Source organism: Dipteris shenzhenensis, chromosome 20, assembly GCF_047967505.1.
Source record: "Dipteris shenzhenensis isolate YYH24624 ecotype China chromosome 20, Dip_SZ_1.0, whole genome shotgun sequence".
Lineage (NCBI taxonomy): Eukaryota > Viridiplantae > Streptophyta > Polypodiopsida > Gleicheniales > Dipteridaceae > Dipteris > Dipteris shenzhenensis.
Window position 1 is genome coordinate 4,680,287 of NC_141615.1, and position 72,089 is coordinate 4,752,375.

The 72,089-nt window shown below is 41.6% G+C and overlaps 1 protein-coding gene across 2 annotated transcripts; it reads left to right on the forward strand.

The window, feature by feature from the left end:
• Window positions 1-18,390: 18,390 nt before the first annotated feature.
• LOC147889156 (RHOMBOID-like protein 2) lies at window positions 18,391-45,954 on the forward strand. 2 transcript variants are annotated; one of them, XM_087391198.1, is made up of 6 exons: window positions 18,391-19,005; window positions 19,166-19,329; window positions 19,527-19,690; window positions 19,807-20,057; window positions 44,976-45,108; window positions 45,553-45,954. In XM_087391198.1, exons 1-6 carry the CDS (start codon window positions 18,701-18,703, stop codon window positions 45,667-45,669), a joined length of 1,134 nt encoding a protein of 377 aa, XP_087247324.1. In that variant the 5' UTR covers window positions 18,391-18,700; the 3' UTR covers window positions 45,670-45,954. The 2 variants fall into 2 exon arrangements, with proteins under 2 accessions (XP_087247324.1, XP_087247323.1); XM_087391197.1 differs by having other exon boundaries at window positions 18,396-19,005; window positions 45,544-45,950.
• Window positions 45,955-72,089: the final 26,135 nt, after the last annotated feature.

Here is a 72,089-nt window from a genome sequence, read left to right on the forward strand (position 1 = left end):
TGCGAATACATTTGGAAGTATCTCTTGGGTCTTGTTGATTCACAACTTTTTGTTAAGCATTAATGTTTGTGCAACTTTTTCTATAGCCTTTGAAACATTATTTCTTTCCATGTAGTGTTATGTGGTTATCGACTTTCCAACCACACACAAATATTAATGTTCTATAAATGCATCAAACAAGTGGCTTGAAAAATAGGAGTTCTTGTGGATTGGTCTATTGATTTCTAGTTAAGTGTTTGACTTGATTCTTCTTGCATTCATGTTGCAAAGTTAGCTACACTAACCTTATTTATTGTACATATAGGCTCCTACTTTAAGTTGACCTAGGGCGGAGGAGGATCCTATGAATGAGAACCATAGGAGCAATGGTGATGACAATGATTCTTGTTAGGACGCATATGTAGCTATAGGTATGATGTTTTTGTATTCTACTATTTTTGGGGTTTTTTGTAATAGGTCTAACACATGCCATTTTTTATGTTGTTGGGATGCTTTTATGAAGGGCCTATCACATGCTCTTTTTTTATATCCATATAGTGCATTGTTCACCATTCCTAGATGTTTTCTTAAAAAAATTGAGCTTATTTAGCTTCCATTATCAAATTTCACTTAGCATTATATGACCTTTGACTTCCAAACCCTTAATTTGAATCATATACCATCGAAAAATTTTTGGACACTGAATAGCCCTTATAAGACATGGATTAAGGAATGGGATAATTAGCTAATCTTGGCTATACTAGTCCCTTAGTGCCACAAATCTTTCAAAATTCCTGAAAATCAAATGTTTTTTCATTACAATCTAGCATACTTGCCACCTAGAACATCACGTATGTAAACCACTTTATTTTACCTTTTTGCTTGTGAAATTACAACCTATATTTGGAGTCTACATGTGTGTCATATTTTTAAAAGGAAAATGGACATGCACTAGTGATGATAATGAAGTGGACTATGTATCGATTATTTAGTGCCTTTGGTGAGGAGATGAGAATAATTAGTTCATGGTGAAGATATAATTTTGAAGTGAAGATTGTTTGCATTCAAGTTGGATTTATGACAAAAGCACATGGCCTACACAAGCCTCTTTTCCTTAAAGATTCTGCAATGAGTCAACAATAATGATCCAAGGGTGTGCTCTTTGTAGGAAAATGGAGAGGCCATTTCTAAAGTCTAAAACTTATAAATATATTGTGCAATATAATCTCTACTAATAGGTAAAAAGGACATCAATGACAACAAAAAGAGATCGATCATGTTTGGATCTAATACAGTGATGTAATGCTCTAGATATAGCACATGTTTATATTACAACTAGGGTGAGGTAGTATTGAATCGATGTGCCAATATGAAATCCCTGTAGGTCTAAAAATCAACACGTAATAGGAATCTAAACGTGGGGAAGAGGACAAGATTCTTGCGGATGTATTAGAAAAAGTCTAGGATTTTGGCCTATTCATGTTGCTGAGTGTAGTGTGGAAGTATAATTCAAATGACACACTATGGGACACTTGGTCCTCACCTAGTACTACTCAAGTAGGTGACAACTACAAAGAAATTAAGGTATGGGGTATAGTTGTACATGGGCCGACTGCCTACCCTAGATGATCCTCCCTAGGCATGCCGTAAAAGGGGCTTACCCCCTTTGCTAATAGGCCCCCCTAGCAAGGAAAAACTCGCTATTAATTGATTTGTTTGTGTGGCGGGGGGGCTGCCATGGTCAGTTAAGGTATGCTCTATGAATTATTATTTGAGGGGGAAGGGGCAATTGATTTAGGCATAGATGCTAGAACCTTCATTTCAGAAGATTCCAGGCTATATCGAGGAGCCTATATAGAGGGGTGAGGGGATAAACGTCGACAAGGAAAAGGCAAAACACAAACAAACCTCGATTTAGAGAATGCTTGTCATAGGATCAGCTGGGATTTTCTCTTGAGAACAATGGAAGCCCTCGGATTTAGTGTAGGTTTTTTTAGGCTTACTAAGATGCTATTTTTTAATGCTTAGTTGGTTATTTCTTTGAATGGATATCATTTTCAGTCCTTTTCTTTGCAAAGATCAATCAGGCAAGGGTGTCCTTTGGCACCCCTCCTTTTTGCAAAAGTTATTGAGCCTCTTTTATGTTAGATTGACTACCAACTCACCACAGGGTGCACCAGGGGTGTTAAAATGCCAGATGGCCCTACATATTGCTCTCACTTCTTTGCAAATGACAACACTGATTTCTTGTATGCCTCTTATGACAATGTTCAAAAATTATTGTAGGTGATTGATGAGTTTGCTGCACTTTCGGACTCTAAAGTCAACAGTGAAAAATTGTCTGTAGTTTGGCTTTCATGGGAAGAGAAACTTGTCTAGACTAAGAATTTCCCTTTTATTTGGATCCCACAAGGCCAAATTTTTAGATACCTCAGTTGCCCCTTGGGAGTTGGAGTATCACTCAAGGACAGATTTGAGTGGGCCTTTCAGAAAATAAAAGGTAAGTTTGAGAAGTGGAAAGGGAAGACTATTTTGCTGGCTGGTAGATTTACAGTTTCTAAACACGTAATGGAGTCGCTTTTGGTGTACGTTTTGTCTTTAATGCCTTTCTCTAATGCATGCTTGCATGCTTAAAGAAAGAGTACAATTGCATTGCCAAGTTTGTGTGGGAAGGTAGATGGCACTCCTTTAGTTGGGATCCGACTACTACTTCTAAGGTTACGGGGGGTCTTGGTCTTGTTCACATGAAGTCCAAAAGTGAGATGCTTTGTTCAAAGTGGTTATTGTCAACTGCAAGCAACAAGCCATGGGCGATTTTAGCAAGGTACTTAATAAGCTGCAATGCTCCTAAGGGGATAAGTTTGCCATGGTAGGACGTTATGTCTAAGCTGCCAATTAAGATCCCACAGTCAGAATTATTGGGCAGAATGGTGCAGACTTGGAAGGACAAAGTCCAAGGCTCTTCTTGGTCAGGGTTGAGATTGCTTTATAGAGACGCTTCCTTAGATAGGTTTATTCGGCTAAGTGAATGCCCCTTTGTTGAGGGACATGCCTTGATTTATCAATCATTTGAGGATTGATGTGCATCTTTTGAGGAAAGGGATCAGAACCTTCAGACAACTTTGGGATCCAAGTGGACTGAAGTGACTAGATGCCAGGTCTATTAAAGAAAAATTTGCATTGTCAAACTTTGACACTGCAATAATCGGGGATTTGATTGGACAAATCAGTGACAAGTGGCCCACTAGCCCATTCTTCAAGGATAGTAACTCCTTCAAGGGATTTGTATGGAAAAATGGAAATCCTTTTTCTAAGCTTGGACTCAGGGACTTCTGGACTCAGGGACTTCTGTGAGGAAGCTTCGTTAAATGGTGCCATGTTGGGAAGGGACCAGTGGAAACATGCAACCCCTTTGGACACTATAGAGATTTGGGCAATGAGACTCAGAAAAGTCGGGAAGTCTACACCCTCCCACAAACTAAATGTCCTACTATGGAGAATCTTGATAGGCAAATTACCAGTCCAAAAAGGATCTCCAGTTGGAATCCGTTTTGCCCCTTTGCCCACTATGTGGAATGCAGATAAAACTCAATTCCACTTACTTTGGGATTGCTTAGTGATTCGTGTCTTATTGAGGGATGTACTGAGAAAGTTCTCTGCAATTCAAATACATTTTGTTTTCAAATGGAAGGCTCCTTTTCTTGGTGACAAAAATGGCATGAATGGACCTCTACGAGATCTGGCAATTGGTGAGGGGGTTAGTTATATCTAAGATATGGGCTACCATGAATCAGATAGTTTTAAAGAAGATCCCGGTATGCAGGTTGTCTATGGATGATTTTATGGTGGATTTCAATAGAACTCCTTATTTCTTTGGATGAAAAATGCTTGCCTTTTAAGGTAGTAGACCGATTTTTGATGTAATGTTAGGTCTCACACTACAACTCCTCCATTAGAGGCTGATCTTTCCCCTTGTATTATTTCCTTTTACATTGTTAATAAACTTTAGCTTTTTACTACAAACAAACCAAGGTGAAGTATCTTCAATGGGCCTGCCTTGTTTTGGGTATGTAGGCCATTAAGGCAAGGATGGTAGCAAATCGTACCAGTGTTCTGACATAGTGTAGGATGAAGGGAAAGGCCGGGGGGGCTCGCATTTGTGATCGCCATGCTTAAAAGGAACGATTGATATCAAAATTTTTATGAATTCAATAGTTGTTATTGTTGTTGAAGAGGTGGCTGGCATGAAGAACCAATTTAATGTTTTTATTATCGTATAAAGAAGTGAGTAGTCTAACCAGTAAATGTAGTTTGTCCCATGTTTTGCATTTTCTTCTTTTGAGTTGGTCCATATGTGATCAATTGTCTCGATACTTCGTGTTCATGCCTTTGTTTTTGTTTTGGGTAATTTGTCTATGTTTAGAACTGCTACTTTTCTTTTTGATTTCATTAGGAACACTAAAAGCAGGCACTCGTAACCTTCCTTGAATGAGTTGGTTTGTTGAAGTACAACTAGTTCCTTTCAGGAAAGTGTTGCTAGTCCTAGTCTTTCGGATGTTGTGGCCTTGTTAAAAAATGGTAGATCAATTACGGATTTTTCACGTGTGTATGTTTCTTGGAAACACAAGATGGTTGCACAAAGGATGCTTTTCGAGTTTTTTATATCGTCTTGGTGATGTTGATATGATCGCTTGTTCAGATTTTGAAATGTTTTGTCAATGTTGTTGTTCTACCCGAAGTCCACATTTTTGAACTTCCAACTGCATTCTGTTGGTAACCTCACAAGTTCTCGCAAGACCTATGGGTCTACTCTAATTTCGAAAGGAAGTAAAGGTTGGTTGGGTCACATACTCTTGATAATGCTCTATAGATGAGGCCGTTCATGTTAATTCCCATAGGGTCGAGTGCAAGTGAATCCATGGTTAGGCCTTGCGAGAGCGATGAATTGTTCTACCAGCTGCTACAGGTTGGATCATGAATTGTTTTTGTATGATTGTATTTAGGTGGTTGTTTCCAACCTGAAATTCACGGGTTATTCGTAGTAATGGTGTCCATGAAGTTGGTTTATTGTTATCTTATAAGCGCTTGTTTTTGTAATGAGTTTTTGCACTTGTTTGTTTGTCATTGAATTCTACCCACATGAGGAATGACTTTTTTGTAGTGTTAGAGTCCCTAAAAACCCCATCTGCACCATTGACAATGACATTGTTGCTGGCTAGGTTTCCCGAGTAGATTTTAATAATCATCCCAGGCTTCAGGTGTAGTTCGTTGTGAAGTCCGTTAGTCTTTTCGGGGTTGTCCAAGATTGATATTGTTTTGCTCCATGTCTTGTGTCTGAAGAGTCCTTGAAAATTCCATCTGCACCATTGACAATGCCATTGTGGCTAGGTTTCCCGAGTAGATTTCAATGATTATCCCAGGCTTTAGGTGTAGTTCATTGTGAAGTCCATTAGTCTTTATGGGGTTGTCCAAGATTGATATTGTTTTGCTACATGTCTTGTGTCTGACATCAGTTTTGTTGATAGGATGTGAGAACATTGGGGTAGGCTTGCAAGTACGGATTCATTGTGTTTGTTCTTCACGTAGTTTGTGTAGAACAAGTATGGGACGTTGTTTTTATTGTCAAAGTCTTTAAGTGTTCTGCATTTAGCCTTGCAATGTCACAATTAGTTTGTGTTCCTATTCGGATCTTGTTTAGTACTTCCAAGAATGCGGTGTTTCTTGCCGCATTAGTTGTTATAGCTCATAGTACTTCACATGTGACCTCCAAGAAAAACCTAACATAGACGTTGTTGATGTTTGTTCAACAAAGATCCAAGAGTCTTTGACCAGGCTTGCCTGTCAAAGATCACCACATAGTAAAATGTCCACACCACTAAAAGGCTATTCATGATTACGTTTAATCTCTCTCATTCACATGTCCACTATGATGAACTGATTGATTCCAACCAAAGATACCTCATCCATCAAAATCACTTCGCCTTCTTTGTATTGTGTAGCCAATATTTGCAGTTTGTCGACTGACATCCCTACATACAAACTTGTTAGCAAAGGTAAATGAAGAGGCGCATGTATCGTGCTTCCATAAATTGCTCTTGCTGCTTTCTCAGTGTACATTAGTAGTAAGGTTTTTGGCTGGTTAACATCCACTTGACTTTGTGGGAGTAGTGCTGACTCAATGCTTCTGTTATCGCTATCGTAGCAAAGGTTTATCACCCCTATGTTGCCTAAAATGAACAAGGATATTTGTTGCTATGGTTCTGTGCTTTTTTAAAGCATGATATCATAAAAAATGAGGTGTTGTTCATGGTTCATTTTTCTCAGCATGTCAAAGTACAAGTCATCTATTTGAGGTTGCTTGCATTGTTGCAATACATTTATGGTCTTTGGCTGCCTGCAAGAGTCCATGTCGTTTCCCAGGTCGTATTTTTCTCTGGAAATTATAGATTGGTCATTGCTTTCGCTGACCAATGAACTGTTGTTAGTGGTGCTTGATGCCATTGGACACAAAATGATTTTATGAAACTGAGCTCGTTGGAAGTCTATAGCTTGTTGATGATGTTTGTACATGTATTTCCAAGTTTGGAATTTTCGTCCAATGAGTGCTTGTGCTAATGAAATGGCAAGTATAGAAGATATAGCTCTCTGTGATGGTATTCTAGTTCTTTCACCTTGTTGTAGTTGTTGAATCGTATTATTTTTTCCCTCTTTCTTTTTTTGGTGATGCCCATTTTGATTATGTATTGGCTTGCAAATGAAGCTAGGCATAGACCATGTAATTCTTATTGCCTGTTGGCATACTTTGTGATTATGTCATCAAAGAAGACTTCAGTGCTATCTTGTGGCAACAATTCGAGTTGCACTCGACGTTTTAGCAGAGTGTCCTATCTTCAAATGAACTCGTGTTTATGTATATAAATTCTCTTATTACGCTCATGAGGGGGAGGAAAGGCATAGGTACACAGCTTCTTGTGCACTGATGTGTTGTGTGTTTAAAATTGCATTTTTGACTTTGCGAACCCGCTCATCTGTGCTTGCATTTTCTTTAAAACTTTGGGAGATTGCTTGCTTCACGGCGTTGTTTGTTTCCTTGTCAATCTTTGTTATGTATGATGTGTAATAAGATGCTACTCCATGAGGATTTAGAATGAATTGGAGATCAGTGTTCACTCGCTAGAGTCTTGTCAAAGTTGGATTGAAATTGTTTGTAAAAAGATATCTCGAATCTCTTTTCATTAAAATTTTTGGTTCTGAAATGTTGCTTCTTATGGCAAGTTTGTAATCCTCGTCTAATATCGCAATTGTTTGAAGGAATGCATCAAATGCCTGCATAGTAATTGTTTTGTCTTGCAGTGCTTTTGCAATCTTTGCAAAGTTTCTTTTGTGCATGGTTATGTTCATTTCATCGGGTAACGGCCTCAAAACATTTGTCTGTTGCATAGGTCGTTTTGGAAATCCAAACCGACAATCCCCTTTTGTTTTCTTGCATGTCTGTCTATGTTTATGGGTCTGCAAATCGTTCTCTTTGTTGTTAAGTTTGTTGGTATCGGTCGTGATGTATTTGTTAATGAAAGTTTCTATCTTGCTATCGTCATAGTTGTTGCAAATGGGTATTGCATCTATCCAGAGGAGGCCATGCACTTGCTTCCTCCCCGCACATACGTAAATGCGAATGCCATAAAAATGATATGCTCTTTAGGAAGCTCACATCTTGTTTAAGGACCCACCTGCTTCAATAGTACTAAAAAAGATGTCCTTAAGAGCTTAGGTTTAGAGTGAGGAAAATGTTGAGACATTGAATTTGAGATTCAAACGTCCGAATTGATGAGGGGAAATTTAGAAATAAGATGCGAATAATATATGAGAAAATAGTGTACACTTAACTTGTATTGATTAGAGGGAATTGGTTGAAGAAGCATCGACCTTTCGTTTATCTAGAGCTTGGGTACATTAATTGATAATGTGATGCGACGACCATCATTTGCTTCAGCTCTTGAGTGAAGACGGCGAGTAAAAGCTTAATGTAAAATGGTCACATTGATTTTGAGAACAGCTGAAAAGCCTTTTGTAGAATGCGTCTTTCTACCTAGAGCTTCTAGTGAGGCAATTGATGATGTAAAAGCCTTGTAGGAAGTACACTTAGAGCGAGTAAATGGGATTGATAGTGAAGGAACCGAGCCATCAAGTGACGAAATGAAGAGTAGAGAGTGGTTCACCATTTGAGCAAGGGGTTGGAATATCATCGACACACCACGATGACAGCAACTCAAAACTGCAATCACAACACTTTAGTTGGATTGCACAACCGCATTTCGTAGGACTTTAGAAAACACTCAACCGGTAACTCACCTCATTCGCCATTTTCTAGAGACTTCAAAGGAATTCGACGAGATGCATTTGTCTTGCAGATAGCTCTCCACGCCCTACAAAATCTGTTCGCTTTCACCACAACCTGATTACGGCTTTTGCTGATGACAGATTGCATAGCACGATGCTGAGAATGAACAATTCAATCACTAAGCTCTAGCATATGTGACGTCATCCTTGGAGTGAGTTCAATGTGTACATGCCTTGCGCCCTTCCCACCGTCCTCGAAGTTGGAATCGGCCCTCGAGTGAGTAGGTTGTCGATCGTAAACACAGTTCCGAAATCCGAGCTTGGAGAAATTAGCAGAGGCAGCGGCTACGGTTAAAGCAATTGCTCTTGCTCCAGGCTAGACACGACATCTTGCGTGTAGAAATGCATATCAGTTCGTTTGGGTCTCGAAAAGGTCCGCGCATAAGAAGCAATTCTTCGCGCCCTTGCGAGGAAGGTTTGAGATGGAGGTAAGAAATTGGAGGGATTGAGAGGAAAACATGTGCGAGGCGGCCTAATCGAGAGATGAAAAAGGGAGTGAGGGAAGAGGCGAAAGAGGCAGCAGCGGTTGCGTAAGTGTTTTGGTTAGCAATCAAGCAATGAGGAAACTGCAAAACTGACAGACTACGGCATAAAGGCTACCCACTACTTCAAGCATTCTAGCTCTAATTTCCGAGCACTACGAAGATGAACAAATTTGCCTGAATCAGGACATGACAATCCAAATCAGGGTCGCCCAACTACCGATTGATATTTGGAAGGATATTGGACCAGAAAAAGGGGAGGAAGAACGCAACAATATTTGAACTTGCAAAAGGCAAAGCACAATATTTGAACTTGCAAAAGGCAAAGCACATACAATCAATGCCAGAGAATGTTTGCAATAGATGGAGGACCCCCAAAGCAACCTATGGCCTCCGAACAAGGTGGGGTTCCGAGAGGGGCCTACGTGGGTTATGCTCTCTTGAGAATGATTGTTTCTGCTGAGGAAGTAGGATATGGGTAGGGCTCGTCTCCCCCTCTTGTTGCGGCCAAGAGAGTGGGTGATCGCCTACTTGATGTACGCAAAAACTATGCAGTGGTCTGTCCAATACGCGTGTGTATTTTTGCTGACTGCAAGTCACTCCAAATTTGGTCCAAGTGATGTTGTAAAGGGGAAAAGTTTGTTGCATGCGCTCTTTAATATTGGTGCTTTAGACTTCTCTTTGTTCAAGCACCATGCTATGTAGGCATTCTTCCATGCATGGAGACCATCGCTTGCATTTTTTTGTGTGCCGAAGAACCTTTTTTTGGATAAATGGTCATGGTTGATTCTTAAATCGACATCTGCATGGTTAAGGTTTTGTGATTCCAATTGTCACACTCATAGACTTTGTGGATTCGATCGGTGCTCCCAAGAAACAGCTCTAATTTGAATGCATATTTTTTGGCTAATGTTGATAATGCAAATGAGTCGAATGGGTTGAGTGTGAACCCTTCATGTTGCACGCAAGGACACCCTTCAAAGTCTACAACTCCTGGATACAAAATCCCGAACAATGCATCATTGAAATCGTTCTTCCATTCGATGAAGATTTGGTTTTTCCCTTCCATTAAACCCTTCACTTTGTGATATATGCAAGCTTTCAAAGAGTGGGTGGATATGTGAAAGCGAAGCAGATATGAAACACACAACAAAACACACTTATTGTTTGGATATCTCACCGTGAATTTGACATCAAGAAGGCTGTTAATATTAATATATGTTTTCCATACCTTCAGTTGGGCACCAATGCAAGGAGACTATTTTAATCGATCCATACACACTAACAGTTAAAGTAAACTTTTATCAAAGATACTAGATTTCATTGCAATCGTTGAACTGCGAAAAATACAAACTCCACAAAAGTCTTTATTACTGAGCAAACCATTTATACAAAGTGCTTCTTCACGAGCACATCTCTTACTACATTCAGAGAAGTAGACTTCTGGTTAAGGCAACAACGTGCCTCACTTCACATCCTCGACAGTGGGGGCAATAAAACTAATAACACAACCAAGTTGTTTGTAAGGAAACGGCCTTCCACTTTCTTGCTGAACAAGTAGGACTTCAACAATGATGTGTTTCCATGAAGCAACTATGCAAAAGGTCAAGGAAGCCTCAAAACCTTATCGACAATTGCGTTCCTCAAAGTGACATCGATCAATGCTCCTTCAGTTGTTATGAGGGCCCTTATTTTGGGTATTTTAATAAGAGAGGATGTTTTGCCACGAGACAAGCAAAAGACATCGTCTCCATCTCTTAATATTTTATTTCCCTTGCATATGGCGCATGCACTCTCATACAGGGCTGAGTTAACACCCGTTACTGTTAAGGTCCCAATCACCTGCAAAGTCCCTCAATGGTCTTAGTGAGACTTTTAAAATCACTCGCACAAAATCTAAGATGTTGACAGGGACAATAAGCAACTAGACCTAGTTGCCGTATCCAATGTGCTGGATGTGTGCAGTGAAGACGTGCGAGAGATAGGCTGCAAGCAATGGATCTTTAATGGGCATGATTATGGTGATGTCAAACATATTTAACACAATAGGTTGGGTGTTCTTCTTGCATCCAACATTGTGCAATATGAACTTTGCCTCTCCAAAAACTTTGAATTTGTCAGCAATTTTGATAAAGTCAAAGCGTGAATTGCTCCAAAAAGTGAGCTGTTCACATGTGCAGAGTAAAAGTTTTAGATTTGAGCTGTAGGAGTGGGGACATAAAAATTAGAGATGCAGAGATCCTTTGAAATTAAGTGGATGTCTTACCATTACTAGATCCTCGAGTAGGTCACCGTCTCTCACAATCAGCTCAGCTCATCACACTGCTTGTATGAAGCCCTCAACTTTATAACAGTGACAGCAAGAGTTGCAAAAGGAAGCAAGTTTCCCTCACCCTTATTTACTAGATTCCTACACCTCTCCCTATGTTGGCAAATGGTTCCTCGGGGATAGATTTCTAGCATCACAATAAATGGTTCTATCCTTTCGACTCTAGTGAAGGGGTTAAAGGCAATGCTATAGTCGGTAGTCCCTCCATTGTTTCTAGGGTTTCTAAAACAAACGGAGAAGTTGGTTATCCTAATACAGTCACCTATGTTCAACAACTTCTTTGATAGTTTATATTAGACAACATGTAGGTTCCATACTTATTCAAGACCTTCCCATCGAAAACACAATTCTTGATTGTAAGATCAATTTCAGAAACCTGGACAACTTTGACAACTGGCTCCATTTCAGGACCACACCAGTTGTGCGCTTCATGCAAAGCAGGCACATTCACATTGTCTACACAAGGCGGGTACTCTTCTTTTACCTCTACTAGTTTTTCCTTTATTTCATCAGGAGAATCTATTTCATCTACGTTTCTTTTTGGACAAGGCTTTGTAGCAATGGTTGTTTTCACAGTAGGCAGTGGCGAGGAACTTAAGAGAGAAGCAACACCACATACAAGGGAACGACTTACAACCTGTACACTCAAAGGAGAGATATTGGTTGGAAGAATACTGTCTCTCTTTGATTGAGGGTGCACAACATCTGTTTCAACAAACTCAAATGTGTCAGAGTTGACACTGATATGTCTTTGTCTTATTTGTTTGTTAAAGTGAAATCACAGTATGAACAGAGAATTGCAAGATTGGAGGTTTTGATTTAACTCAAATCGAAAGGACCTAACATATATACAGATATATTAATACATGGAAAATTCGCTACAATGTTTTCATATATACTTTTTCTTTTATGACGTAGTTATCTTCTCTTTAGATCCATTTGGTAACAATGCAGCAATTGAGGCTAAAGAGGTGGAAGCACTTCCCTTGAAATTAAAAGTGAGGAAGGTGCCCTTGATCTTGGGTGAAGGACATGCAAGTGGATCAAGTAAGGAAGCCTTACCCAAAGAAAGTATGGACCGGCAAAGCACGACTAGGAGGAGTTACCAGGAGGCATAGATGGTTCTTTTCCAGCAAACCACAACACCTTATTTTTTATCTTTTAGTTTGATTAGGAAAAAAGAAATGTGGGGGGAAATTCATTTACAAATATTGCAGGAAATGATAGCAGTCTATTACTGATTCATAACAATTTTGTTTGTCTTTTAATTTGATTAGCAAAATCAAGATGTGGGGGACTATATAACCTCTATGCCATTCAAACATTCACAAACTTGGAGACAATCACACATAATGCCATAAAACAAGGAGAGAATATACAACAAAACATGCTATAGGGCCAGTACATCTGATGCGCGACTAACTGTCAAGCCATAGCGCCATTAACTGTCAAACCACACTTACTTCCTTCTAAGGACCAATGCTGTTAACAAACCAGCAGCATGAAAACCCAACCATGCAGCTTAAATCCCCACGATCAAACCCATGCAACAAAGCTAATGCTGCAACTAAGGACCTGACAAACTACACTACTGTAAGAAACCTGTCACCCGAATATGCTAAGCACTCCCCTCTCATCATGGAGCAGCATAATGCCATGGTCAAATTCTTCCTAAATGCCATGGAGAAACCTAACATACACAGTGAACACCACTCGCCACTCTATTATCCTCTATGCAGCAAACCACCGAACCCTTAGGACACGCGCATGCTCAGATACTCCATTCTTCTCTACACAGCAGACCATCGAGCCCCCAAGACACCCCCACAAGCACTCGCCACTCCATTCTCCTCAAATGTAGCAAACCACCGAACCCCTAGGACACATGTGCATGCTTCATTCTCCTCTACACAGCAGACCACCGAATCCCCAGGACACAAGCGCAAGCATGCACTTCATGAAAAACACCACCCGAATGTCCCAGCCTACGTTTACAGGTCTGCAGTAGACGCAACCCCAAAAAATGAATCCCAAACACTGAACTGTAGAGCTTCTATAGCAATAGTGTCCCCTCCCATGCACAACACTTGCATGTACTGCAAACCAAGCATCCGAACCAATGCAAACATTCACAAATCAGCTACGACCTTTGGAGTCAACCATCTCTGTATCAAAATCTACGCAGCATGAGTCACACAGTGCGTATACAACCATCGCAATCTCACAGCCAAACCAACGAGCACAAACCTATTTATATGCATAAACATGCATGCTTCACTCAATGGTTCTTCTAAATCGTGTTAGAGTAGATTGAAATCTGCCTGACACGATCACCCCCATGCATCTATTTCTGATTATTTGGAGAGGTGCAAGCCAAGAATGTCTTGCCCTCTCCAAGAATCATCCCTATCTTACTAGAAAACAACACAAGGGATGGGGACGTCCATCCCGTCTGAGGTATTCTCCACCATCACTACGCTGCGCAATGATAGAATCCGCCATAGAAGAAAGCACGCCATGGATCGTCATAGAGTCCTCGCCCATGACGAGTAGTAGAACCCTCCAGAGGAGCCCATCACCCACCCCAAAGATCCTATCTGCCACAGAGACCGTCGCCCAAATGAAGCGGAGGCACGCATTCACTACCCACACAAAACAATAAGGTGAGTACCCTAATCTAATGTTATAACCCTAAACTAATCACTAACCTACCGACAAGGTCTAATCAACTTGACCAAACACTAACTAAAAATCCGGATGGCCCTCTTTAGGGTCCATCCAATCCACTAACCACTAAGGACCCATGCAAGGGCCGATAAAAGAGGGGATGCTTATAGAAGAGGATTACCAGAATTTGAGCGACTTATTCGAGCAAGGTGGCAGTTTGAGTGAGGACTTTCATAAAATTGACATTCTAGTGTGATGATTTATGTTCAAAAAGTAGCATGCATTGCTTACTTTTACAGTTGTTGTCCTACCCATGATATTGTGAGGAATCAAGTGTCTTACATACAAGGCAATGTTTTTGCAAGGGTCAAGGAAGAAGGAGGGGAGGCTCCTCCTCCCATTACTTTTTGCCTTGAAAATGGAAATTTCATAAGAAAAACACATACTCTGACCCCTTTCTTCCACCCCTCCGCAGCCTCCTGGGAGGCTCCTCTTGCCAATTGTATTTGGGCCATAACTTGGTCAACCAAACTCCAAATATGGTCATGTTTGTAGTCAAAACGATTGAAATGATATGAATGAATCCATTTATCATGTTAGAGTGTCCAAATTATAGAGCTTTAGAAAGTTTGTATTTATCTTTGTTTCATCGGAGCTAAACCTTATCAAACTCTATATTTTCTTGAATTTTTCTCGTATCGATATTGCGGCCTCCTGGGAGGCTCCTCCTGCCAATTGTATTTCGGCCATAACTTGGTCAATCTGACTCCAAATATGGTAATGTTTGTAGTCAAAATGATCGAAATGATATGAACGAATCCATTTATCATCTTAGAGTACCAAAATTATAGAGCTTTAGAAAGTTTATACTTATCTTTGTTTCATCAGAGCTAAACCTTATCAAACTCTATATTTTCTTAAAATTTTCTCATATAGAGTTCAGGTCCTTGGTTCCCTCCCTCCATCCCACAGGTATATACATGGTCATGGGCATATGAAGGTGATCCATATTTTGTTAGCATCATGGTCATAAGGTGATCAATAATTTATTAGCTCCATAGTTTAAACATTTTATTCATGTGATCATTTTGTGTACAAAATGGGATCAAATCATAGGGGTAGCATAAAAATCGATGATCTACAAATAGTTGTAGTGAAGGATTTTTCTAGGAGGAGCTTCTATATTATAGGCAGCAGGACTATTGTTGTTTGTATGTAAGTCCACAAAATAAAGAAACACATTCAACTCACGTGCTACCTTACATAATATTGAGTGACTACCTTGAAGTGTAGACATTGCAACATTTCCCCTTTTGTATCTATTGAATGATTTATAACTTGCATGGATTTATTATTTATCGAATAATAGGTTTTCTCTTTGTATGTTGCCAATAATTTTTCATTTGGTATTCATTGAATTATTGTTGGCTTGCATGGACTTATGAGTTATCCCCAATAGTAGGTTTATGGTTTGTATGTTGCCAAGAATCATATGAAAAATGAGTCAGAACAATCTCTAATAGTGTCATGTAGATTCAACCATCTCTAGTAAAAATCTATTGCTACTATAGGTTTAGAAAAAGTTCACAAGCATTGCTCGAACTCTGGGCTCGCTTGAACGCAATCGCTCAATGTTTTGACTTACTCCTTACAGGGTAAGCGGGCCAGTAAAGGGGCACCCGCTAGAAGGCCCTCACTCTTTTCGTTAATGTAGCCACCCACAAAATGTACTAGGCCAGCAAAAAGACTCTATCTCGTGAACCAGTAGCCTCCAACTCGTTGCCCAATGCTATCCTGTTATTTGGGATGAGGGTCTCCACCACAGCATGAGTTATTACCTACCTACCTTCTGGTCCTGGCTCAACTCCGGAATTGTGTAGAGCCACCATTCTATTTACTTTTCTTTGTCAAGCGTTAGGCGTCACAGTATGCATATCTTCTGCGTACCAGCTCCCTTAACCATCGCCATACCCACCTCTTTATTGAATATATTCCCTCACTCTTTCCACCTTCGATCCAGCTTCAATCCCTCCACTCTCTCCACCATCGATCGACGTCTCCAAATCCTTACTTCAAAAGATCTATGGCCCAATCGATTGCTTCGTGCTAGAGCCAATCGATTGCAATCACTTGGATCTTCCCTACCTGAGTCAATCGTCCCACCTGTGCCCATTTGTGAACGAAAGAGAGAAGTATAAGAATGAGAGAAAGTGAAGCTACCTACTATATGTCTTGGTTGTGTCAAGCGTCCCACAAGGGTTGTAGGTAGGAATGTACAATTCTTTGAAGGCAGTAGGTCGCGCTGGTCCCCTTCATGTAAATTATGTTTGGCTTTGGTTGAATGCAAATGAGAGATCTGCAAGTTGCTTTGATATGTAGGTGCAACTGAGAGATCCATAACTTGATTTGATTTATAGGCTTCTTATGTACCTATTTTCTTGTGGTTTTTTTCTAAGAACCCTTGCTTGGGTGCATGGAAGGCTTACTTACCTCACTGGCTGATTTATAGGTGACTTTAGTAGTGTGGTCTCCAAGCATAATCCATCTCGTGTTTCTCAATGCAACATCACACTGGTTTGCACCATAGTGCTTTGTCAAAGCTGTATTTCTCAACACACATTGTGTCCATAGCCATGCAAACCCGAAGAAGCAAGCGACTTGTAGTCAAAGGAAGCAAGAGTTGGAGTTCTCAACTCAAAAGGACAATTGTGGATGCTCAGCCCACAACCATTACTGGCCCCCTACAACCTTTGCTTGGTACTAGCCCCGCATCCATTGCTCCCCCACCTCTACCATTGGTGGATGGTGATGCCACAACCATTGCCGCCTCCTCATAGCCCTTGGTGGATGGTGCTTACATAACCATCGCTGCTCTACAGCCATTGGGGGCTGGGCGTCCCACAACCAATGTTGCCCCCTCACAACCATTGGTTGCTAGTCGTCCTAAAAGCTTAGCTTGCACCAAGAGAAGAATAGAGCATACTTGGTTTGAAGAGGATATGCGTGATGCCATGGATGCACATGAGAATGGTTTGTCAATGCGTGCTTGCTCGAAACAATGGGGATGGATTATTGCTGATTACTCAACAAGCTGCTACATACTTAGGACTTCAACCCCTCTATATCACCTGCTTCTCTTATATTTTTGCAATAAAAAATAACCTCTTCCACCGATAACCAAGATTGTGGTCCATAAAGCACCCCCATAGTTGCACTCAGGCTCGCTCGCAATGAGTAGGCAGAGAGACAGATGATGACTCAGACTTTATTTGTCTTGTTCATTGATGAATTAGAGGAACGGATGAGGACACACAGTGGGACATGAGCTCAAATTGTAGGCTAATCCCCTCTGAAGTAGGACATGAGTATGGTGCAGATCAAAGTCGAGGAGGGCATTTTCAATAGTGGATCACACGGGCTGAGCCCAAAAAAATGGTTCGAAGGCACAACGACCTATTGGATGCACTGAGAGAAAAGAGTCATTTCGGCTCTATGAACTGTGCCACCAATCTTCTCCAAGTCGCAGAGATATAGATGCAAATTTGAGAATGAACCTGGCGAATGGGCCAAGAAAGCATCTTACCGGCATTACAAAAATGAGATGGAGGCTGCAGAGCTCTATCTAGAGGAGGGAAGGGCGAGCATCCATCTGAAAATAGTGAGCTCCCAATGAAGAGGTTTGATCCTTAGCCATGGTGTAGCTCTTGCTGGCTAGCATCGTGGAAGTTTTTGTGGCATGTACATTTTGGTTGAGCAACAACTTTGTCGAGTAGGAGGTGAGAAATTGCAGTACTTGAAAGCCTTCAGCCCCAAGGAATAGCCAGAGCTTCAACACAAGAATTCTTATCCTTTTACGCAGGGAGAACATCATAGACAATGTCAAGATGGCTTCTTCAAAACCTGCATCATAGACAATGTCAAGATGGCTTCTTCAAAACCTGCAAAAGTGCAAACGAGAATGAAGGCATGGTCAACAGTAAGCGATACGCTAAGCCGAAAGGCAGAGATAGCAGTGCAACAATATGAGGAAGCAAGCGAGGAAATGGAGAAGAAGTCCTTACATTAGAGTACTCATCCCTTGCATCTTCAAAACCGTACTGTATGCACTTTGCACACCCCTAATCCCTTCTCTGCATTCCATCTTCATAGAGCATCGCTTAGCTCCATCTTCAAAGAGCATCGTTGTACGCAGTTGCAAAAGTAATGGTCTATGGAGAGCATGTGAAGGGGTTAAGAGTGGCAGAGTACTAGCTCGACCCTTGGAGGCTTGAGGAAAGTTTCTCAGCAGGGGAGTGGCTCGTGTCTGTCTCAGTAGGGGAGTGGCTCGTGTCTACCTGGCCAAGCAAGGCTATTTTTCACAAACGAGTTTGCAAGCGGGCTGAATAGAGAGTGACGCTGTGCATCAATTGTTCCATAAACTAATTTGGGAGGTGTTCGACGTCAAAATGCACATGCAAACGCTACACAGAAAGACCAATCTTGCACTCACGGAGGCCCTGAAGGTAGGGTGCACACTACTGGCCCCTTTACCCTAGAGCTTTGTTAGGGGAACATCAATAAGAAGGATGGACTTTTGTTTGGAGGGGGCCGCGCCAAGTCTTCGCTTAACCCAATCGTAGTCGGTGCTGTAACTAGGTAGAGGGGGAAATAGCGAGGGAAGAACAAGTCAAGATAACGTGGCTTCCACCTTCCTTCAACGTCACGTGTTCTCCGCAACAACTCCGATTGAGCTTCCCGACCCTCCGGACTAAGCTCATCAGCGTTCGATACCTCTGAGTCTGTTGAGAAATTTTCCCCCGCCTAGCTTATCCAAGGTCACTGCAAAGACGGGCTTTCGACAGGGTCGATGGGTGAGGATTCGAGACCAGACGTCGAGAGCAAAGGATCTATGGGGCGGAGATGGGGCAGCGGCAAGGGCGTGTACCCTATACATGATTCAGTGCAGCTTGCCTATATTCCACAAGAACGGCGTAGAATCTCTTTGCTGATCCCATTCTTCGTCATCGTAAACATTGTCATGTTCATAATCTCTATGTCCATTAATAATTGCCCCAAAAATATAGTACTGGGGAGGTGCTTTGCCAGATTTCTTGGAAGATTCTCCTTCCAACCATTGACTGAAAATCCCCTTCTTGGGCCTTCATCTTTGACGTGAGTTTACATTTCTACTTAGTTGTGTATCAATGCTGTTTATCATACAAGCGTTACGTCTTGTAGCCTGTAGATTGGATAAGCTTAATTAGGTTTCAGAAACTTCATATTATTATACCTAGAAAAGCGTGATCACCTATCACGATTAATGCTGAGGCAGGTTGCAAAAGCTGGGTGCCCTGGATACAAATAAGGTGATACATGACCATCAAGGATGGCGTCTTATCACGTGCATCTGGCTGCATGCCGGTGTCGTTCATATTCTAGTTAATATGTTGAGCCTTCTCTTCATTGGAATTCGACTAGAACAAGAATTTGGATTTCGTAAGTTCCTTTTCCAGTTTGCCCTTAACTGAGTCAGAGAGAGAGAGAGAGAGAGAGAGTTGTATTTGCTATTAACGGAATCGAGATAGTCAAAACATCAAGAGCACTGCATGAAGCACCTCCAACTTAGTTTGGCCAGAATAGCAAGAACTAAAACTTTGTTACGCCACCCCTGTTTTGCTCGCTGTATTGTGAAGTGAAAATCGGGATCTTGTATTTGCTGTCTGGCTTTGGAGGTAGTTTGCTCTCGACATTATTCCTTCAGAATCGCATCTCTGTGGGTGCCTCTGGTGCTCTGTTTGGCTTACTGGGAGCTATGCTATCAGAACTTCTTACAAATTGGACAATATATGCAAACAAGGTTATTTCCTATTGTTCCTATCTCTTAGGTTTTAACTGGAATGCGAAATTGGTTTCCGTCTTTGACTGTTTTGATACGAAGGTCAAAGCTGAGATGCAGTTTTATTGCTGACTCAGTGTGCAGCGTTGATTACACTTGTTTTGGTGGTTGCGCTAAATTTGGCCGTGGGAATTTTGCCACACGTTGACAACTTCGCACACATAGGAGGCTTTATAACCGGGTTCCTCTTGGGTTTCGTATTGTTCATAAGGCCCCAGTTTGGGTGGGTGAATCCTGCAAGCATGCCACCAAGGTCTCCAGCAAAGCCAAAGTACAGGGTGTACCAGTATGTCCTTTGGGTCATGGCATTTCTTCTTCTTTTGGCTGGGTAAGAAAATTAGCAATCTAAGTAATCACCGTTAATAATGCTAGTAATTATATGGTCATTGCAATTTCTGCTATATTTTGTTTGGACTTATGCAGCAACATGAAACTGTTCTGTTTCTGGATCGAGGGCTAAAGGGTCTTTCCTCTGTTGTTGATGGAACGGTGTCAAAATTTGGCCAATCCTGGTTTTTATTTATTATACAGTTTTTGCAACTTGCATTTAAGCTGCGACTTAAACCCTTAACAAAGAAATGGAGCTTGCTGAGAACAGCTTACACTTGTGCATGTGTGTGTAAGCGTGATCAAATTTATGAATGTCGACTGGAGACCCTAAAAGATCTGCTGAAGAGATGATATAGTGTAATTTGTATGATGTGATGCGATGTTATTAATGTCCTTTGGAGAGCCTATATAATATATTGGACTGACATGGTGTTTTACTACCAAACAGAGAGCATGTATCTTTACATGCTCTGCCGGTTTGGCTGGGATTGATAATCCCTGCTAAAGTTTTGGCACTATGCAAATCTATCTCGGTTATACAGGCATGTCTAAGTAGTTTAGACAATTTTAGCCATTCTTCTTGTCTGATCAGTAGTTGTATGCACCATCTACATGGGTCTGATACTTGTCGTGGACAAAACAAGATTTATGGATAATCTTTGAAGATTGCACACAGTGCTGGATACACACCTTGCTGCATTGCGCCTGTGTTTGGAATGTTTTGTTTCACTACCTGCTGCAGAAGAACCCTGTGGAAGGGCATTACATTGAGCTTGAGGAGATGTGGAATTGGGTGAGCTTGGTGAGAAGTTTTTAATTAATGTCTTGCTTGTGTTTGGAGAATTGGAATGTTTTGTTTCACTACCTGCTGCTGTGGAAGGGCCTTACATTGAGCGTGAGGAGATGTGGAATTGGGTGAGCTTGGTGAGAAGTTTTTAATTAATGTCTTGCTTGTGTTTGGAGAGAGAGAGAGAGAGTCTATCAATGTCCACCAGGTCTATGGGACAGCAAAAAAACCCAGCTAATATCCATTTAACTCCTCGATGAGTGCTACACCTTCACTTGTAGTTATTCGTAAATTCCAGCCCTAATATTTATGAGTTGATTGTTTCCAAAGGCTGCTCATTTTTGTTTATTGTGAGTTCCAATCACCATGACCTTTGTTTTGGCTTTGTTGACTTGCATCCCTGAGTGTTTACAGAAGCTGTCACGGGGACGTGAATTTCTAAGCTTTAGGAATTACGGTGATTGCCCTAGCCTCCAACTGATTAAAGGACACTTCAGTGCAATTAATTCCATGGGCCAAGGCAAAGGATCTGAAGGTTAGAGAGGGGTAAAAATCCAGTGAGTTACAGGGCAAGCAAAGGCAGCTATTCTTGGTTCACATGGATTGGGGCTAAGCAAGGGCTGGTCCAGCCCCATCTCAGTATAGAATCTCGTTTTTCTTGCTCCCCAGCTGCCACACCCCTTCGAGGAGCCCATCTTGTTGATTTGCCACCAGCCAGGAGCCTTGCCAGGTTCTAGCTTGCAAAAGCGCTTCTTCCAAAAGCTGTTCTAGAAATTCGCACCTTGCCAGGAGCATTCCGAGAGCTGTTTGCTGATTCACATCTTTCTAGGGAGCCCTCCAGGACAAGTGTTTTACAGTTTCTCACTTTTCTAGGGCTATTGCTGCTGATTTCGACTGCCAGACTGCTTGGGAACTGCTCCAAAACAATTCGCCTGCTTGCCTGCTGCCCTTAATTACGGCTAGAAGGGTTGGCTTCGGTCAACCACAGAATTAGTTATTTTATGTGCACATGTTTGCTTGATGGGGACACCCACAGAGACTAGGACTACTCTAGAATTTGTTTGCATGCAAAAGCGCTAACGATTAATGGGTGCCATGGCTATGTGCGCTTTAATTAATGGTTGCAAGTTCTAAGAGGGTTTGATTGCCGAAGCGCTATGGAGTCCAGTGGGTAGCTAGGAGGTTTGCCCTTTGAGGCGTGTAACTAAAATTTAGTTAGTTGATTTGACATGGGTATGTTGCTAAGAAAGAGAGCTATGAGCTCTTGTAAAGATGATTTTCACGTATGTTTTATATCTCTCTCAGCCTGAGCGCCGAATTGAACTCTTGCATTCAAATATTCTAAAGCAATACAATCCTTCGGGGGGGTCCAGCTTGACAAGTTGTCCTTGGCCCTAGTGCTGAGAGAGTGAGAGAGATTTCTCAGCAGAGAGATAGAGAGAGAGAGAGAGATTTCTCAGCAGTAAATGGTTCAGCCAGCAAAGAGATAGAATATGGGAAGATTGCATTGGTATCAGAGCAAAGGCTCATGGCCTCCTTAGGCTGTGACGATCCAGAGAAGGCAATAATGGCTAATGGGCAGAGATAGTGCAGAGTGTCTAGTTTTGGATCGTATGCTGAAGATAGGCTATACGCAAGTGTGAACCAAGGCTAAACGTATGGTGACCAAAAGCAATATCCGAAGTGCGAGCGCTGGCGAGGTTCTGAAGGACGAATTTGACACCGTTGGATAACGTTTTCTCAGAGGTTGTCTTAATCGATACACTCGTTTGCATACGTTGACACAGTAAGCTAAAGCGAGGTCTATCGCTTAATTACGAGCGTGGGTTTACGCTGTTCTTCGGAGAGATGCCCTGAGCAGACGATTGCTGGACACCTCGGGCGGAGAGCGAGCGGGGATACAGGCTACCTACGGGTGATGATGCCATTGAGATGTCTGATGGAGGACTCTCACAGGGTATCGTGGATGGACAGGTGATGGCCCGAGAGAATCGTGAGTCAGACAATGAAATGGGCATCGGTGATCATTGCGCAGAGATGCCTTCATGTGGAGCGACACCTTCACGGGGACAGGCGTTGCAAGGCGATGCAAGTTCTCCATTGCGAGACGAGGAAGCTGACGTGGCAGTACACGTACTGCAACTGGCAGTTTGACACGCAGTTGTCAATTGACGTGGCACTTGACACGTGGGTGTTGACGTGGCACACGTCGCAGCATATGCAGGTGACACGTGGCAGACACGTGGAGGTGACATGGCAGTTAGCCATGGTTCAGTTAACTCTAGTTGGTCGACTTTAGTTAGGGGTGTGGTTACACTTAATTAGTCTGGTCAGCCTAACCAGATCATAGTTAACTAGTCTGCTCAGCCTAACCTGACCATAGCTAACCAAACCAGATTGGTTCAGCTAACTAGATCCTAGTCTGGTTCAGCTACCAGCTTTTTACTTGAAAAAAGAAGAGGGGTTTTGCCTGTCAGTTTCCACCTGTCAAAGACACCTTTTGGCCTGTCAAAAAACAGCAGACAGAAAGTAAAAATCAGAGTTTTGATAAAGGGATATGCATGCTTTTGAGCAGAGAAAATGGAAATCAGATGCCTCGAGTGATTTTTGCAGTATTAGAAAAAGGGCACAGTTTTGAGGTTATGCCTTGACCTTGATAGCCAGTCTTTGGCACGAATCTGGGCTAAGTTGTGAGTGCATTACACCTCTTGTTGAGGTATTTCCATCCTGAAAAAGGCAGGCTGAGTGCATTGGCTGCATATACTTGTGTGAGAGTTTGCAGACCTCAGGGAAAGTTGTAGAGAATGGCTTCACAGCAGGATGCCATGCCCTCCCATGAGGAGGGTGCCAGGAATGATCAAGCTATGCAAGAACAGTGTGTGCTGTCAAAGACTGAGGCAACTTACAGACACAGCTCATGGAAGCTAGAAGGGATCCATTGTTTTCCAGGCTCATAAATCCTCATGCAGAGGAAGAGCAGCAGAGAGTTTCTTTTGGGGCACCCCAGAAGGTGACATCTAAAAAGAGATCTCTGGACACAATCCCTGTTCTTCTTGTAGATGACGTTTCCAGGAAGAGCAAGAAACCTCAAAAAGAGGACAACAAAAAGAGAAAAGTAGGTAGTTAGGAAGGGAGTACGCCTTCCAAGAAGAAAAAGGCTAAGCATCATCATAGTTATTAAGTCCTTCCAGCTCTACCTCTTCATCCTCATCATTGACTTCTTCTTTTGGATCATCTAAACCTAATTATACGAAGAAAAAGAAGTCAGGTAAGAAAGCAAAGACCAAGGAGTTCAAAGAAGGTGGGAAGTTTGTCAGATTTGCTACATTTAATGGCGAGTATGGCCAATATGGCATACAAGATATCATGCACGCAGCCACTGTGGCAAGCTTAATGCACATGCAGGATCCCACCATAGTGCCTTCTCTTTTTGCCGGGACAGCAGACAAGAAAAAGCCAGTCACACCTCAGACTGAGAAAAAGGAGCTTCCCAAGGCTCAAAAGAGGGAGTTTCAGCCTCAGAAGCCAAGGGGAAACCAAGTACCAAAAGCCTTCAAGGGTAAACCCCAGTTTTACTATCTGTTGCCTCATTATAACATATGGGTGGTCTCGTGGAGTTTTTTCATGTCATTCTTGATTTCACAAATGGCAAAAGCCTCCTCCAATTTGTCAACCAGGTTTCTATGACATCAGAGCTACGGTTAGACACCCGACCAAATAACCTTTTTGGCCTATAATAAGCAATATTAGGTATTTTAGCCCTCCTAGGCTCGACCGTATGAGCATTGGTTTTAGGCTCCATTGGAGCTTTTCCTTTTTCCTCACGAGATGGTCTAGTAGACATATTGTGAACCATCTTTCTAAGCTCAGATTGTCCTACATTTGTTTCTACGAACATTGGTTTTAGGCTCCATTGGAGCTTTTCCTTTTTCCTCACAAGATGGTCTAGTAGACAACAGAATGATGGATCGTATCTTCCGACCTTATAGACTGTTCACATGTACCTTCCTCGTTGTCTTCTTTTTGTCCATAAGGAACAGCTTGCTAGGTTTTCCAAGAGCTGTGAAATCATCAGCTCTATGCAAACAGCAAGAAGAGTGAATTCTTTCTTGAAGAGATCCACGATTATATAATATCCAAAGATGGGACACGGATGGATCCGGCAAAGATCCAAGCGATTCAAGAATGGCGGGAGCTGAAGACTGTGCATGAAGTCCGTAGTTTCCTAGGCCTGTGATCTTACTACAGAAGATTTATCAGGCATTTTGCGGATATAGCTGCTCCACTTCACGATCTGACCAAGAAAAATGCAGCTTTCAGATGGGGTACTCCACAGAAGAAACACTCAAAGAGAAGCTGACCACAAAGCCAATTTTGATAATTCCTTATTTGTATTAGCCATCTGATGTGGATTGTGATGCCTGTGGGGAGTGTGTTGAGGCTGCATTGCACCAGAATGGTCATGTAGTGGCCTACGAGATGACGTTAGTGGGGATGTCATGGTAAGCTAGTCCATGCTCTTTGTGATGGAGTTCATGGTTTTCAATCTTATGAGTGACTATCGTGAGATTGAAACTGCACTATGTTGTGTTTTTAGAGGATGAGTTTAGGAATGTTTCTAGATTCATCTAGGTATACGCTTCTGCCGTATTAGCGGACATGCAAATTTCAAATTTCAACTTGTAAAGTTTTCGTCAAAGTTGCGGCTTGCTAGTATTGCGATAATTCTTTCTATCTTAAATGGTGCGTTGCTCTATCGCTAGATTTAGATGCTCATTTGCGAGAGACAAAAATGAAATCGGTTAGACTTCACAAGCAGTTGTAGCTTGAATGAAGAGAATTTGGATTGCTTTTATATCAGGCTTCTCCTTTAGTGCTAGCCTTCGTCATGGCTGAGTCTGTCCTTCACCTCTGGAGTGCCGACAGAAACTCAGTACGAAGACTTTGTATAAATGGATGCTCAAGTATGTGTGGGTGTGTGGATTTGTATGTGTGAGAGCATATTTTTATAATATGGTCTACAGTCACTGTTGGGCACCAGTGGGGATGTCATAGTAGCTAGTCCCTGGTATGCGTGATGGAGTTTATGTGACTGACTATCGTGATATTGAAATTGCACTATGTTGTGTTTTTGGAGGATGAGTTTGGGAACGTTCCTAGATTCATCTAGGTATATGCTTCTGCCGTATTAGCAGACATGCAAATTTCACCTTGTGAAGTTTTCGTCCAAGTTGCGGCGTGCTAGTATTGCGATAATTCTATCTATCTTAAATGGTGCGTTGCCCTATCAGCTATATTTAGATGCTCGTTGGAAGAGACTAAAATGAAATCGTTTAGACTTCACAAGCAGTTGTAGTTTGAATGAAGAGATTATGGACTACTTTTTGATTGCTAGCCTTCGTCATGGCTGAGTTTGTCCTTCACCTCTGGAGTGCCGACAGAAACTCAATACGAAGACCTTGTATAAATGGATGCTCAAGTATGTGTAGGTGTGTGAATTTGTATGTGTGAGAGCATATTTTTATAGTATGGTCAACAGCCACTGTTGGGCGCTGATGACGTCAGTGGGGATATCATAGTAGCTAGTCCCTGCTATGCGTGATGGAGTTTATAGTTTTCAATCTTATGAGTGACTATCGTGAGATTGAAACTGCACTATGTTGTGTTTTTAGAGGATGAGTTTGGGAATGTTCCTAGATTCATCTAGGTATATGTAGTGGTCTGAGAGCAAGACACTTCCGGATGCCGAGAGATATTTGGGAATCTATGAGAACGAGTTGCTGGCTGTGATTCATGCCCTCCATACATGGAAGCATTATTTTTTGGGTGCAGTTAAGACAGTTCACCAAAGTTTGAGATATTTCTTGGCTCAGACTAAGGTCTACGAGAAGTACATGAAATGGGCAAACATGCTGTCAATGTATCATTTTCACATTGTCCATACAGAGTGGCAAATGCCTTGTCTCGAAGACCCTAGGTGAACAATGTAACTATTGGTTATCATGAGGGATATGGAAGACATGAGGGATATGCTAATGATGCAGATTTGGGTGAGATTTTACAGCAATTGCAAGAGGAGCAGTTCACCAGTCATTATTTCCTGAAATATGGGTATCTAATGAAAGATGACTACCTATGCATCACCCGAGAGATAGGCCAAAGATTTTGGAGGAATGCCATCATAGTTACCAGCCGAAACGGAAACGGAAGAAATGGAAGAAACGGAGTTTCCGGGCCCCGCCGAAACGGAAACGGAAGAAACGGCAATATGATACAATTTATGTATAAAAATTTATTTTTTATACATAATATAATTATCAATAGAGTGCAAATCATACATAATACAAATTACAATTATCTATACTTGAAGGCTGAAGCTTCAGGCTTCAGCCTTCAAGCATCAATGCATCATTCATGATTCATGCCTCTATGATTCTAAATTCTTGAATGATGCTTCAATAATCTGAAATCAACATGTATCATGAGTCATGACTAACAAGTTTGGCATTACAAGAATCTGAAATTTAGAAGTTTGAAGTACTTAAAAGTTTAAACTTAGCACACAAGTTGAAACTTGAAACTTGAAACTTGAAAGTATTCAATGTCCAGACTCCATAGATGATCATGATTCATGGTCCACAAATTTCATGATCATGATTCATGACTCATGACTCATGAGTCATGCAAGACTCAAAATAAAAGCACTCATGGATGATATAAAAAAACAGCAGGACTATTGATCATCTGCATCATCCATGGCCTCCTCGTCATCGTCATCCTCTGCGTCCTCAGATAAGTTCAAGGCATCTGTGTCACTGTCTGAAGAAGAATCATCAACATCAGGATCAGGACCATCGGGTGCAACTGAAGTACTAGCACCATCTCCAGATGGTTGAGTGTATGATCGTGTGTGGTGTGCTGGTGCTGACAGCTCCTCATACAACATGGTGTATATGTCCAGCCCCTCCCGTGGGATATCTGGTATGACCTCCATCTTCTCCACGTCCACCTTGTCTACATTCACTTGGCGAGGTTCGGGGTAGCCGGCGGTGAACTCAAGGAGACGGAGGTTGCAATGACAAAACACCAACCGCTCCAATTGAGCCGTGCTCAATCTATTCCTCTTCTTTGTGTGAAAGAGGGCCCAAGTGCTCCAGTTCCTCTCACAAGGACCGGAACTGCAGTCCTGTGAGAGAACACGTATAGCAAGGCGTTTCTGCCATAAGCCAATTAAGCCGAGATAAGTATCAGGAACTTGATAACTTTAAACATATTTGTAGTAGATAAAACTTCAAATTACTTAAGGACTAAGCTCCAACTAGTGGCGTTGGAACTTGTCTCTTAGACTCTTACCAAAGTAGGAGTACAGTTGCCATATTTCTCCCACCAGGAGATAGGTTGCAACTGTGTCTCTCGGAGCCTAGCTGTAGGTCGACCAAAGGAGAGGCTGTGATTGCGGAACAATAGAAGTTCATCCTCTAGTCTTCGTTGCATCTCCAAGTCACCACCCGTCCAATTTTGTAGATACTGTTGCATCCCCTCCTCCAACTCGTCATTCTCATATTGCTCTTGACTGCGCCAGAGCGGATGCAATACATGTGCCACCGCATGGATTGGGCGGTGGAACCAATTCCACCGCTTATTCCATATAGCACGGATGGACTCAACCCTAAATCATGCCACAAGAAATTAGAATGCATTATGCATGCAAAATTCATAGACTATAGATAATAGTACATACATAGTATATATCTGAAAATTTCAGGCTTTTTGATAACAAATTGCCATTTAGTAACTGCAATAATTATACATATTACAAAAGTAAAAAGTCTTACTTATCAGGCGATAGGGAAGTGTTTCTCTTGAGGGCCTCTCCAATCTTGTCCATAAACTCGTACAAGAGCCCTAATGTGCTTCCCTCCATGTCTGTGATGCGAAGCACCGTGTAGATAGGATTAATCGATTTGATTAATGCCTCCGCCTGATTCCACCAAGACTCATCCATGATCATGCGAAAAAATTTGATAGACTTTGCTTGGCCTCTATCATCCCAATCTCCCCACTCCCGAGACACAACCGTGCGCAACAAGCCCTAGCGCACTTGCACAAGCCTCTCCACCACTATGAACATGTAAGCAAACCTTGTGGTTGGAGGTTTCAATAGCTCAAGGTCACTGTAAGCCCGATAGATGCTGAGGACTTTGGGTCTCTTCGTGACAAACTTCACGATACTGCGGGCTGTGAAGAAGATGGCATCAATCCAAGGTATCTTCCCTAGGTCCTCGATCAAAAGATCAAGGCAATGTGAGGCACAGGGTGTCCACACAATCTTAGGGAACTCATCTTCTAACATGGCACCCATTGACACACAATTGCTGCCATTATCTGTCACCACCTGCACCACATACTCAACACCTATCTCCATAATGGCTGCCCGTAAATGCTCCCAAATATACAGCCTTGTAATCACTGTACCTGCAGTGGAAGCGTCTATGGCTCTCAAGAACATGGTTCCCTTGCAAGAAGATACTAAAATATTGTACACATTCCTCTTGCGTGCATCTGACCATCCATCGCATAAGAGTGTGCATCCATATTTTTTCCAAGTCTCTTTCAAGGGCTTCATTTGGTCTTCCACACATTCCCTCTCTCTTCTTAGCTCTCTTGTCCGCAAGGCCTCATATGTAGGCCCTTCCCATTCATACCCAATGCGGCTTACGGCTCTCATGGCCTTCCTCCATCGTGTAGTCTTCGCCACATGAAAGGGTATTGCACATTGTATGAAGAGCTTTGTGAGCTCACTAATGGCCTCCTTCACTGCTTGCTTTTGCAAGCGTGCTTGAATGCTAGACCTTTGCAGTGATCCTCTTTTCCCCGCACTAGCATCCACACTGATTGATCCATGTGGCAAGGGTGTTCTTGTGGCACTAGGACCTGCGCTCGATGTAGTCGATGCCCCTCTACTTCTCTTTGCAGAACCCAATGTGCTGGCATCATCCAATGGCTCAGTGTCAGCAGCCTCTTCTTCATCTTGCAGCCCTTGTCCTCCACTTTTTGCAGCCAAGGCTGCCATACGCGCACGCTTCCATTCTGCTAGGCCACCTTTCACTGCAGTAGGCACGAACTCACAAGGTCCTACATCCTTGCAGGGAACACCTGCTAGATGGTCTTTCACCCGTGTGACAGACCCCGTCTTGCTTATGCCGCAATAGTTGCATCTCCACTTCTTGGAGCCACCGCCTCCTTTATAACTATCCAGGAGGGAGACATGGACCCAATAAGCATCTCTCGGCATTGAGGAGGATGGAGAGGTGAGAAGGAGGATGGAGAGGTCACAAGTGACTCGTGAGAAAGGATGGGAGGTAGACTGTAGAAGGAGGATGGAGAGATAGAGGTAAAAGAGGATGGAGAGGATGGAGAGGTAGAAGTGAAGGAGAATGGAGAGGAGGAGGATGGAGAGGTAGAAGGTAAGATTAAAGAGAGGATGGAGAGAAGAAGGATGGAGGGATGGAGTCAGGAGAGCAGGCTGCCAAGGATGGAGAAGATGGAGCAAAGGATGAAGAGGATGGAGAGAGCTCAGAGAAGGATGGAGGTGAGGGCAGGTCCAAGAGCAAAGGATGGGATGGAGAGAGCTTGAAGGATGCTGAAAGGATGCTGGAAGGAGGCTGGATTCTGGAAGGAGGCTGAAAGAAAGCGGGAGGCGGCGAAAAACGGAGCGGGCCGCGGCGAAATTCTGGCAATTGATCTGCCAAGATCAAAGTCAGGGAATGATGGAATTTGGACTATCATTGATAGATTTCGCAAGCAAGCTCATTTCATTCCAGTGTGCAAAACTATAAAGGCAGATCATATGGCTAAGCTTTTTATGGTACAGATCTTTAACCATTATGGTATGTCCAAGTCCATTGTCAGTGAGTGAGATCCTAGAATGACTAGTGCATTCTGGAGAGCCCTTTTTAATAACATGGGGACAAATCTGATTTTTTCTTCTTCTTTCCATCCCTAGACAGATGGTCGAAGTGAGGTAGCAAATTCTATAGTGTTGGATTTATTGAAATGCTATGTGGTTGATGAAAGTTCAGACTGGGAAAAGTACCTACGACTAGTGGACAATTCACAGCTCCACAGGGAAAGCCCCCTTCGAAGTCATCTATGGGAAGGTGATTTTGCTAGCTATGCTGAGGACCAAAGATGAAATATTTGCAGCTGATCAGTTTGTTAGATCTCAAGAAAGGAAATTGGGTGCTTTTAAAGTTCGAGAAAGCTAGGCTCCACAAGCCTAAGGGCAAGGAAAAAGTGTAAGCAAAGCTATCTCCCAGATATTAGGCCCTTTCAAGGTTACATATGAGATTAATGAGGTTGTGTTGGCACTGCCAGAGATTCACAATGCCTTTCACGTGAGTCTTCTGAAGAAATTTCAAGGACCGGAGCCTACAGAGCCAGTAACAGAGGATCCATCACAAGTGGACGAGCTGGAGGAGGTTCTTCAGCCAGAACAAATTGTGCATTTACTGTATGCAAAGGGTCCCCCGGGCAAGGAATTTTATGGGTATGTCAGATCATCCACAGCTTTTGGATATTTACAAGGAAGCTTTTCAATTGAGGTCCACTGAATAGAAGCCGAGGGGATGTCACCAAGTTGTAAATACTCCAAAGTCAAAGTTTCAATTGACCATTTATTTGATCATAATTAAAGAGTCTCTCGTGTATTTAATTATGTCTAAAAAGTTATCTTTATTGGTCAAAGACTTTGATCAAAGATACTTAACCTTGGTTAAGTAGACTTAACCAAGATTAAGAAAACTTGGCGTATGCCAAGAGGGTGAACTGTGGCTAACCAAAGAACCTTTGACTCCGTTCAAAAAGATTTGACTTTGTCCAACAAGACTTGGCTTCGGCCAAAGCAGGTTGACTTTGGTCAACTTAGATCATTACCGATTTTGGTCGGAGAGTTCTAGCATTAATTAAGGCGCCTTGATCCCTGATCAAAGTCCTTAATTATGGCTAGAAGGGTTGGCTTTGGTCAACCATAGAATTAGTTATTTTATGTGTACATGTTCGCTTAATGGGGACCCTTGCAAAGACTTGTTATTTGCATGCAAAAGCGCTAACAATTAATGGATGCCATGGCTATGTGCGCTTTAATTAATGGTTGCAGGTTCCAAGAGGGGTTGCAACATTGCTGAAGCGCTATGGAGCCCAGTGGGTAGCTAGGAGGTGTCCATGTGATCGAGGGATAACCCTGGAGTTTTGCCCTTTGAGGCATGTAACTAAAATTTAGTTAGTTGATTTGACACTTGGCATGTTGCCAAAAAAGAGAGCTATGAGCTCTTTGTAAATATGATTTTCACGCTTGTTTGTATCTCTCTCAGCCTGAGCGCTGAATTGAACTCTTGCATTCAAATTTTCTCAAGCAATAAAATCCTTCGGGGGGGTCCAGCTTGACAAGTTATCTTGTGCCCTAGTGCTGAGAGAGAGAGAGAGAGAGAGAGAGAGAGAGAGAGAGAGAGAGAAAGTCTATTAATGTCCACGTAAGACCAAGAAGTCTATGGGACAACATGAAAACCAATTAGTACATCAGCTTAGGGAGGGTAGCTCCCAGGGAGTGCATAAAGCAGCTCCATTTATTCAGAGTACTGGAAAGAAACATAATCAGCCATACATCAGTTTAAGACTGAGAGTCTTTTGGCTTGGATTTAAACTCTTTAATGAGCGCTACGCCCTCACGGTACACTGCTTATTTCCCATAATTCCTTGCAGCCTTGACCTTAGCTAATTCCGTTGCCTTATTTTTCAATTGTATCTCATGTAAGTTCTTCATCTATCCATATCTTAGTTCCTTTCAGCTTGTAGGATTGTCGGAGAAGCTTGACTTGTAGATCCCTTGAGTTAATCGTAATGATAGCATGACCTTTAGACTGTAAGATACGAGTTGCTTTGGGTTCATCGTCATCATCAAGAGCATCATCCTTGTCAACTGTCCAATCAATATTAGGCATGGCTGCTTTGACATGTGCTAAGGTGTTGCTGAAAGAGTCCTCCTCTTTGTACCATCCTTCGGGGAGTCCCCCTATTCTATTCTTCAAAGCATTATCACGCCTAGCTGCATGTTCTTTTGAACGCTTTTTTTGCTTTGTATTCTCATCCGTTCTTCTAGGACATCGATAAAAAGACCAAAAAGTCGGTGAGAGGGGACACCTCTGTTTGACCCCTATGTCACTGCTTATAGCCACTTTCCCTTTAGAGCATGATCTATCCACAAGTGGTCATGTTAGCTCAGCGAATACTTTCTCATATAGGCGTATGTAGCCTCTTTGAGTGTGTTGGGGAGTTTTTCCAGTCATTCCCATAATTTCTTGCTTAGAACCATGCCATGCTTTTTTCCAGTCATTCCCATAATTTCTTGCTTAGAACCATGCCATGCCTAAGGATTTCTACAAATCAGCAAAATACAGCCTCTTTTTTATGCTTTGCCTCTTCTGATGCAAACCTTATGGCAACCAAATGGGCTATTGTCGAATGCTTTGGGCGGAACCCTGCCTGGGATGGTACCCAGAATCCTTGTGTCTTTACCATTTGCTGATTTTCTGCTAAAAAATGCCATACAACTTAGTCATTAGGGTGGTCACCATGATTGTGCGGTAACTTTTTGCCATTTTTCCTCCCCTTCTTGTGGATCGGTAGAGTTGCATTCAAGGGGAGATCCTTCTTCGAGGGCCATATTCAAAAGCTTGGGTGAGCATTTGAGAGAGAGGGAGAGAGAGAGTCCTCTTGAGACCCTTGGATGGGACTGGTCACCACTATTAGCTAGTAGTGGTGTTTTACATCCAGTGAAAGAAATTCTCACAAAACTTTCTGTGTTAGTGTTTGTTAGCTAACTTGTGTGCTAGCTTGATTACTTTGTTGCGGTGTTCCAAGACTTCCTCAGCTAGCTTCCCAACTCTTTGGTTGCTTGTTCCAATAGTGTTTTCAGATTGTTCTTGCTGTCCCTATATTTTTCTTTGATGTTTGCATAGGCTTGACATTTTAGGAGCTCATGCTGCTAATTTTTTACCTTCTTTGCAGGGCAAAGTTTGTAGATTCGTGCATCTCTTGGGATCCTGAGTCTTGCGCACGTGTGAGCTGGTTCTTTTTTTGCAGATTTAATACCTTTTGAACATTGATATATGCTCCCTAGGTATTTTTGCGTTTCATAACTTAGTCCATTGTCCTATTTGTAAAACTGCATTTTTGCCCACCGTTCTTGCCATGGTTTTTGTAGCATTTTCTGCGTTACTAAATTCTTGATTTCACATGTATCTTCTGGTATATCAACAGCTGTTATGCCCTCCATTCCTTCCTTCACCATTGCATCCAATTTTCTTTGTACCCTCCATTGCTTTTTGAGGTATCTTGCTTGCATCCATCTTCTCGAGCTTATTTAGGTAGAGACCATGTATTGGCATAGTGCTTCCCCTTTGAGCGGTCCAGCCTCAGGAAATAGGATGGGATAGGGTGTCTGTACCTTGACCCCGAGTTCTTCTATGCGATCGTGTTTATGTGGTGTCTCTATTCTTCTCCAATGAGCACTAGAGAGCCGGGGTGCTTAGGCTAGGCATTTATAGAGGATCACTGTCTGCACAAGCATGGTGCATAGAAACTTTCTCATTTCCCTGTTCCATATGTGTGCCTTCCTCAAAATTATTCTTTCCACACACGCATCCCACTTGTACTTATCTTCAAATTACAGCCCTAGATATTTGTATGTGGTGACTATGTCCAGAGACTCTCTTTTGAATGTGAAGTCCGTCTGTTTATTACGAGTCTGGATGTGAAGTCCCTAGGTTACTTGTCTGTCTTGTCTTTTGTGAAGAAGACTAGGTCATCCACGTAGATGAGCAAAGTAGGGCATGCCCTGCAACTTGGGACTCCATCTCTGCTGTGTATTCCCATCCAGTCTTCCAATTCATTAATGGAAAGACCGGTGAGAGGGGAGAGCAGACATCCTTGCTTGACCTCTACTTCTGCGTATGATGACCTTTCCCTTGGAGCATTATCCATCTACTAATGGCTGCGCTAGCTTGGCCAACACTATCTTGTATAGTGGGTATGTGGCTTCTTTGAGGTTTGAGGAACTTGGAGCCTTTCTAGTATTTCCCATAGCTTTTTATGTGGAATTGTGTCGAAGGCTTTATTGAAATCTACGAAGTAGCAATATACAACCCTTTTCTTGTTCTTGGCTCCCTCTGTTCCCGCTCTTAGGCAAATAAATGATCCACAATGAGTGCTTGGGATGGACACCTTGCTGTCCCTCCCTTGTGGATGGATACAATCCTGTTAAGCTGTCATTTTGATGGGAATCCCCCCTCTAAATCCTTATTCATGAGCTTGGTGAGCATTCCCTTTGTTGTAGGCCATCTTCTCCCAGTTCTAGCGATGCCCTATGGGCCCTGGTATGTGCCTTGTAGGCATAGGTATAGGCACTTAGTTTATTTTGTGCCTTTTATGCCACATAGGACACTTAGTCCTATGTGACACCTAGGACACTTAGTCTTAGGGTCTAGGTACAAGTACTATGTACTTCTCTTTTCTAATATACTAGTTGACGTGACGGCTGTGACTCTTGGAGTCTTTGTACCTTGCACTTGCTCTTTCATTCAACGATCCTACAGTGGTATCAGAGCGAGTACTTGCTCCGTGACCTCGGACCTTCATTGCTTTCTACCACCCCTTTCTGTACAGTCCGTATGATTGTACATACGTACCTGCGTTGTACATCATGTTTGCGTTCCGTACAGCAGTCGTAGCGTTCCGTACATGAGCCATCGTACTAGCGTTTCGTACATGAGCCACCGTACTTGCGTCGCCGTACAGTTGTACAGCTCCGTACATGCACCGGCGTACAATCGTACAGAAGGCTCTGTACCCGTTTCGTACTGTGCTCCGTATTGCGTTCCATACATCGTACACCTTAGTACTTGCTTCCGTACACTCGTACACATTGCATCTGTACATTGTACTAGTTTCGTACCCGCTCCGTACGTTTGTATGTACACAGTACATTAGACTTGCTCCGTATGTCCGTACATTGTAACTGCATCTGTACAGTTGTACTTGTTTCAGGATTTTTGTGTATACAGGTTTTGCACGTGCGAAGTAATATTCAGAACATTCTCAAAATTTAGGGCTTTTGAGGGCTTTTGCTGTCCTTACCTTCCTTTCACTGTTTGAAATCTTCTCAAGCCATTTCAACAGTTTGGAATGCCTACCTCTTGAGGTCTATACTTTCGGACAGTTGCACTTTTGTAGTCAATTTGTGGACAACAAGGCCTAATTTTGCAGTTGCAAGCCTTGAGGCTGTCTTTTGGGATTTGGTCTGCAATTTCTTATTTGATTGGAGTACATTTGGGTTAGATTGCAGGACATTGAGTAACATTTGCAGGACATTGAGTCAGATTACAATACATTGGGTCACATTTGCAAAAATCTCAGCAAAATTTGGGGCTTTTTTGCATTTTTCCTCTTTTTGGCCTATTTGTTGCCAGATTTGCTGTTTTTGCAGTGAACATTGCCTGACACAGTCACATTTGGGTCAAATTTGCATTTGCTCTTTGATTTGGGTTGGAAATTTGCAGAATATTTATTTGTAGATATTTGCTGTCATTTTTGGACAGCCAGCTCTTTGCGGTGATAGCCTTGAGGCTTTTGGGTTTTCAGGTCTTTTTCAGGGTATCATATTTGCAATGGCTGGGAACAATCAAGATCTATTTGGCATTATTCGTGAAGATGATAAGTTGGATGGCACCAACTATCCGATGTGGTCTTATCTCATTTCTTGCTGCAAAGCATTTGTGGAATATTGTTTCTGGGGTTGATCTGAGGCCAGTCAATGCCACAGTGGTTGCCTTTACTGTTGGTCCCTCTATAGGGGGTACTCCTGCTGATGCCTTATCTTCTAGCACTCCTACTGCTGCTCCCCCAACTCAGGAACAATCAAGATGGGATGCAAGAGATGCAAATGCACATTCCTGTATTGCTTTATCATGCAAGAGAATCATTATTCCACACATCCGGTCTTGCAGGACAGCAAAGGATGCTTGGGACAAATTGGCTTCTCTTTATTAGATTCGCAATGAGGCACGTGTTGCATTTCTAAGAAGACAGTTGCAGGAAGTCAGTATGAATGAAGGTGATTCCATGGATGCATACCTGACAAAGGTCAAGGACCTCATGGAACAACTTGCCAATATTGATGAGGTGGTGCCAAATTCTCAGCTTGTCAGTACCACATTGAATGGATTGCCAGATACATATCAAGGGTTTGCTACAACCCTTCGGTTAGTGCCCATGGGTAATCCAGACCACTACTCTTTTGATCAGCTAGCTACTTTGCTTTTGTAGGAAGAGCACAGTCGTGCTAATAGACAAGCCATTATTCCTGATCATGCATTTGCTTCACAGCAGACAGGAAGAGGCAAGGCTTCCAAGCCTATGGGCAAGCCTAAGTGTGCACATAGTAGTGGCAATTCCTCCAAGGCATCTAAAAATACAGCTGAAAAATCAAAGAAGAAAAGATGCAACTATTGTTGCAAGCCTGGACATGACATTTTAGAATGCAGAAAGCGCATTGCTTCGGAGAAAAAGAAAGCAGGATTGACAGTTAATGCCTCACATGCAATTGAATCCCACGAGCCAGCAGATGCTTTACATGCACATGCTCTCGAGGATGATTGGGCATGGACTGTCCATTGCTCATTTGATCCCTCCAAAGTTGATGCACTCTTTACTTCAATGATGCTCAGTCTTGGTATTTTGATAGTGGTGCTTCCAAGCACGTCACATCTTGCAGACAGTTGTTTCATTCTTTAGCTAATGCACCTCGAGGGGGGACTGTCACATGTGCTAATAATGCTTCCTATGCTGTAAAAGGAATTGGAGATGTGCAGCTCACATCCGTTTCAAGCCATCCTGTCACTTTAACAAATGTTCTCTTTGTGCCTAGAATTAAAGTCAACTTGATTTCAATTTCAGCAATTGCCACTTCATGTTTCAAAGTGATTTTTGATGGCTACAGATGCCTAGTTTATGATATCTTTGTGATGACAATGCCATAGTTCTCACTGGCACTTTGCAAAAGGGACTTTATCACCTTGATCATCACTCAGCTGCACTTTCTATTGAAGCATTTGCTATTTCAGATTCACAGCTTGCTGAAACCATCTTTGGCATGAGAGAATGGGTCATCTCAATTATAGAGCTCTTGCAAAGCTACATTCACAGCAGATGGCAGATGATGTACCTCAAACTCACACAGTTTCCAAACAAGTGTGTGAGGGTTGTCTTTTGGGTAAGATGCATCGGTTTCCCTTTCAAAAGAATTGTCCAAAACTCTCACAAAGGAACTTGCAGCTAGTACACAGTGATGTCTGTGGCCCAATGAAGACAACTTCTATTGGAGGGTACAAATATTTCATGACTCTCATTGATGACTTCACAAGATATTGCTGGGTATATTCTTTAAAAGCCAAATCTGAAGTGTTCTCATGCTTTCAGAGGTGGCTGAATATGGTTGAGAATGAATCAGGATGCAAGCTTGTCACCCTCAGCACAGATAGGGGGGGAGAGTATATGTCAAAGGAGTTTGATGCATTTTTGTCTTCACGGGGCATTGTTCACTCATGCACTACTCCTTACACTCCTCAGCATAATCCTGTTCCTGAAAGGAAAAACAGGTCTACTATGGAGATGGCAAGATGCATGCTTACGGCCAAGTGTTTGCCCAATAAATTTTGGCTTGATGCAGTGATGTGTGCCAACTATGTGCTGAATAGATAACCTACAAGGGCATTGAAGACTGTTACACCTTATGAAGCATGGAAAGGCAGGAAGCCTTCACTTGCACATATGAGAGTTTTTGGGTCTCTTGCATATGTTCATGTACCATCTCAGGTGAGACATAAGTTTGATGACAAGGCAATCAAATGCATATTTATTGGTTACAGTCAGGAGAGCAGAGGGTATAGGTTATACCAACCAAATACTGGGAAGATTATTGTCAGTAGAGATGTAATCTTTGCTGAACATTCAGCTTCTCCTCTTGTGGACTGCAAAGCTAAGCCAGAAGTTGATATGTTTGATGCCTTTGACTCTTGGTTACCTCTGCCTTCCTCAGAAGGGGACTTTGACCAGCAACATGAGCCTTCTGTAGGCCCTCCAACAAGCAATGATCAGGCAGTACCCCATGCTGATTTGCAGGTTTCTCTTCCAGCACAAAATGATCCCACTATTCATGATGCAGTGATTGAAGAAAGAGCTGTCAATAGACAGCAAAGGCAAGTTCCCAGATGGCTTCTTGATACATTGAGGGACAGCAAACAAGATCAGCCTTTTGCTGCCCGGACAAGGTCAGGGAATAGACAGATGCATGGTCACTTTCTTGAGTTTGCACTCCTTGCTACAGCTTGCAATGAAGAGCCTTTGCACCATAAAGATGCTTTTGACAGCAAAGAGTGGATGGATGCAATGAGAGCTGAGTTACAATCCATTGCAAAAAATGACACATGGGAATTAGTAGATCTCCCTCCCGACAAGCATGCCATTGGTACCCGGTGGGTCTACAAATTAAAAAGGAAATCTGATGGCAGTATAGATCGACACAAAGCCCGTCTTATTGCAAAAGGGTAGGCCCAACAACAAGGCATTGACTTTGAGGAGACATTTGCTCCCACATCCAAGATTACTACCATTAGATGTGTCATTGCCATTGCAGCCCATCATCATTGGCAAGTGCACCAACTTGACATCAAGACTGACATGTGGTAGAAGGGTCCGCAGCATGATGACAATAGTCTTTTGCGAGGTCCTATCCCAGCCACCATGCAACTACCTGTTGTAAAGACGGAGTATTGACAATTTGGATTGCAATTCTTGAGCATTTGTTTGCATGTACTAGTTGCTTTCTTCTTTTTCTTCATCGCACTTATAGTTCTCTTGAGTTCCTTCACATTCCAGCTTTCATCTACATTCAGCGTGCTTTCTTTCCTTTTACTTTGCAGAGCTATGGGGATGGCTCATGCTCAGTTTCTTCCTCTACTTCCATTGGTCTATATTGATTCCCAGTCGATAGATAGATATAGGTATAGGCACTTAGTTTATTTTGTGCCTTTTATGCCACCTAGGACACTTAGTCCTAGGGTCTAGGTACAAGTACTATGTACTGATCTTTTCTAATATACTAGTTGACGTGACGGCTGTGACTCTTCGACTCTTTGTACCTTGCACTTGCTCTTTCATTCAACGATCCTACATTTGTCATCTCTCCTCCCCATGTCAACATCTCAGCCATCAGCCCTTGTGTGTTTGGGGCCTTACCACTTGTTAGCTTCTTCATACGTCTCCCCACATATTCTTCTGGTATGTTGCCATAGCTGCTTTTATAGAGAAATCATGGTTGATCCTCTCTTCAGCATCCCTATGGTAGAGATCTTTGACAAACTGTATCATGTCGTCCCATGATGCTTTCCTCTCTTGATGTTTGTTGCCATGTAGCTTCTGAAAAACTTTATGGGGTTCTGCTTGAGCTCCTTAAAACTTTCGAGTTGTCTGCTCTTGAGAAAACTTTTTTCTTTCTTTTTACCACCTGTTTGCATGCTCTAGCTTTGCATTCTTTTCTCAGATGTGTCTGCTGTTTTCGAAGCCTTTTTTGTTGTTCTGCATTGCTGGTCATACCAGTGGTTGCAAGGCATGCATATGCTCCTCCCCTTGCTTTTTGTAAAGCATTTTTGGGCTGTTTCCTGCAGAATCACTGTGTAAAACAAGCCTGACCAGATTGTTTAGGAGAGAACTTGTTTAGCTGGCTGGGTGAATTGGCTAGACATATTGGTAGCTGTCATAGTGTGTGTGGATGCTGTGTTTCTCCCTGATGTGTTAACAATGAAGAATTGTATGGGCATCATCGTCTACTTCACCTGTTTTGCATAGTTTTTAATCTATCTTTTCTTGGAATGTCCCGCATCAACCTGTTTCTACATTAAAATAATATGAACTTTCATATGAAGCATCTCTTGAAGAGAGAGATTCTCATTGAGATAGTGTTGTCTTTCAGACCAGGCACGGGGTTAATCCCTGTTCTCTAGAAAAACCATTTCCCCCCCTGGTTTTTTCATATTTGCTACAACTTTTTCTGCCCCATCAGCTTTCTACTGGCTATCTTCTTGTTGAGAAGGGCTGGATGCATCTGTTTCCCAACGTTCCGTCCATGCAACCCCTACATTGTACCATCCTGTCTATTCTTGCTTCTGAGTTCCATTGCCCTATGAGGGAGTTTGTGCGCATTCATTTGGAAACCTTGTTGATTTACCCTACGAGGGGGTAGTCCTCCCTGATATGTGCATACCGGGGGCACTGTAGAGCTACATGTGCCTCCGTCTCAACTGTCTGCATGTCACAAAGGGTATAGACTCTAGCATGTCTAGGCTGGTGTATCCAAGCTCCCTGCTCAATGGCAAATGTATGAGATCTGGTACGGAACCTGGCGATGTCTCTGCGATATAGAAGGGGGATAGGTGTGCTAATATAAGACTGAGCATGAGTCTCTATGGACATGTATGTAGACCAACATGTGGGATTTATGTTGTCTTGGTAATATTCCAGCTTTACCCTCTTTTCACTTGTCAACCAGTGATTCCGCAAAGTGCTCAGTAAAGATAGTTGAAACTCTTGCATGTTGACCTTTTCAGGCGGCATGATCAAATATGCTTCCACTTTCCATCTGCTGAACCATTTTCTTATGTCGGTTGCCCATCCTGTGCAGATGACCTTACTTTTGTAGTTCTTTTGAAGCTTTGTGCTGGCATTCCATGCTTTATGAGGCAGCCTAGGTATTGAGTATGGAGTAGTGGGTTTGACACCAAGGTGTCTCCTTAGGAAAGCTTTTTGCATTTTCTCAATATCATTCCATGTAGAGGCTGAAACGCTGCCTCCCCATACTTCCACTCCATATAATACTGTCTGCACTACATATGCATCAAACAATATATTTCGAATTTTCCAGTTCCTAGTGTCGGTGTGCCTGCAATCATTCTCAAGCTGGTAGTACTTCCCCCAACGAGTGTCCATCCTTCTATGTATACATTGCCACCATCTGTGATCTGCCGAGATATCAACCCCTAAGTATTTGAAGGTGCTGACATACTCAATGATCTGTCCATTAAAGGTGATCTCAGGGGATGTTCTGGCTGATTGGTACAGATTGCCATCATCTTTGTTTTTCCGACATTTACTTGCAGCCCGCTTTCCCTACAAAAAGTCTCAAGCACTTGTAAAAGTTTGTGCATAGATTCCGGGTATGCAAAAAGAACGACATCATCTGCGTATAACAACAATAGCACTGTCCAAAGCCCCAATTGCGGTCCTTGCAACCCTTTCTCTACTGCAAATTCATTGATGAGTTCCTTCAGTTGGTCAATGCATATTCCGAACAAGGTAGGCGATAGAGGGCAGCCTTGCTTCACTCCCATATTGCTCTTAAATACATCAGACATACCTTGTGTTTGTTTGAGTCGGCATAATACCTTTTCATAGATGCGAGAGATGCCTACCCTTAAGGCCAAAGGGACTCATATTTCTTGCATTCTCTTCCATAATCCTCCTCTTGGAACTGTGTCAAATGCTTTCTTGAAATCCACAAAACAACAAAATAGAGTGCATCCTCTCAGTGTGCATTCATCCATGAGGACCCTTAAGGTAAATAAGGTGGTCGGCTGTCCTGTGCTCCTTGCGAAAGCCTACTTGTTCGGTGGCTCTTTTCTGTGCCTCTTTTGCCCATGAGCTGATTTTCATTTCAAGCACTGTACTGAAGAGCTTGGCCAATGTAGAGCTGACCATTATAGTTCTGTAATTTGTGACTGAATTTTTGTCTCCACCTTTGTGTAAAGGCTGGACCCAATTTTCTTGCCATTCCTGAGGGAAACCATGGTGTAGAGCATGTGTTAGGATGTGTGAGAGCCATGTTCTTGCTCGGTCTCCTGTCCATTTCACAAATTCCGCCTGTATCTTCATGTGATCTGATGCTTTGCCATGAGCCATCTTCTTTAGTCCAACTTCAATGTCTTCGAAGGTGAAAGGACTAGTGCATGTGACCAATAGATCCTCCTTCCCCATTTCAGTAGCAAGTGCATGATTGTACAACTCGGTAACATAATTAAGCATGGTTGCATCTGATATATCCCCTATGACCTGTTTCCGTCTGCCTTTCACTTGTTTCCAGCCCTTTCTTGGATTTTTTATGAAGCTTTTGATAATGGGTATAGTATCCACATGTACCAAGGCATAATCTAGCACACTCTGTCCTCCGCTGGCTGAGAGACACGTCATCTTGTGGGTGTTAGGGAATAGTTGCATTCCATTCAAGACTGGCATGTCCTCCGCTGGCAGAGAGAGAGGGAGAGATGATGATGATGATATATTATCATCCTTGAGAGGCTGGATATGGCCTATGGGACAGTACAACTTGGTACATCAGTTAAAGATTGGATGCGCATCCAAAACATCAGTTAAGGACCGAAAATTTTTATGTAATGATTAAACAGTACATGTGGGATTATGCATGCAAGGGTGTGCTGTGAGGTGTGGCGTTTATCTTGGTGTAGCGAGCTGGTCTGGTCCCTGGGTGCTGAACGTGGCAAACGCTGTCGTCTGTCCGGACTGTGAGAGGAAAGCTGTCATCAAAGAGTGGTAAGAGAAGAGCTATGGGAATCTAGGAATCTAGGTCAGATGTCCTCGTGGGCAATGTATGTGAGTGGCGCATGGTGCTTGTCTCGATTGACCCGGCATCACAGCTGTGCAGGTGCAGTCAGTGGCTGAAGGAGGGCATGGTTTGCCAACGTCGTGTCTCACTGCGTAATGTGGGATCAAGTGTGGATGGCGGCGACTTGCCATTGAGTTGATTGAGGTATTGTCTCCAAGACGTAGGGTACGATTTCCCCTAGCCGGCAAGTAGCAGAAAAATTTGGTGCGGTGCTTTGCTTGCTCCCATGTGTGAAGGAGATGGCCTTAGAGAAAAGCCTCAGTGACCCGCTGATCTGTCGGGCTATCATAAGGATATCTGCCCCCCAGCGATGGAACCATCTCCTCGTATCATTAGTTTGTGCATATGCATTGAGATTTATGGATTCTGTGTATGCAGTTCTGAGTTCTAATTTTAATTCATGTTCCATCTATCAGCTTCTATGGTTAGTTTGTGCTCACATGGGGGAATAGTGTTTTGAAGCAGACATTCCTGTGAAGAATGTTTTCTTTTGTGTGTCTGTGGCGTGTATGTTTGTAGATCTGCATACAGGTATGTGTTTATGTTTGCGTGTAAGTTTGTACATCTGCATGTAGGTATGCGTTTATGTTTGTTTGGACGTCTGCATGTGGGTATGTGTTTATGTTTGTTTTTCTTTATGGGGGGGCATGTGTGTATGCCTTTGGGCACTCCATGCAACACAGGAGGTCTGTTGTGGCTCTTTAATCGTTGAAGTGCAGAAGATTGGATTAATAGTTGCTGTGGCTCTTTGAGCACTTTATCTAGCACTGTGTTTCTTTATCATGCTTGAGTATCATAAAAGTGATCAAATGTTTTCCTTGTTTTCTTTACAATGGTGCTGTGGCTTGGACTGTATCTGATTAGCTCTCTTAGTGCTAGCCCTTCTCATGGCTAAGTCTGCTTTTGCATCTGGAGAAGTGAGAACAGCAGAGCATGCTTATCTGCGGATAAAGGAAGTGGGCATAGACATGCCTTATTACATCTGACCTGAACCCAAAGTTTTCACAAGTACCTACTTTTGAGCAACGATGGATAATTAGGGATGTCGTAGTGTTTGATGAACTTTGTTTGCAGCTTTGGTGATGGACATTTGCACTCATCTCTTCTTTTTCATGCTGATCATTTTGAAATGAAGCTGAGATGCTCATTTAATATCTGTTTGTCCACCTCCTGTCCGCCTATGCTATCTGTAAGTCCCAATCATTTGAATGTTTGAGATCAGGATCAAGGGTAAGTTTGAGTTTTTCTTTAGGGAGTTGGAGAGTTCCATCTCTTGTTTGGGTCAGGAAGTTTTCAAAAGTGTGGTGGTTTTGCAAAACAAAATGATAATTTCTTTTTTCCAGATTCACAACTGTTGTGGTATTAGTCTTCCGAGGAGTGGATGGAAACAAGACATGCAAGTGGTGCCATTACTTGAGCTGTGTACCTACATCACGATGGAAATGCGACGATGCAAGTAGTGCAACTACCTGTAATGTAAGGATATCCTCTGGTTCATAAATGGGATCTTTTATGCTCATCTTTTATCTAAAACAGGGGTGATGGTTGTTGGAACGTTGAAGAAATGCAGAAACTAGAGAACCACAGCTCCCAGTTGCTGGCTTTTTTCAAATGTTTTTATTTGGGTCTTTGATGTGTAGTATTTGGAAATGAGTTTGTCTGGTGAACGAAATGTCACTATGTTTCCATTTCACTCCCTGGTTTTAGTGTAATGCTTGGGAGATTGGAGGTCAAGTTTGGTACGGAAACTTGAATGGATATAGAAAATGGGCTGTAGCTAATCAATCACTAAGTCTCTCTCTCTCTCTCTCTCTCTCTCTCTCTCTGTTCTAGAGGAAGAATCACAGGACAAGTAGAGTATTGAAATTTGTACCCATTAGTCTGATATAAATGTACACTTTTGTGGTGTAGCTTGTGCAGTCTCAACTGGTTGGCAATAATTGGCAGGTGACTTGCCTAAGCAACAACAAGACAGCTTTGGCACAAACTCAGTCTCAGAACTATCTTCAGGAGCTTTGTACGCAACTGTGCAGCTAGCTTACCCAGAGATTTTGGAGAGACCATTTGAATTTTGGAATGTACAGTTTTTGCAATGGATGATGTCCCATGGATGTTCATCTCTGCTGGTGGGAGTAATGTGCTAGTAAATAATTTTTTGTTGTTTGAGAAGTCTTAAGGTTTAACACTTGCACTGAATATCAATTTCCATTTATGTATCTTGCAGGGAGTGACATATTGATTGCAGTACTCATCTATAAATACCTATCTGATAGATAGGATTAAGGTGTGATGACAAGCAGTCCTCATATTGTTGAATCTTGTGGTAATTCAAGGGCAACATTTTTCTTGAGATCTGTAAGCCTTTTCAGGTTCTGTAGTCCTTAAAGGTACTGTAGGTAATTTACCCCAAATGCATGTAATTGCATTATGCACCTGATACCCTACTGTGATTGATATTTGTGACTTGGGCCCAGCTACTGACTGCTGCCGGCCCTTGCCCTTGCCCTCGCTTGCTCACTTGCTCTCACTCTTCCTTTCATGTTAAGGAGACATATTGGTTAGCTTATCCATGTGTGTAAGTAGATGGACGTGCCATGCAGACACGCACACACTTATGTTGGAATACTGGGGTCACCTCCCCACTTGTGAGCCCCCATATGAGGACATGGGGGAGGATGATGTACAGTATAGGATGGGAAAAAGGGGGTTGGATTAGGACTGCCATGTGGGCAGCAGATTGGCTGCCACATGGGCAGTACACAGATCTCCTTGTTGGATTAGTTTTAGGGCAGCCTGAGGCCACCCTAACCAGCGTCAACAGCTGGAAGAGGCCCTGGAGAAGGGCATGCATGGCAGCTAGTGCAGGCCCTGGCATGGGCAGGAATGGCACCAAGAGCAGGATGATGGACGTGCCATGCAGACACGCACACACTTATGTTGGAATACTGGGGTCACCTCCCCACTTGTGAGCCCCCATATGAGGACATGGGGGAGGATGATGTACAGTATAGGATGGGAAAAATTGGGTTGGATTAGGACTGCCATGTGGGCAGCAGATTGGCTGCCACATGGGCAGTACACAGATCTCCTTGTTGGATTAGTTTTAGGGCAGCCTGAGGCCACCCTAACCAGCGTCAACAGCTGGAAGAGGCCCTGGAGAAGGGCATGCATGGCAGCTAGTGCAGGCCCTGGCATGGGCAGGAATGGCACCAAGAGCAGGATGGTTGGTCTGTTCAGGTCAGCCAATGGAGAGCTGCAGGTCTGCGACTTTCGGTAGACAGGAGCAGCTGGTCGGGCAGGAGACAGGCACAAACCTTTCGGCCTGCTATGTTGCAGGTTGGCTGGGGGCTAGTGAGTGCTTGAAAGGTAGAAATGTACTAATTGTAACGGCGGTGGAGAAAAATGACTAGTATGAGGTGCCAGCTAAACATTTAACATTTTTACTGAGTCTGCATTGAGCCAGACTGATTCTGGTAGTTAGGCAGGCCACTTGGTCCTGATCAGGTCAGCTGGTTTACAGACCAGGTTGGTCAGTTTGGGGGTCTATCCCCTGTGTCGGGTCCTCTCTATTCTACTGTGCGCAGCCTGCAGATCAGAAGAGCAGGGGGAGCTGAGCAACCTAGAGCACACCTAGGTGCACAACTACAGCCTATAGGAGAGCATAAGAAGGTGCACAGGAGGGAGCTTTGTTTGCAATGAACTCGAGCAGAACTTTCCAAGATTGCTCACTTTTGAGCAGCTTAGAGGCATGTGCCAGAAGAGGAGTTACCCCTACTTCAGCAGCTGGAGCCAGATGTGCTACCCTAACTCGGTGTTTGTTTACAGAAGGTGTTGGTACATGTGTTGGCAGTTTTTGTACTTGGTATCTACCTTCACTCACACACACACACACACACACACACACACACACACATATTCCATTCTGGCTGTACATCTCAGTTCTCTTTCAGATCTGTGTTGGTTTCTTTACTGTTCAGCAAAGCACATGCAGTTGAGAGTTGTCTTTTCCTAATGTGTTGTTATCTTGGGGTAATTCGTCCATTGCAGGGAAGTTGGCCTATAGCCTGTTTTTCAACATGGTATTAGACCCCATTTCCCGTCATTCTAACACAATCTCAGAATCTAATCATAAAACCTCGAACAATTAGTGAGGCTACTCAAGCCCATTTCAATACTATTGGTGCTAGCCGGGGAATGAGGAAGCACCCCTATCTACAGTGTAGAACCAAAGTTACTGCAGGGAGTGAAAGTCAAAGCATGAGGCAACCATCAATTATAAAGGCTCAATACATTCTTGGTTGATCCATTTTTATTTTGGTTATCCATTGGGTACGGTTGATAATGCAGAAATGCAAGATTCATGGAGTTGCATCATCCAATGTAGTGCAGGTTTCAAGCCTTGATGACAATTGTACTAGAAAAATTATATGCCAAGTAAAAATATCCAATCAAGCATAGTATTTTTTAGCTCTTGCATTACACAAGATGCACAATTGTTTTGCATGGATGGACACGTATAAAAAGATTTCCATTATTGAATGTGAGGCTTGTATCAGCTAGAGGAGAGGCCGCCTTCCATAAGTCCCATTAGTTCAAAAATGAAAGAAATCTCAAGGTTTACTTATAAGTATTTAGGGAAAACTACAAGGGAGATAGGCCTTGACAAAGTTGTGTAGATTGTCTTGGACAATGCAAAGGTTGTCAAAAGGTTGGTGTAAGGATAGTTTCAACATTTGTATGCATGAGCTTGTTGCACTCACGTGTTGAAGTCGGTGTAACAAGCATGGGGCATATTGAAATTGTCTAGTTTGTATGACCAACAATTGCTTGCCAGCATAAGATTTTGCATGCATTTTTACACATTACAATCATTTATTAAAAATAAAACTATTTTGTTTGACACAAATTATTCTAATATCTTTGAAAGATGGGTGTCCGAGCTGAGAAATAGTGTGGTGGAGATGAATGTGATGATATGAAAGAAAAGATAGCATCACCAGCATTATGGAAGTCTTTTGAGGATGCAATGAGCACAAAGAGCGTTGGACTCGAAGATCATACCAACCTTGGATACACTTTTTGAGCATAGAGTAAGCACTCATTGCTAGAAATCTATCGAAGCATCTAGTTAAGCAACATGCCAAAAGGTCCTTCAATGCACAAAAAGAGAGGAATTTATAGAATGTCTTTAGAAAAAAATGGGAGAATTCTCATATTCATTTTGCCTCATCTCTCTTAAGACTCTGTCTCTTAGTCCATTGCATAGAGTCGGGTCTTGTCCTTGATCTGGAATTCCAAAGAGGTCCCTGTAGCCATGAATGACTTCCATAAGTGGTTCAAGGATATTATTGACAAGATGCCATAGTTAACAAGAGTTGTCATGAGCTAGCTAAGTGTTGATGCAAGAAAGGTTTATTTGCATCCATCGATGAACAAGCACTAGCTAAAACAACACCTAGTTGTGAACCTCTACATCCACATGCCGTGAGGATTTTGGCACAACCATGCTCCAAATCAGGTAGTAACAGGAATTGGAGCCACTACATGTACATCCATAGTACTATGAGATTGAAGTATTTGATAACAATTACGAAACGACATCTACCTAAGGAGATGTGGGATATGAGAAGCATGCTCCAAAATGGACATACGATGTCATTCTTGATTCCATCCTTGTGAAGAGGTTCCTCCCATCATTGAAAGTGGCATTGCAATCTAAACAAGTGAGTAGAAGCAAGAGGTAGAAGGTGACATTAATGAGCATGATGAGGAAGAGGATGAAGATGTGAATGGCCTTATGAGGACTATGTCGATGATTGGGAAATTTTAATTAGGAAGGATCTTATATCATCAAGGAATTGATCCATGGAGAAACAAAATAGTATTCCTTTTAACTCCTCACTAATGAGACTATAGTGTACATACTTTCACATCTTGTGGAATGCATCAAGATACCAAAGGACAGAATCCCAAAACGAAGACAAACGTTTTCAATCACACTAGAAACCTATGAGGCTAGTAGCATGCCCTTTGATATTTAGATGTAACTCGTTTCATTTATACAGAAGGATGCCAAGAGGGGTCAAAAGAGTAAGGTCCTTGAAAGGACACTTGGCATAAAAGGGGTCCACATGGCATGCAATGGGTTTAGGGGGGATTCTAGATAAAGGCTCCACAATAGGAAGCAAGGAGAAGGAACTGAGTAAGGAGTTAACGGATGAAGAGAAGAGGAGCACTCGACGAATTGCGGTTGGGAGGAATGAGCAGAAAGCCATCTTATTCAGGAGTTGTATCATTGGTATCATAGCCAAAATCGAATGGATTGAGGAGCGTTTTTAAGAGGTTTCCATGCGTAGCGACGACAACAGGAGGAAGGTGCTTGGAATCGGAGTCTCAACCTCAAGGCCCAAGGGAGATCAAAGTATTCGGACTCCAGGAGCCATCACCTTTATTGCGGGAGGCGCTCTGCAATTGTGTTAGTTTTGGCCGTCATGACTCACGGGAGTATCTGGTTCTGTTGTGCGCACTGCGACCTACTGTCACCTATAGTAGCAGTTCAGTGACGCAGCCCGAGACGATGGGCTTTGGAGGCCACTAGTACCAGATGACAATACTACTGTTACATAGTTGCGCAGTGGGACTCAGGAGCGTTGCAAGCTTGAGAAAGCTATGGGATCGAGACCAGAGCTGATGTCAGTGCTGCGGATCTCACACATCTAGACTCTAGGGGTGGCTCGGATTCCAATAGACAATGTGGGTCGACGAACAGACAGGGACTGAGAGATTCTAGAGCTATACAATCCATCATAGGCTGCTAGTTAGACTGTTTGAAAGCGTCGTAAACAGTTACCAGATTCTCGTCTATGGCAGTGAGATGATCTACGTCTGGGCTCCTGGCTCCTGGCTGTTGGATACTGGTTTCAAGTACATTTTTATGGCTTGTCCATTTCATCTGCAAGGAAGATAAAGCACCGGTTGAAATGTTGAGAGTAGGAAGCCGTGCCACATCAGCAAAGGTTATTTGACCTTTGAAAAGGCCACATCAGCAAGACTATTATACCCTTCTCCAAAGTCTGAATCCCTTTGCTTTTAAAAGGTCTTAAAGTTATTATCACTGCCCTCTTTCTCTCCAAATTTCATTACCTATAACTCTTCCAAACTCCTTAGCTTTGCAAAATTGAAAGAAGAAGAAGGTGTCGAGGAGTTCGAAGTTCTACATCGAGGGAAACTGAAGAAGCGGGATCGCAGGATTGTGAATTGAAAGAAAGTGAACACAAAATTATCCTCTCTTGAAGAAAGAGGATTATGAAAGGGCCAAGCAAGAAAATATTTGCTTCAAATGTTTGGGCAAAGACCATGCTGCTTGGAACTACCCTAAAAATAAACCAACGGGAGCTAAAACCCCATATAGACCTCCACAAAAACAAGTGCATGCGGTGCAAGTGTTGCCACTTAATGGTACTGAAAAGTACATTGAGGTAGAGGTCTATCATGAGGATAACACCCACATGTGTTGTCTATCATCAACAATGTGGCAACCCACCTTTGGTCCTCATGATTTAATGAGGATGCATGGAAAAATTAAGGGGCAAAGAGTAAGAGTGATGGTCGATGATAGTGCAACACATAATTTCTTGAACTACTCGTTAGTTAAGAAATTAAAATTGCCTGAGAGTCCAAGTGCCCATAAATATGTTGTCTCTTTGGCAAACGGCAGTGATTAAAAAGTTTGGGACACCATGATATATGGTGTAAAGGTGGATATTGAAGGCTATCAGGATGCCTTGGATTTCCAAATCATGCATCTCGACCGAACAGATGTAGTGCTTGGTCGACAATGGCTGTATAGTCTTGGGCATAGCTTATAGAGGAGTTATCTTAATAACTCCATTATGTTTGAAAAAGAGGGTAGAGTCTTCCAGATTCAAGGAGAACATGATGTGCCTAACTCTCCTCTTATTTGTTCGATGGAATTGGAACGACTCTACTACACCAAGAAGAATGTGAGGTATATCTTTGTGAACTTACTTTTATTGGTGATTTATTGTCTTCTGCATCGGAAAGAAGTAATGTTGTTTTTGATAATGTTAAAAAGTATAAATTTCCTTTCAATGATTTAATGTTTGAATTTAAAGATGTTTTTCCATCTGATTTACCTGATGGTTTACCTCCTGAGAGAGAAGTAGATCATAAAATAGATTAAATTCCTAGATCTACCCCTATTTGTAAACCCCCATTTAGGCTTAGTCAAATGGAGGAACATGAGGTCGAAAGACAGTTAATGGAATATCTTAGGAAGGGCCAAATCCAAACAAGTTGCTCATGTTGGTCTGCACCAATTTTACTCGTAAAGAAAAAGGATGGTACTATGCATTTATGCATAGATTACCGAGCATAAATAAAATCACCATAAAAAATAAGTATCCTATGCCTCACATTAAGAGGCAAAATATTTTACTAAAATTGATTTAAGATTAGGATATCACCAAGTACGAATTAGGGAAGAGGATGCCCCTAAGACATCATTTCATACTAGGTATGGGCATTATCAATTTAAAGTAATGCCATTTGGATTAACAAATGCTCCAGCAACTTTCATGACACTTATAAACTGTGTCTTAAGGCCATATCTAGGAAAATTTATTGTAGTATTTTTAGATGATATCCTTATTTATAGTAAAACGAGGAAAAAGCATTTGGAACATTTGCAAAAAGTGTTCCAGTTGCTTAGAGATAATTCACTCTTTGCTAAAGAATCCAAATGTGAATTCTTTGCAAAAGAAGTGAAATACTTGGGACACATAATATCCCAAGAAGGGGTTCGTATGGACCCTGACAAAGTAAGGGCCATATTGGAATGGCCACATCCTACAAATCTAGAAGAATTACAGATATTCTTAGGTTTGTCAGGATTCTATAGGAGATTCATCCAAGGTTATGCTAGTGTCTGTACCTATTGTTGTGAGATTATGGTTTGGTGGGCTACACACACACACACACATGCACGCATGCGTGCACACACACACACACACACACACACACACACAAAATCCTCCCCTAGGATAGCACATACCTGAGTGGGAAGCAGAGGATTGAAACCTGATGTGAGAAAAAATACATTTAGGAAAGGAACTCTCTCTACTAATAGTTATATCGATGTTGAAGGAGAACCAAGGAGCAGCCATAAGAAGGAAATGACTTATATCAACTAAATGTATCCTATAAATGCACATTCTTGCACCGTTACCCCTTGCCATATGGCTAAGGTCCCCTGTATTAGGAGATAATGGGGTATACAAGATACATTCAAAATGGAGAGGATGAAAAGGGACACAAAATGGTGGGCAAGTGAAAGGATTCATGAATTGAAGGCCATGACTATGCCCTAGGCCTAGTGACCCTCGAACAAATGTGTGCTCACTCACCCCTGAATACTATATACGAGGAAAACATAATGGTCCATAATATTGACCCAACATATATGACTAGGTTGATACTTAGAAAATACAATTACCATGACTTTTGTCCAAAGTATAGGGACCTTGAAATGGTAATAATAATAATAATAAAATCCACAAGTATTGATGTAGAAGGGATTCTATACAGATATAGAGGACCACCACAGCTAGGTGTACAACCCAATGCACCAGAGGGAAGTTAGTTTAGGATGTGGAGTGGCTATAGAGCCTATATCATGGAGCCCACTAAAGCATGGAGGCCAGTAGAGCCTTGCATTAAATGAACCGTCACGTTGATGTCTTCCTGCATCCTCCTGTCAAAGCTAGGACCATAGGGAGTCAACACAATGAAGCATCCAAAGCTTCACCATTCCCCAAGTCCCATCGAGAACACTAGTGAGCCATGTACCAGAACCCTCTGACACATCGAAGGGAGCAAGCCTTATGCACCTTTTGGAAGCAAGAGCCAAATGGTGCAAAATTATGGATGGCACGCAGGTCTCTCTCTCCCCTTGTAGAGGATTACTTTTCCCTCGTAGTGCTGCCCTTGATCATTATGCGACCTCTCCCACCCGACCCCGAATGGGGCTCATCATAAGAGTAGTCACAAGAGCATGGGGAGGGCATGAGATGGGAGCATTATACACCATATGATGTTTTTGGGTTTGATACTCAGCAACCTGTCATGTTAGATCCTTGGCAACAAGCTTCCTATTCTTTTAGCTCACAGTCAAGGTTCTCCTCTTTTCTTTACCTTTCGTTAGAAGTACATCAAGTAAAGCACTCTACTTTTCTACAAGCACCCAGGAATGGTTGCAAGCGAGGAGGTGTGCAAGGTAGAGGCGACAAGTAAGCCTTTGTCGAAAACATGAACGATTTGGATGAATGAGTTACCTAATGATATGTCAATCCTATAGTATGCCTTTAGCAACAGAATGCATGCTTGAGAAGACCCACGGTGAAAATGGCTTTGAATGAGAATGCATATGACCCTCCACATAGAGTCGCCACGAAAACATTGTGAAGTAGACTTTCGCTATGTTGTTCAACCCCTCACAATCTCTATAAGTCAGTGCATGTCTCTTGACTCTTCACGATTAGTATTTGAGACTAAACTTTGTCTACCATGGTACTTACTGCCGGCCTAGTTTGTTGCATGTTAAACATATTTTGGATCTTTCCCTATGCCTTTCATATCCAAGGTTAAAGTCTTGATTATAATGTATATCTTCCCCATAGTTTGGTTGTGTCTCTACTCATCCTCCAAGCTCCGCACATTTAATTAGCTACCAGTTGCGCTACTTACTGCTAGAATTTGTTTTTGGTTCATTTGTGCTTGCCTTTTGCTAGCAAACCCATGAGCCTCTACATCATTTTCTCATGGGAGTACCGCTTCTTCTCATAGAAGTCCCGTTATTACATCTACAACACTATAACCCTTGCGAGTGTCTTGTCTACATGCATTCGAGTCACCCAAGCTCCCTTTGTAGGTCAAGATTTGTTCTCTTCAGCTACTCTATTAGTGGCTCCCAACTCTAATTAGCCACCAAGCTTCAGGCTTCAAGTAGGCTCTCTTCAATCTCATCACCATGTATGATGTGCAAGATGCTTATCTTGAGCTTCTACACCCAGGCTAGTGCTTTGGTTGCTCAATTTTTGTTTTGCGGGTTGTAGCTGATCTTGGAGTCTATTCGGCCACCTGTCATATAAAGGAGCCCATCTAAAGCTCGTGGTGGCTACTGAGCTTATGTTGCTTCTACTAATAGTCGTCGTTTGAGGTGTTATACTAGAACTTTTCTTCTACCAAGTCAAGCTCTTCTGGAGAGCTTCATTTACTTGTTCGACTTGTTGGAGCTCTTTAGTAGCTCTATTAGTTGCTTGTCTGCTTTAGCTCCTTTTATGGGTTTATAGCTTGAGTTAGCTACAGTTCTCTTGTTTCCACTCTTGCAAACTTGAGATGAGTCAAATGCCCCACTTGAGAGACACACTCTCAGCAATAGCTCACAAATCAAAAGAACTCTACTCAACAACCTTGCTCTACCTGATTTAAGAGAATTTGGATCTTGCATAGGATCCCACCTCTTAAAGAGCTGCCTAATATCAAAACAACAGAGGTCTAAAGCTTGTAGCAAAATTGTCGACCTGATATTAGGATTGCCATTAAATACGACATTGTTTAAAAAATAGTTTATCAATGTATTTTTACTTCTAGAATGAACATAGATGCACGAAGAAAAGTGACTGTCACTCAACGGTAATAAGAATCATGACTAATCATTGTTTCCAACATGAAGAGAATTGGAAGGGTTTGCCTTGGAAAGTCCAAGTAAATTTGGGCACCTTGAAAAGAAAAAAATTGCAGGATTAATTTCTATACCATCCTACTTGCCCCCTACTTCTTATTTTTAGAGCTCTTTAGCATATTTTTATCCCTTACACCTTTTCTAACTTGGAATGAATTAGAAGGATTACCATTGCATACTTGAGGACATCACATGGAAAAAATAGCAAGAATAATTCAAACATCTTTGTCCCCGTTTTGCTTGTCATCGTTAAATTACTAAGATGGATAGGGATAACAACCATGGTTGGGCATCTAAGCTCGCGGTCGCAAGAGTAAGACAACATTTCTAACTTTTGTTTTACCTTGATTGGCACGAGTGATTCCATCCACTTTTCTTAGTATTCTGATGGGAAAATGAGGAGGACACCCTACCTTTTGAAACCAAAATCCAATGGAAGAGATCTTGATGGTTGGAGGATGTAGTACAAGGAACCCTATTAATTAGGACATAGCAGCCCATGCAAGGGCTCTTTTGGAAAGACTTTCTTTTTTAGCAAGAACTCTTTATTGTTTTCCATGCATGAGTAGAGCAAGAACCTTATATTACAAGGATCTTTTGAAAAATTTTTGGGAATTTTTAGTCGATGCAACTCTCAAGTACTTAGTCATTGGTACTAGCTGTCATGGACCAGAATATACTAGTTTATTTGAATCTACTTGCTAGTAATGAGAAAAATATGGTATTTTTTATTTTTGATTAAGGGGTGAAATATACACCATTAGTACTTGAAAATGGAAAGCCCTATGACACCTAATGAAAAGACTAGCCAACATCTAGAGGTTTTAATTTGATATACACTTGTACATTTAGTTGGTTGGATATATTGTCATATTTAAGCTATGGCTACTATGGGAATTGATTTATTGCAAAGCTAAGCATGTGTGATATTTGGAGACTTAGATTCTTTAATGAAATAAGTAAAACACACACACACACACACTTACTATTCTCCTTTTTCTTTTGCATCCATTTAATTTCTTAATTTTTCCTTTTCCTATTTTTTCTAATTTCTTTTCCTTCTATCTCACAAACACTCCCTAATTTTTCCTGATTCCTCCTAATGCTTTTCAATTTCTTTCTTAAAGCTCTCTCTCTCTCTCTCTCTCTCTCTCTCTCTCTCTCTCTCCCCTCGCATCTTTAATAATTTCCTCCTATTTTCTTCCCCATTATTTTCCCTAATTTCACTTGTTTCCCCCCCAATTATTGTTATTAATTTTTTAAAACTAACTTTTCAATTCCTTTTTCCTTTTTTTCAAATTCTCTCTAGGCCCCCTTTTTTTACACCTTTAAAGTCTACATCGAGCTGTTTAAGTCTGTGTTTAAGTCTTTTTTACACCTTTAAATTCTACATTGAGCTGTCTAGGAGGGGTGTTTATGACACCTATCTTCCCAATTAAAGTTAAGTTGCATCTTACCATGTTTTCTTGCTAGATGGTGGTAGGTATGCAGACTCTCCTCTTCAATAAAAGAGATGCTTATCAGAACTTCACCAAGCTCCAATTTTTTTTGCATTTTCTTTTTTGCAAAAGCATTAAATTGTCATTTCTTATCAAAGCTCTTATATACTTTTTATTCAATTTTGTAGATGCTTTACCTACATACTCAAACTCTTCCTTAATTCTATAATGTTCTATTTCTATCCTTTAACGTGACTCTTTTGTCTTTTCACTATGCAAAAGGGATTGTTGTCTTGTCTTCCACACACATGTCCTTTCCCCTGTAACTCTGGACAGTTGCATATAGTACACTTAAGTCATTAAGGCCTTTTTTAACTTCTTGACTCCTTTCGCTAACTTGTGTTCTGTTTTCCTTTCAGAAATTTTCATGGGATCTTTTGCTCCAATCAGAAGCTCTCAACAACCCTCTTCTGCTCCTTCTCCCTCATCTGAAGCATCTTTGGATGGTTGCACTTATTACATTTAAGTCATCATGGCATTGCCTTTTGTCTCACTTTATTTCTCTCCGAGCAATTTTCTCTTTCTATTGGTTTTTTCTTCTTTCTAAGAAGTCTTCCACCCCAAACAATTCCTAGATTAGCCCACTCCATCCCTGTTATGGCTATCATATAAACTCTTTTTTTTGCAAAACCAACAGCTCCCATTGCTCCGAAATTGCATGTCTTACTCAAGCACTTCTCTTACTCTTTTTCCATTGGTTATTTGACACTTCTAAAATATTACTAGTCCTTTTCGGGTAGACAGTAGGTCATCACACTAGGTGATGACCTACTGTCTCACCTAGTGTGTTGTATCCTATTGGGGCAAAGGTGGGCACACACACACACATAATTGTCCTTTTTCTTTCGCATCCACTTAATTTCTTAATTTTCCCTTTTCCTATTTTTTCTAATTCTTTTTCCTTCTATCTCACAAACAATTCCTAATGATTCCTCCTAATGTTTTTTCAATTTATTTCTTAAAGCTCTAAATTTCTCTCTCTCTCTCCCTCCTCGGCATCTTTAACATTTTTCTCCTATTTTCCTCCTTATTTTTTCCTCTTCCTTCCCCATAATTTTTCCTAATTTCACTTGTTTTTCCCCCAATTATTGTTATTAATTTTTTAAAAGTCACTTTTTAAATCATTTTCCCTTTTTTCCAAATTCTCTCTAGGCCCCTTCTTTTACACCTTTAAAGTCTACATCGAGATGTTTAAGTCTGTAATTAAGCTACTATTTTATTGTGACCCTGATAACAAGGGAGGGGTGTTTATCACACCCCTGATAACAAGGGAGGGGTGTTTATATACACCTATCTTTCCAATTAAAGTTAAGTTGGTTCTTACAATGTTTTCTTGTTGGATGGTGGCAGGTATGTAGACTCTCCTCTTCAATAAAAGAGATGCTTATCAGGACTTCACCAAGCTCCAATTTTTTTTACAAACATGTTTTTTGCAAAAACATTATATTGTCATTCCTTATCAAAGTTCTTATATACTTTTTATGCAATTTTATAGGTGCTTTACCTACATATTCAAACTCTTCCTTAATTCTATAATGTTCTATTTCTATCCTTTACCCTGACTCTTTTGTCTTTTCACTATGCAAAAGGGGTTGTTGTCTTGTCTTCCACACACACATACACACTTTTTTTAAAAGTGAAAACACACATACACATGCTATACTCTTGCCCCTTTTGCATTTACGCATTTAAATTCGTTTACCTTCTTGAAAAATACTTTTTCTATCCATGACCTCTCTTGCATTCCCTGGATCCCCTATCACTAAAGGCTCTTTTGCCTAGTCAAACTTATGGTTGGATTGACAACACCTTTATATAGTTTTTAAGCAACTTGACAACTCTATATATTTGTATCTCTATCCTTCTATGTATGAATTCTCTCTAAAGAAATCTACCACTATATGTCCATACATATTAAATTTGTATACAATTATGTTGTACACTTGTTTCCTTTTAATTAAGAAGAAATGTTCTTTTCCTTTCACTTTGTTAGAGATGTTTATAGTTATGTATGTTGATTTCATCTCTTGATAGTAGTTTCAATCAATAACATGATACTTTTAAGAATATTTTTATCATCATAGGTACTCTTAGAGTTTTTTAGTTGGTTCCATTTTAACTTGCAATATGTAGTTTTTTTAAATTTCATGCTCACTTCTTTACTTTCGTCTCAAATTCATTTGAGCTTTTATTTACATCTAGACATTATCTCGTCTACTAGTTTTTAGTGGGCTTATTACATAGCATCACTTTGCCCTTTATACACTTCTACCTTATATATATATATATATATATATTATAAACACATATACAAACACAGCTTGCATGTGTATTCTATTGTACACTCTTTAAAGTTTTCTTATTATTATTTGGATATATAATACGTATTCCATTGTAATATTCTAAAATCATAACATTTTTTACCTAATTTTTTAATGTTCCAGAATATTCAAAATTTCCATACTGTTTTATTTTTCCCATTTACATACTTCTGTTTATTCTTGGTTCTTTGTTTATATTATGGACATATGAACTTGGAAAATTTTGGCTGCATTAAGAAAAAAAACACTAGTGGTTGTAATGATGTAATATCTCTTTATATCATTAATATGCTGCCATTTTCTCTCCTTTCCTTCCTAGTTAAATATGCGAAACTCATTTACCGGGCCCTCGCCTCCAACCTAATCAAATGCTTGTAACTTTATTCAATTTGATTCATTTAATCATTTGCTTTTACTCTTAGTTTCTTTTTCTTGTCATTAGAGTGTGGTAGAGTCATTTAAAAATTTCCTTCTTTTTTTAGATCATGTATCAAATAAATAGATCACTGGGGAAGTTTCCTCTACCTTGCATCAATCTATTACCCCTTCCACATCCCATACCATCTCCATACCATTGCCCAGTCAAATGGAGCAAGAACAATTCCATAAGGCAGAATCCTCAGTGCAACGACCCACTATGTGCACCTCTACAAATGCAGGATACAAGACACAGCAAAAGTTAATATCTTCTCTGAGCATGTAGTACAGGTCACAAAGTTCTCCCCTCTTGGCCAAGAGTGACTCGAACAACTATAAGGTGTGGTGCTACACTCATAGTTTAGGTGCAAAATCACTATCATAATGCAGTAGCATACCAGACATTTCACAACCTCGAGGTGGTGCCCTATGTTAGATCAATTGAATTGCAGATAGGAGCGAAAAAGTTCCCCTACCATCTCAACCTCTAAAAAGCTATCAATTTTGTTGCCAATTACAATAAAGCAACGAGCAAAACAAGCTTGATGCATGAGGATGGAGAGTACCACTTCTACCATTTTATGGTAGAGACAATCCAACAGGCATTCAACATCCCAGAGATCACCCAACCATTTGTGATTCTACGAGAAATGGAGAAAAGGTTGGTGGCAGTGGTCCCATGTAATTCAAAAATCCATAAAGGAGGGGTGCCCATCAACCTTTTGGAGAGTAAGCCAAAGAATCAAGCACTGACCAAGGCAGCATGGGCGATTACGGTGTTAGCCCAAGTACAGCTAGTAGAACACCACAGTGTGGTCCTCCCCAACATTTTAGCATGTCTCATCAAGCTAGAGTCTACAAACTCGGTGAACATTTTCTATCAAGAGATAATCAGTATTTGTACCCATGGCGAGAATATTGGTAATCCCATGTTCTTGATGCTAGTAGGTTATGATGATGCGGAAAAGGATACCAGTTTTCTCTCAGCCCGATCCACCAGGTCAATGCACCCACAATGAAGAGAAAAGAGGAACACAACCAAAATGCCTAGAAGAAGAAGCAACCAAAAGACTCCAAGAAGAGGAGGTAGCTCACAAGCTACAAGAAGAGGAGGAAGCTCGACGTCAAAGAGAGAACGGTGAAATGGCAGCAAGAACTCTTGAAGCAACAAAAAAAACTTGAGAGGCTCCAGGTAGAAGAGAAAGGAAAAAGTGACTTAGGCACTTAACGAAGGCGACAGAAGTGAGGATGAAAAGACCTATCAGCCCGAGAGAAAACATTATAAACTCGACTCAAGATTCCCAAGAGCCAAACCCCTCCACAAACTCAAAAGCCAACAATCTGAGATAGCTCCCCCTCCAACCTCCATTCCTTCCTAACATGTATCAACAAGCAATGGAATATTGTACATCAAGCACATACACCTCTATGGAAGGGTATTGGCACCTCATGCTACAAGATCAAGACTTGGATACCAAAGAGATGGCATTCATGTAGTCCATCACCACCCTCACAAGTGCAGCCCAAAATGTTATCCATTGGCACCAAGATACCTTTTGATGCCAGTTGCTAGGGGGGCTACAAACCTTGTGTAGGCTCCAATAAATAGAGACTACCCTTAAGAAGGAGAAGATGGCCTACCTTATGGTAGAAGCTACTGGGTTTCAAATAGTGGAAACAGCCAAGAAGTTAGAATAAGAGCTCTAGTAGATGCAAAAGGCCCTCACCACCAAAAGATCTTGTAAGGGCACCCTCCAAGTGGACTTCAAGGCATTACAACAACAAGCTACCATCGATCAACAACACTATGCCTAGGTCATGGAGGAGAAACTAGAGCTCCAAGTCTAGCAATAAGTTGCCCTCAATCAACAATTACATGCATATGCCCATCAACAAGAGCAGTAGATATTGGCGCTCCAAACGGACCTGCAAGTGGCCTAGACATCTTTCCCTCTAGCATTAGAGCTAGGACTTCTAGGCTTTTTGCCATTGGACTTAGGCCCATCTCTTTACAACAAACAGTTTGCTGAAGACATTATTGTCGTTAACCTCATTATTATAGGTTCCAATCGACACCTTATTTCACAAAGTCAAAGGTCAAATCATATTGAGCTTAACATGAAGAATATGGAAATACTCCATCCTTTGAGTTCAACCAAGGTCTTGTGGGTGTTTCTAAAAAAACTATTTTCCAAGTGGGCATTAAAATATATAAACAACATTATCCTTGCTTGCGTAGTGTGCAATGTTTCACAGATGAAATGTTCTGTACCATCAATATATACGCTAGATTCTTTCCTAGGCCTTGATTTGCCTAATCATCACAGTATATTGTGGGGTATACAAGAGCCATGTAAATCGAGAAGATGAAAAGGCATGAAAAATGGTAGGGAATTGAAAAGACCCATGATTGGAAGTTCATGATTATGCCTTGGGCCTAGCGACCCTTGAATAAATGTGTGCCCACTCACCCCTGAATACTTCCACATGGATTATTATCTAGGAATAACGAGTTTGCCCCCCACAAAAAAACTATGGGAAAGAGGTTCCAAAGAATATACAAGAAAAACATAATGGTCCATATATCGACCCAACATATATGACTAAGTTAATACTTAGAAAAAGAGAATTACCACGATGGTGTCCAAAGTATAGGGACCTTGAAACGGTAACAATAATATTAATAGTGAAAAAAAGTTTACTTGTTCAACTTGTTAGAGCTCTTTAGTAACTCTTTTAGTTGCTTGTCCCCATTTTTAGCTTCTCTTATGGGTGTATAGCTCGAGTTAGCTCTAGTTCTCTTGTTTCCACTCCTGAGGGTCCAAGATGAGAGGCTATAGCCAAAGGTTATAGGTGAGAAGTGGAAGGTCCAATAACATGAGAAGAAGTGGTAGGATGTGAAATATGTACTACCGAGGTGGTGCAATGGGGCACTGCACCCATGGACTTTTTGGGTCTTTTCTTTTTCTTTGGGAAATCTCTGCCCAGGAGTCCTGCAAATCCTGCATTGTTCTTGTCTCCTAGCGATGTCGACTCTCTGCTTAAAGAATGAGCCGTCTGGACACTAAAGCATGATGTGGTCATTTGTGATATTAGGTTTTGAGATAATGACCCTAACACATGGCACCCCATCCGATCCGACTGCCTCTGCTATTGAAGAAGGCATGCCAGGTAGAGTGGCAATCTCGGTGACCAATCCAAAAGTGGCTCCAATGGATGATAACAGTTTATGGTAAACTTGAGGGAGGCCAGGGAATATAATGAAGAGTGAAGTGACCCCCTGCTATCCTCCTCCATAGGATCAAATCCCAACATGAAGGGCATCAAAAAAATACTCCTGGAGCTCAATGTCAAGGGACTAGCCTCGAGCATTATACCTGTTTATCCACAGAATCAAAAACCACTTGGAAGAAGCCTCAATTTGACCAAGCAAATGAACATCTGTAAGGTGCTATGCAAGGTCTCCAAGTAAAGTTGTGAGCATCTAGCCCCTGGCTTGTAACCTAAAAGGGTGGGACCCATGGATGCGAGCAAAGAGTGAAGTGGAACTCTCCTACTCTGTGTCTTTTTTGAGTTGCTACAACTCATCTTTTGAAAACGTATTTTCATGGTCAATGAAAGCGGACGAGGATTAGTTGAAGGATGGTCCATCGCCAATCACGGTGGGAAGGCCAACTTGAACACAATGACACTCCATCTACCCTAGAAAATGCTTCTAGAAAGAAGACCCCCAGAGAGGTGCTAGAGGATGGAAGGAAGGGGAGGCAGAAGGCAGTGGAGGGAGATGGAGGCAGGGGCTGAGGGGGGTGGGGGGACAGGGAGGGTGTTTGGGAGAGGAGGCTAAAGGGCCAAGGTAGGGGAGGGTGGTTGAGACAGGAGGGTGAAGGGACAGGGGACGAGGGTGAAAGGGGCGGGGGAGAGGGTGGCCAGAAGAGAAGGGTGAAGGGGGGAGGGGAGGGTGGTAGGATAGGAGGGTGAAGGGGTCGAGGGAGGGAGCAAGGAAAGGGGGGTGGGGGAGAGGGAGGGGGGCCGGGAGAGGGCGCTAAAGGTGATGGGGGAGGGGGCGAGGGAGAGGGCTAAAGGAGGAGGAGGAGGGGGTAGGGGAGACTAGGAAAAGGAGCAGGGGAGGAGAGCCGAGAGAGGAGGGGGAGATGGCAGGGGAGGGAGGCAAAAGGAGAGGGTGGGGAAGGGGCTGAGAGGAGGGGGAGGGGCTGGATGAGAGGGGAGGGGGAGCCTGAAGGGAGAAGGGAGGGTAGCTAGAGCGAGGAGGAGTAGCAAATTATTCTCACATTTCCAAGTATTCCTTTTACCTTTCGACATATTTATCAATGCTTATGTTGCCAAAATATTGACACTTTCTAAGTAAGAAGCATGAAAATTTAGCATCAAAATTGACAGTTTTTTTCTATTTTTTATGTTTATTTGATGTTTATATTGATTCTTATGTTGCCAAAAAAATTGATTCTAATTTCAATACCCATCAAACTCAACTTATTTTGACATTATATATTTTCTAAGTAAGAGACATAAAAAATTAGCATCAAAATTGATAGGGTTTTCAATAGTGCAAAGGCTTACAAGTTTTATGATCCGTGAATTAGAAGCTAATGATTAGTTGAGACATGGTCTTCCATGAGACTGACTACCATGATAGGGGATCACACTCTAGTAGAGAACTAGATCTAGTTCTAGTACCAGACCCAAATTTATCAAGTGACACAATCAAATTCAAATAGAGACCCCAATGTGAAGAGGAGCCACAAAGGACATTTTAAGTCCACATTGGTGTAAGAAGACATCAAAATACTCTGCAAATGTCAATATACTTACGACAGGTTCCATGAAGTATGCAGGTGGAGGCAACTTTGAAACTTGCCAATTGTGAACTATAGTCTAATGGATTATATTAAGTTTATCAAAGAGGAAATATCACAAAGTTGGTACAATAGGATTGACAAACATTTTGCTAATCTACTATAATATTGTATATAGATGATCATAAAAAATCTAGAACAATCTCTCCTTTTAGAGGCTAAAATGAAAAATATTGGACTTATGTACTATTATCTTGGCATAGAATCTTGGAGGGATTTAGAAAGCACCTTCATGAGTTTGTATAAATATATCAATAATATAGGGAAGAAATTCCATGTGCAAGATTATAGCTAGACCTATGGAACAAATTTGAGATTTAAAAAAGAATAGGAAAATGTTATAGTCAATCACAAGCACTATAGGCAACTTATTGGTTTAGTGATCTATCTGATAATCTCCAAGTTAGATATTTGTTATGCATTTTACCACTCTAGCTCAGTTTATGTCAAATCCAAAATAGACACATTGAAATGTAGGAAAAAGATGTTGAAATACATCAAAAGCACAAAATAGTTTGTTATAGGATAGAGGAATTCATACAAATTCTCATGGATATTGTGATGTGACTATATGTTGGTTATTATGGAATGAGAAGATCAACACAAAGATATGCATTTTTTAAAGCACATAGTTCTATTTCTTTGTTGTCCAACAAACAATCTATAGTTTATTTTCCCTTAATAGAAGCCAAATATAGAGCTCTCACAAAGGTGCATACAAAGCTATGTAACTCTAATATAGGGAGCCTTAGCCATATCAATGTTTTTTTCTATATATAAAAAAATATCAAACCTTATGGCAAGCATTAAGGGTGCATGAATGTGCATTTATAAGATACATTTAGATTATATGAGTCATCTCCTTCTAATGGCTATTCCTTGGGGCTGGTATAACTATTAGTGGATATAATTTCTTTCCTAAATGTAATTTTTCTCATATCAGGTTTCAATCCACTGCATTCCACTTAGGTATTTTTTCTCTTGGGGGGGATTTTGTGTGTGTGTGTGTGTTTTAGACTTGACAAGACCCCTTTCCATAGTGAAATGAAAACAACATATCTCAAAAAACAGAGCAATTGTCATTAATGAAAAGTAAAAAGGTCAATGAGAGGTGGGCATAAAAATTTGTAGAATGCACAATTGTTCAAAAGGTTGCACTTTGATAAGACGTGGCAAGCATCAATTTTATTGAAGAGGAGAGTCTACATACCTGCCACCATCCAACAAGAAAAACATGGTGAGAACCAATTAAACCTTAGTTGGGAAGATAGGCGTCATAAACACGCCTCCCTTATTCTCGGAGTCACAATAAAAATAAACACTAAACCATTGACTTACAAAGCTAGTTTGAAAAATTATATAAATGCTTTGTAAGTTAATTTTGAGCAAAGGAAAGGGAAGGGAGAAGCAAAACCCGGGATAAGGCTTAGAATAACCTTTGAAAGTTTAAAGAAAGATTTTTTGTGTAACAATTTTAGAAGTAAAAAAGGAACTAATGGAAAAATTATGGGGAGTGAGAAGAAATATAAAGAATAAAAAGAGTGCTAAGTATTTGTAGCGAGAATTAAAAGGGAAAGGTTTGAGTTTGGAAATTAAGGAGAAGGACTAAAATTAAGAGATGAGAGAGACTAATATAAAGAGAATTAAAGACTAATATAAAAATGACAAATCATAAGAGAGGTGAAAGCAAGACGGGGGAGAGAGAGAGAGAGAGAGAGAGAGAGAGAGAGAGAGAGTGGGGTTTAATGCAAGAGTTCTTACTGGGGCCAAAAACCCAAGAAATTAATGAAGAACAAGAGGTAAAGCAGAGCAAGGTAAGGAGTCTTTTGGGAGGGGTTAAAGTAAATTAGAGAGGGGGGGGAATTATATGTATAGAGAAAGAAGAGGGAATTAGATATATTTATACAGAAGAGGGAGAATCTAACATAAGTAAATGAGAAGAGAAGAGGGTTTATTTTAAATAGAAGGAGGGAGAGTTTTAAAAGTGAAAAAAGAAAGGGGGAACATTAAAAAGAAGGGGAAAAACCATTAAAAAGAAAGTGATAAAGAGAGAGAGGGGAGGGGGCAGAAGTGTGAGGGGGGAATCAAGATAAGAGAGGGGGTTAATATTAAAAAACCGGAAAAGAAAAGGACCTGAGAGTCCAAGGTGGGGACGATGTTTGTGTGGATGCTTAGAGTTCAAGAGAGCCGTGAAGAGAGGAGCGATAAGGATACTGTAGAAGCACAGAGATGGCGAGGTCTAGAGAGGGGTTAATGAGGCGTAGAACCACCAGTAGAAGGAGTAGCACAGTCGTGGGGAAAAAGTTACGGAGACAGCGAGGGGGCAGTCAATAGCAAAGCAACACACCTTGATTAAAATAGGAGGGGTGGAGAAAGGACATGTAGACAGTGGATAGAGGAGAGGGGGCTAGCGCACGGTGAGAAGGGTAGCGAGGAAATCGGGGAGCTCAACAAAGGAGGCAGAGAGTGGAGGCTCTGATAGCGAGTCAGCGTTGTAGTATTACAAGATAGGCTTGAAAAATGTGGGGTAGGACGTAAGAGCTAGGAAAAAACAGTGTTATATAGAAGAGGAGGTCAGGAGAGTCAGGAGTCAGGAGGAAATTTAATGTTAGGTAGGTGGGGGTTACTTGGGAAGGTGGGCAGTCAGGAGTTAAATCTTAGTTGTAGTAAATACATGTAGGAAATCGGACAGTAGGTAGATTAAATGTAGAAGAGTTTAGGGGTGGTTTAGAGAGCTTTGGGAAAAATATGGGAAAAAGGAAATTAGGGAGATTAGAAAAGTAGAAAAATAGGGAGTTTAGAAAAGTAGAAAAATAGGGAAGATGGAAAAGTGGAAGAGATAAATAAAGTTAAAACTATATAGGGATATAAGGGAAACAAAGAAAAAAGAAAGGTAGGGAAAATAGGGAATGTAGGGAAATAGAAATTATAGGAAAAAAAGGGGGGTTAGAAAGCTAGGAAAAATAGGGAAAAAGGTTTTTAGAAAAAATAAGAACATTAGGGAGACTAGGGAAATAGGAATTTAGAAGAAATAGGAAAAATAAAAATTAGAAAAAATAGGAAAATAGGGTAAATAAAAAATAGAAAGGATAGGAAAATAAGGAAGAAGGGGGGGGGGGGGGGAAGAATTTTAATAAGGGGTTACGAATTTAAGGGAATTTTAGGGAGAAAAAAGGTTAAGGGAGTGTAAATGAAAGAGAAAGTACTGAGAGTGTAAGTGTAAGAAAAGGGGGGGGGGGAGGAAAAAATGTAAAGTAACTATTAAGAGAAAATGAATAGGAAGTGTGTGTGTGTGTGTGTGTGTGTGTGCGTGTGTGTGTGTGTGTGTATGTGTGTGTGTGTGTGTGTGTGTGTGAAAATTAAAACCTTTTAACAACACGGCACACGAAGCTCAAATAAGGGTTGATAAGAAATTTTTCATTATATGGGTGTACATAAAATATGTATAAATTTGGGACAAAGGTGTCAAATCTGTCAGAGGTAGTCCAATCTCCAAGGTCAAGGTCCACTTACCTATCACCACCTAAATAAACCATATGTTAAAACAATATAGCGTTTGGGAAGACTGGTAACACCTATGCTCCTTGGCTTGTTATCGATTTACCTAGGAACAAAAACTTCCCTCGAGATTCTAAAAGAATGCAAAAAACCACAAGAGAGTGGGATAGTCCATGCAGTAGAGTGAAAAAAAGTGAAAGAATTGATGAAGCGGGGTAATCCATGCCTAATAAATAAATTGAATAAAGCATTAAATAAACACATTTGAGTAAAGCAATTGCTAAAAAGTACTCAATTATATTATGTGAAATTTTTTTTAAAAGGGGGGGTAGTTTGGACACCGATGAGCCTTAACTGAAGGAATAAATCAAGGGGGATATTCCTCACACCTTGGACTTGACTAATATTGCTAAGAAGGTGTCTACATGCAAAGCAACTACAAGGTCACTGAACAAACACAAGTAGTGGAAGCTTTGGGAGGATGTGGAAATTCGGATGAAAATCTAGCAGAGCTTTGGTACGGTGCAAGTGAGGTCCTAAAAAATGAGGTAGGTTGTTTATATAGCAGATCTATTGAAGTAATGAGTTAGCTTTAGCAATAGCACAACGATGACTAGATTTAATAAAGTAGCAACAACTAGCATTAGCAAGGAGATGTAGTAGTGACTCAGCGTTGATAAAATTGTGGGGTAGCATTATTAAATCAACGGGCGACATTATTAAAGCAACGATTGGCGTCAATGGGATAGCGTGTCATAGCATTAGAGGCAAGGGTGTTATCAGTAAGTAATGGGTGCAAGGTTGTTATCAGTAAGCAATGGGTAGCATTAAATATGGTAGTGCGACTGGCATTAATTTTAGCATAGTAAGTAAGGAGTCACTACGTTACCCATATAGCAGTGCGACTAAGTCAAACATCATGCTACCTGAGGGATATAGTAGTGACTCAACTTTTGAGGTCCCTGATGATGATTTTGACTATCTGACTGACTCTATTGGACTTCCCCCATGTGTGCAAGAGATAGGAAGTGAGTGGTGATGCAATGGGGATAAAAATGAAAGTATTACAACATGACTCTGGCCATGTGTCAATGTGTGATTGACTTTGTGAATGGAGTGCAACTGGACACATGAAGCCTAGTCATCTAGTGGGAATGGACTGAACTATGACTGGCAAAAGACTCATCTCACCCAAAAATGATGGTGTGTGGACCGTGTCCTATCCTCACCTAAGACATAGACTGGCTATTCTCACCTAGACCTTATGCATGGATGAAGGAGTAAAATTGCTAAGATTGAGAGTTCTTGGAGTCTCTTAAGGTGGCGTATTTGCTCAGCAAACCTGTGAAGAGCATATGTGAGTTCTAAAGAAGTGGCATCGCATGTTCGCTAGTACTGTCTTCAATTGATCGGAGAACTAGTTGGAGTTCAGCATAGATGTGCAGGATCCATTGATTTCTAGTGGCCTTGTTGAGGGAATTGGCATGTCTCTTAGAGGCTTGTGGCACCAAAACCATGGTAGGTCCTTGTGGGACTATCACTACTTTGGAGACAGGTTCTTGTGGTTCTACCAGGTTGGATGCCAGTACAAAATTTGATGTTGAAGCTGAATGTGGTGAAAGGTACTTCAGAACCCATCAAGCTTCACTTTTTGGTTTAAGTGTAGAAGGTTCTTGTGTTGTTGCCCCCTTCTTAGGAATAGGTTCTTGTGTAACTGCTGCAACTCATGCTATCGATTCCTTCAACATAATCACTTGAGGGTACATGGATGTTTACCTTGGTCTCATCTTGACCATAGTGATTTGTGAGCGCCCAGCATTTGGTTCTTGTGTTACTAGCTCATTCTTAGAGGTAGGTTCTTGTGTGTCTATTGTGGTCCATGTCGAAGATGATTTAGGAAGTCAAGTGGTATCACATGGAGACCTGTGAGCCTTGGACACCCATATGTAGCTGCTACCCTTATAGAATCCTTAAGCTTCCAGTAATCACTTTGGTACCCACTTGTAATGGCTCTTTGTTGGTTGGCGTCATCTCAATCTATTGCTCTTTGGGCATGTAGTTTTAACTTTCATGGATGAAGAGGACTTTCTAGAAAGGTCATGGTGTTGGACAGTTAATTGACAAATTGATTGACAAGAATGAATGGATACCTTGAGGAATGACAGCTGCACTTTAATGGTCTTAATCGATGTGAAGGCTTCCATTCCCACTTCCCCTACAATAGAAAATTTTGGCAAATAGCCTATGAAACCCACAATTCCACAAATGGCTTCCTCGTTGACTGTAGCCCCTACCACAGTTTGCATCATAGCTACACTAACGAGGGATGAGGATCCTCACCCAATTGTGACAAGTGCACATAAAAGCAAGTGCTCATTTGGGTTTCAAAGAATCAAGCACCATTTCCACTTCCCAAGTTCCACCAAGGAGTCAAAGTACAATTCAACTTACCCACTATTCCATTGTATCCATGCCACCTTTGGGCATAACATAAAATTAACTCGCCACGCAATAATTAATAACAGACAAAGGAATTTCAATACCACCGATGGTGGGGGAAATTTTACCATTTACTACACAAACCAGAACATGATTCTAGAGTTACCTTGAAGGTTAGGAGCTGAGTGCACATGTTGTACAAGATCAAGTTGTGGCTAGCACCTATGAAAGTATCGACCGAGCAGATTATTTCCTTGCACAACTAAAAATTGGCTTGCACCCTTGTGGGGGCAATTTTAAGTCCACCATGGGGTTTAACCCTTCCATGGATGCCTTATAAATTGATATAAGCCCTAAGTTTCTCACTTTAGCCTGGTGTGCTTTAGCCTCTTCTAACACTTTCCACTTCATCCTTGCAACCTCCAATTTTGGCTCCTTTTCCCTACGAGTAGCCTGTAATTGCTGCAATGTCAAGGGGCTATAGTAGCATTTGAGCTTACTCCCATTAATGGGGCCATACATCTTAGTGCCATCAAGGGTTGCAATTCTGCAAGAACCCTAAGGTGTAATCTCCACCACTCAATATGGACCCTGAGAGTGCTCTTAACGGAAGCAAGAATGGAAGAAGGAGAGAGAGAGACAGAGAGCCACACAAGTTTGGTGGGTGCAGAACCACCCTAATCTTCTTTTTCATTCATTTATATATGTGTTTGAGTATTGTACATAATTGGGGTTAAGGCACAGTGACCTTTAACCCCCACAACCTCCCACTTAAAGGACAATGTGCCTTTAAGGGAGAACAACCAGTGAGCATACTATCCAATGCCCATCAATACACGACAATACTCAAACCGCTGACTAGGTAGACTCTTCGTCAGCATATCTGTAGGGTTATCATCTGTATGAACCTTGACAAGCTCTATGCGCTTGTCCTCAAGTACCTCCCTGATGAAATGGTACCTGACCTCAATGTGTTTGGTCTTTGCATGAAAGACCGGATTCCGTGCTAGCTGAATAGCACTCATGGAATCACTATGCAATGTCAGTACACCTGTATGAATCCCCAAATCTCCCACTAGCCGATCAAGCCATATAGCCTCCTTGCAACCCTCTGTGGCTGCAACATACTCAGCCTCTGTGGTAGACAAAGCCATGCACTTCTGTGCACGAGACATCCATGACACTGCACCACCTGCAAAGGTGAACACATAACCAGAAGTGGATCTCCTACTATCCACATGCCCTGCATAGTCTGAATCTGTGTACCCAAGTACACGCATGTCTCCTTTACCAAAGCAAATGCACATCTCGTTGGTACCCTTCATGTACCTCATGATGCACTTAACTACCTCCCAATGCCTCTTTCCTGGATTAGCCATATAGCGGCTAACAACTCCCACTGCAAATGCAATGTCTGGTCTAGTAGCTATCATAGCATACATAAGACTCCCAACTGCTGATGCATAAGGAACCTTGGCCATCATGGCCTTTTCCTCATTTGATTTGGGACTATCTGTATGACTCAGTTTCACATATGGAGGCAATGGAGTACTCACTGCCTTCCCCCCCTCCATATTGAAACGCTGTAATACTTTTGTAACATACTCTTTTTGTGAAAGCCAAAGGAGTTTCCTACTCCGATCACGCG

Coding starts and splice junctions, on each gene's coding strand:
- LOC147889156 (XM_087391197.1), top strand. CDS start 18,701: ATGGGTGAGGATTCGAGACCAGACGTCGAGAGCAAAGGATCTATGGGG. Junction 19,691..19,806: donor GGACAATATATGCAAACAAG/GTTATTTCCTAT, acceptor TTGCTGACTCAG/TGTGCAGCGTTGATTACACT. Junction 20,058..44,975: donor TTTCTTCTTCTTTTGGCTGG/GTAAGAAAATTA, acceptor TCTTTTTTCCAG/ATTCACAACTGTTGTGGTAT.